This window comes from Bos taurus, chromosome 16, assembly GCF_002263795.3.
Source record: "Bos taurus isolate L1 Dominette 01449 registration number 42190680 breed Hereford chromosome 16, ARS-UCD2.0, whole genome shotgun sequence".
Lineage (NCBI taxonomy): Eukaryota > Metazoa > Chordata > Mammalia > Artiodactyla > Bovidae > Bos > Bos taurus.
Window position 1 is genome coordinate 54,010,229 of NC_037343.1, and position 72,089 is coordinate 54,082,317.

Below are 72,089 nucleotides of genomic sequence, written 5' to 3' on the forward strand. Positions count from 1 at the left end.
TTCCAGACACATAAATCTGCAACTGTATCGCTGCTTATGTCCCTTGACCACCCCCTCCCCGAGTTGTATAACATTTATCCTCTCCCCATTCAGTCATATCTCCCCAACAGAACTAAGAAAATGTTTTCCTCTGGCTATGAATTTGAAATGTTCTGAATTCCTAGGAAATTTTAATGGAGAAATAATTCCTTTCCTTGGGTGCATGGGTGCATGCAGGTCAGGAGTGGAGGGAGGGGCCCCAGCACCAGCGGAATTCCTCATCAGCATAGGGTCCTTGCTCTGGCACTAATGTTCTTCTGAGAACCACCTACCTCTGATGACTGGTAGTAGGGTGATTGGGTATCGTTAAAACTTGGTTGGGTTTTCCTTCAAGTTCACTGAGTTGGAAAATTAAGAGGTCAAATTGGGTCAGATTGCAATGGAAATCTACTGAAGAGCCATCTGGGGTGCTCTCTTTGCTTAGGGAGGTTGGTGGCTTCTGCACATGATCTTTATTTAGAGTGTCTATTAGTTCAAAGGTTGGAAACCACTCCCTTCATTTACCTATCACAAGAGCCTAAGGTTTATACTTACGAGTATCTTCCCATTTTCCGAACAATCACAGAGATGATTCCACCAATGACTGCGATGCCTACTAAGACCCCAACAATGATTCCAACCAGGGTCCCCACTGACAAGCCACCTGAATGACACAGAAAAAAAAAAAGGCAGAGTTCCCAGATTAACAATACAGCACCAATAAGCCACGCCATAGGCCCACCGTAGATAACAAAGGATGCTCTACATTGTTTGTCCTCTATCTATCTAGTAGGAGGTGACTTAGAAGGGGAGAAAAGCTGGGGTTAATCTAATCACGGAAAGATTTCTGGACCTCAAGATACATCAAGAAGCATACCACTCTGACTAAGTGGCTTCACTGTTAATTACTGGGTAGCTTTTGTGTACACACAGCTAATAAATTAGCCCCTATTTCCATTCTTAGGAACCATAAATTGTGATATGACACCATTCTCCACAGCTGTTGTGAAGACTCACTTGTGGTTTGCTTATTTTCAAATACAGGCAATTCCCTTTTCTCTCTTAAGAGATTTGAAACATTTTCAAAAGGTTTTCTGCTCCCAGTTGATTACAATCCAGGAAAGAATGTTAATTCATCACAAAGATTAAAGTTCAAAGAAACCTTCTTAAAAACTCCCATAAGAATGTTTTGATAACAAAATCTAACCCACCTTTCTGAGTGCTTTTTGGTTTTTCTCCATCTGTTTTCCCTATAAAGAGAGAGTTGCAATGATATAGAATTATTAGGAGTTAATAACTATAATTTAACAATTGGCACAAGATGGATTTACTCTAAGTGGAAGGTAGCAAAACACAAGCAAAGAGGATACTTTCTTAAGTAAATCGGATCAGGGGACTTTTAAGCAGGCTCTGATGTGATCCTGTCTTTAAAACTATTATTTATTGAATTTATGAATGCTTCTTCACATCTATGAGTCCATAGTTTTTTGGTAAACATTACTTTTTTCACCACCCACTGTAGAGAGCAGAGTCAAGGTAACTTGCCCAGAGAGATCTTAAATAAATGGTCAAAGATTTCAGAAGTTAGGTTAACAAAAGAATCCAAGGCTGTTGATCTTTGGTCCAAAGTCAAGATCATGAAAAACTCACCCATTGGGAGGAGGTTTATTTTGAAGAAACATCATTTTGAGAGCAAAATGTTTTGAAAGTTGTGGTTAAGACTGTGATATCACCCATCTTATGATATCAATTTCCTTTTCTTTCATAGAAAATCCAGATCTTACAGGGCACTTAAGCTTAATGAGACTACATCCTTTGTATTTTCAGTTCATTCAGTTCAGTTGCTCAGTCACGTCTGACTCTTTGTGACCCCATGGACTGCAGCACACCAGACTTCCCTGTCCATCACCAACTCCTGGAGCTTGCGCAAACTCATGTCCATTGAGTTGGTGATACCATCCAACCATCTCATCCTCTGTCCCCTTCTCCTCCCGCCTTCAATCTTTCCCAGCATCAGGGTCTTTTCCAATGAGTCAGTTCTTCACATCAGGTGGTCAAAGTATTGGCGTTTCAGCTTCAGCATCAGTCCTTCCAATGAATATTCAGGACTGATTTACTTTAGGATTGACAGGTTTGATCTCCTTTCAGTCTGAGGGACTCTCAAGAGTCTTCTCCGACACCATAGCTCAAAAGCATCAATTCTTCGGTGCTCACCATTCTTTATACTCCAACTCTCACATACATGACTACTGGAAAAACCATACCTATGACTAGACAGACTTTTGTTGACAAGATAACATCTCTGCTTTTTAATATGCTATTTAGGTTGGTCATAGCTTTTCTTCCAAGGAGCAAGTGTCTTTTAATTTCATGGCTGCAGTCTTTTAATTTCATTTGCAGTGATTTTGGAGCCCCCCCAAAATAGTTGGAGAAGGTGATGGCATCCCACTCCAGTACTCTTGCCTGGAAAATCCCATGGATGGAGGAGCCTGGTGGGCTGCAGTCCATGGGGTCGCGAAGAGTCGGACACGACTGAGGGACTTCACTTTCACTTTTCACTTTCATGCATTGGAGAAGGAAATGGCAACCCACTCCAGTGTTCTTGCCTGGAGAATCCCAGGGACAGGGGAGCCTGGTGGGCTGCCGGTCTATGGAGTCGCACAGAGTCAGACACGACTGAAGTGACTTAGCAGCAGCAGCAGCAAAAATAGAGTCTCTCACTATTTCCATTTGTTTCCCCAATTTTGCCATGAAATGATGGAACCAGATGCCACGATCTTAGTGTTCTGAATGTTGAGTTTTAAGCCAACTTTTTCACCCTCTTCTTTCACTTTCATCAAGAAGCTCTTTAGTTCTTTTTCGCTTTCTGCCATAAGGTTGGCATCATCTGCATATCTGAGGTTATTGATATTTCTCCCGGCAGTCTTGATTCCAGCTTGTGCTTCATCCAGCCTGGCATTTCTCATGATGTACTTTGCATATAAGTTAAACAAGCAGGGTGACAATATACAGCCTTGACGTACTCCTTTCCATATTTGGAACCAGTCTGTTGTTTCATGTCTGGTTCTAACGGTTTCTTCTTGACCTGCATACAGATTTCTCAGGAGGTAGGTAAGGTGGTCTGGTATTCCCATCTCTTTAAGAGTTTTCCACAGTTTGCTGTAATCCACACAGTCAAAGGCTTTGGCGTAGTCAATAAAGCAGAAGTAGCTGTTTTTCTGGAATTCCCTTTGTATTTATGGCACTATTATTATAGGATTTCTATCTGCAGCTAACTCTAATTTAGTGGTTCAAATGTGAATATTCTTATTTACCTAGCATGTGGATATAAGTTGCTTAACTATGAATACCTCTCTGGAAGTAAGAAATAACATTGTTTTCTTCAGATAATTTTTACACAATTCTATTAAAAAATATAGGCCTTTTTGTTTCTCCCATCAACTTGTTGGTATACTGAGCCCTTCACTCTTCTAGGTGGTAGTTGTTTATAAAGAAAAAGTTGAGAGGCCTTAATTTAATGAGACAACAGAGAGATGTGATTTAATCAGGCTCACCCCTAGAATCTTAGCTCACGATTTGCAAAATATCAGATATCCAATACTCTCCTAATCAAAAGTGAAACCAGCCAATCATCAACTATAAGATGGTTACTTTTTCTAATGGTTGATTTGGAAAGAAAAGAAGTTATCCACTCTGTATCAGGTCCATCTTCCAAAAAAAAAAAAAAGACGTCCTTTCAAGATGGCCCCAGAGTTGTCATTGTTCAATAGCTAAGTTGTGTCTGATTCTTTAAGACCCCATGGACTGCAGCGTGCCAGTCTCCCCTGTCCTCCACTATCTTCAGGAATTTGCTCAAACTAATGTCCACTGAGTCAAGTGATGCCATCCAACCATCTCATCCTCTGTCGTCCCCTTCTCCTCCTGCCCTCAATCTTTCCTAGCATCAGGGTCTGTACCAAAGAGTCAGCTGTTTGCATCAGATGGTCAAAATACTGAAGCTTCAGCAATAGTCCTTCCAATGAATATTCAAGGTTGATATCCTTTAGGATTGACTAGTTTGATCTCTGTGCAGTCCAAGGGACTCTCAAAGTCTTCTCTAACACCACAGTTTGAAAGCATCAATTCTTCAGTTCTCAGCCCTCTTGGTGGTCCAACTCTCACATCCATACATGACTACTGGAAAGACCATAACTTTGACTGCTGCTGCTAAGTCACTTCAGTCGTGTCCAACTCTGTATGACCCCATAGATGGCAGCCTACCAGGCTCCCCCGTCCCTCGGATTCTCCAGGCAAGAACACTGGACTACATGGACGTTTTTTGGCAAAGTGATGTCTCTGCTTTTTAATGTACTGTCTAGGTTTGTTATAGTTTTCCTTCTAAGTAGCAAGTGTCTTTTAACTTCATGGCCCCAGAGTACAGGTCCTTGAACCCATCTCTTCCTGCATGAGCTGAACCCATGGCTCTAGAACATTTACATGAAGCTCAAGCTGATCACACCAACTCACATAAAAAAGCAGGTGGGAGACTTCTGGGTTTGAGGCCTGCCCAGAACAAAGGTGTCATCCTATCAACTCCCTGAATGTTATACCTGGCTGACAACTACCAGTAGAGGCAGGTCCAACATTTGCTTTTCATGTCTTAACATGGTGGCTCATGACACAACATACTGGGCTCATAACACAACATTATCACCATCAATGACACCATTTTCCACAAAATATATTACCAAAATAAAGTTTGTGGATGATTCATCACTAAATTAAAGTTTACTAGACTTATACTCCCTAAGCCTCTTCCCAATTACACTGACTGTGATCACTCGAATGTATCATGCACATGAACGTCATCAAACTTGGGCATTTGATGGTAAAGGCATTTGCAGTCCTAATAAAATTACCTCTTAAAAAGCCAAGTATTTGTAATTACATTTTAACTCGTGAAAATTTCTTGGAACACTGATACATGAAGTAGGAATGTGCCGTAAGTCACAGTGTTTGTGAAAGGGTGGGGAAGAAGACAGACAAGAAAGTAATCATGAGTATTTTCCAGGAAATTGAGACATTTTCTTTTTAAGGAATAGGAGAAATATTCTGGTATGATATAAAAAAAATACTCAACTTGGAATGCTCCATTTGCAGCTTGCCATGAATAAGCTGTCAGCTCTTGTTACAAACAATCAATGCTTCTCCAAAATTTTGAAATGTTTCCAATGACTAATTATATTGATTCTTTCCTTGTTTAACCCTATTTAGTTCGCTCTGGTGTTTAATGTCAAGCATTTCTTTAGTATCTTAGAGTAACCCTTAGGCATCATTTTCTAAGCATATTATGAAACTTTTCTATCTTTGTAGTAACATACGCATAATATAAACAGTACTATCCTCACCATTTTTAAGTATACTCTTTGATGGTATTATGTACATTCACCTGGTGTGCAACCATCAGCACCATCCATCTCCACAACTCTTTTTCACCTTGCAAAACTGATACTCTCTACGCATCTCCATTCCCTCCCCACATCAACCCCTGGCAACCACCATTCTGCTTTCTGTGATTTTGACTACTCTATTTACCTCATCTAAGTGGAATCGCAGAGTACTTGTCTTTTGGTGACTGGTTTATTCCATTTAGTCCTCAAGGTTCATCCATGTTATAGCATGTGTGAGAATTTTCTTCTTATTAAAGGCTAACTAATATTCCATTGCATGTATATGACACATTTTGTTTACCCAGTCATCTATTCGTGGACACTTGGGTTGCTTCCATGTTTCAGCTATGGTGTATAATGCTGCTGTGACCATAGGTGTACAAATACACAGTATTTAAAAAATCTGCAGAAGTGCTTTAGAGTTTTAAAAACCAGATTGGTGATTGGGAATTGTATATCAAACAATAAGGAATAACTTTCTAGGTGTTCAGCTGTGCAACTGGTTTTAGGAATCTTGGGTTTAGGGGAGGTCCTTATGTTTACTTTAATTTAAAGATGAAAACACCTAACTAGGTACATATGATAGGAAATTGCTCAAGTTAGCAAGCATTCATTGCAGTTACTAGAATAGTTCCTTTTCTCTTCCACCCCTATCTACTACAAAAAAAGGCATATTTAAAAAATATCCCAAATAACTGAATTTCTTTCAAGAAAGCTCTGGAAATAGGAAGCTCTTCCTCTTACTAGGTTGTAATGGCAATCATCTTTCCTCACAATCATTAGTGATGGTCTAAACCTCATAATAGTGATGCAGACTCAAAGTTGTCCTTCAGAATTTCTCCCCAAGGTGCGCCTCCATCCACATTGCTGTATATACCAGCTGCAAAGTATAACCCCAAAGCCTGGTAAGACAGGCTTAGAATAGATTCTTGCATCATGTGTACAGATATGAACTCAATGTACAGTAAGATAGTAAATGTTAGCAATGTTATTGCTGTTCAGTCGCTAAGTTGTGTCCAGCTCTTTGTGATCCCATGGACTCCAGCACACCAGGCTCCTTGGTCCTCCACTATCTCCTGGAGTTTGCTCAAATTCACGTCCGTTGAGTTGGTGATCCTATCGAACCATATCATCCTCTCCTGCTCCCTTCTCCTTTTGCCTTCAATCTTTCCCAGCATCAGGGTCTCTTCCAATGAGTTAGCTCCCTGCATCAGGTATTGGGAGCTTCAGCTTCAGCATCAATCTTTCCAATGAATACTCAGGATTTATTTAGTGTTGACTGGTATGATCTCCTCGCAGTCCGAGGGAGTCTTCTCAAGGACCACAATTCAAAAGCATCAATTCTTTGGCATTCAGCCTTCTTTATGGTCTAACTCTCATATCCTTACATGACTACTGGAAAAACCATAGCTTTGACTATACAGACTTTTGTTTAATATGCTATCCAGGTTTGGCATAACTTTCTTTCCAAGGAGCAAGTGTCTTTTAATTTCACTGTAGTCACCATTCATAGTGATTTTGGAGCCTAAGAAAATAAAATCTGTTATTGCTTCCACTTTTCCCCCTTCTATTTGCCAGGAACTGATGGGACTGGATCAGTTTTTTGAATGTTGAGTTTCAATGTTAGGACAGAATCTACTAAGATATACATAGGTTGGCTAACTTTTACCCTCTTGGGCGTCAACACAAAGCTTTTTTGTGTAGCATTATATCAGCTTAGGGTCAGCAATATGACACTGGTAGCTATCTCATCTACTTTTGTGGGGGCATTATCACTACCTGTCATTCGAAGTAGAGAGCAGAATTCAACAACCCAGTAAATATGAACTCTGAACCTACTTCACAAAGCTTGGTTCAAAATTAGTGCTTACATTCCAGCGTGTGCCATATTGATGATTGTATTTGTCCCTGGATTTTTGGGAATGCACTGATGGTTGTAAAGAAGATCAACCCATACTGGGGTGACTGCTTTTCTTACCCTGGGAGTGACTAGTCGCTGGTACACGGGTGAGGACTGTGGTTGTGCTCCTGGCAGGTGTGCTCCTGGCAGGCGTGCTCTTGGCTGTTGTGCCTTCGGCTGTTGTGCCTTCGGCAGTTGGCAGATCTTCTCTGTGATCATGTGATACATTCTCTGTTCCTGCTGGCATCTATTGGAGATGTAAAAGGAAAAACAGAAATAAAACTTAATATTGTAAAGTATATATTCTATCTTATGTCAGAAATGGACTTAAAGGAGCATAAATGTATATGCTATATGATGACATAAATTTAAAGTGGAAACAAGATAACACACACAAGAAACAAGAGTGGAGACAGGAATAAAATCATGTCTACTCCAAAAATAAATCCCAAATGTTGAGCATGCTGACTTCCTGAGGTGTAACTTTTTAGAAAATACTGGGTCACTAGGCATTAATTCTTTTCCTCCCTTGAACGTGAATGGTACTTTTTTTCCTGTAACGTTTACTCAGCACATATTATGTTGTATTATTTTTAATGCTCTTTTTCACCCAGAGCTTACCATTTGCCATGCCCTCTAAATACATCCTCATTAACACCACAAAAAAACCCTAAGAAGTAAGTTCTATTTTTTTTGTTTGTAAGTTATTTTTGGCTGCTTTGGGTCTTCCTTGCTGGGTGTAGGCTTCTCTAGTTGTGACTCGAGGGCTCCAGAATGCGCAGGTTCAGTAGTTGCGGCACATGGGCTCAGTTGCCCCACAGCATGTGGGATCTTAGTTCCCCAACCAGAGACTGAACCCACATCCCCTGCATTGGAAAGCGGATTCTTAACCATTGGACCACCAGGGAAGTTTCAAGAAGTAAATTCTATTATTAGCCTTATAATATGAACAAGGCTTAGAGAGATAAGATAATATGCCCAAGCTCACATAGCCAACAAGCAACAGAACAAGACTTGGAAATGGTTCTGTTGACTCTAAAGTTCATGTTAATATAGCATTCAACAAGCTAATGAGTACAGGCAAAAACAAAAACAAAAACAGATCAGTGGAATTATATCAAGCTTAAAAACTTAGTGCATCAAAGGACACAATCAGCAGAATGAAAAGGCGACCTACGGAATGGAAGAAAATACTCACAATCATCTTATCTGATAAAAGTATATAGAACTCCTATAAAGGAATAACAAAAAAATCTAATAACTTGATTTTAAAAATGGAAAAAGGACTTGAGTAAATCAATCTCCAAATATAGTACACAATGGCCAAAAAACATACAAAAGATACTCAATCACACTAATTATCAGAGAAAAACAAATCAAAAGCACAATGAGATTATCACCTCATACCAGTTAGGATGGCTACTATCAAAAGAACAGAAAATAAATTGGAGCCATTGTGCACTGTTGATGGGGTTGTAGAATGGTTGCAACGTTAGGGAAAACAGAATGGAGGTCCTCAGAAAAATTGAAAATAGAACTAGCATATGATCCAGCAATGCTACTTCTGAGTATAAGCCCAAAAGAATTAAAAGCAGGGTTTGGAAGCTATTTGCACGTCCATGTTCATAGCAGCATTATTCACAATAGGCAAGAGTTGGAAGCAATCCAAATGCATGAAGAAAATGTAATATATACTTACATACAGTGGAATATTATTCAACCTCCAAAGGGAAAATATTCTTACACACGCTACAACATGGATGAACACTGGGGGCATTATGCTCAAGCATACTGAAATAAGCCAGTCTCAAAATATCCCTGCATGTGATCACATGCCTATGAAGCAACTTCCTCTCTTCCTGCTACACTCACCGGAGTTGCCAAGGATTCTTTACTGGCAGCTGGGGTTGTCGTGTAATCTTCCACACCCAGGGTTGTTTTCTCACTTGTCACACCTGTAGTCACATCGTCTTCTGGCCGGACCGTGCTGGCTGAAAAGGGGAGATTGAGTCAGACCTCAAGGTGAAATCATATGGGCAGACCTAACTGGTCAGCTACAATCAGGTTTTTTTTTTCATTTCTGTTGGGTATTTTTTCCTTTTTAGGGAGTTTTCATTCTGGCTTAACAAATCATTCTACATATACAGAACAGCCTGGTCATCTCCATTGTAAAAGAAAGGAAGATGGGACTCCAAAGAGGTGAAGCAGTCAGACCCTCACTGGTTCCCACTGAGGCGTGCTGGACAGTGCGGTGTGTGTGCGTGTGTGTGTGTTTACACCTTGACTTTTCTTTCAATAATGAACCTGATTCTTTCTGGTGCCATTTCATATAAAGAATTAATGCATTTAGGTTAATAGAATTTCATATAGACCCAGAAAAATTCTCAATTAGAGTCTGGAAAGATTTCTGAACATATTGATTAGTAGGCTCTCTGTTATAAAGAGTTAAGTAAGTTGGAAAGAGGAAAATAAATATCATATATTAACGCATATATATGGAATCCAGGAAAACGGTACTAATGAACCTATTTGTAGGCAACAGTAGAGACACAGGCATAGAAAACAAACTTGTGGACGTGGTGAGGGAAGGAGAGGATGGGGTGAATTGAGAGAGTAGCATTAACATATATACATTACCATGAAAGTGTCAAACTGTTAGTCACTCCGTGTCCAACTCTGACACGCCATCAACTAGCCTGTCAGGCTCCCCTGTCCGTGGAATTCTCCAAGCAATACTGGAGTGGGTTGCCATTCCCTTCTCCAGGGGATCTTCCCAACCCAGGGATCAAACCCAGGTCTCCTGCATTGCAGGCATTTACTGTCTGAATCACCTGGGAAGCCCCATCCATTACCACATGTATTAATAAAATAGATACCCAGTGGAAATTTTCTGTATGCCTCAGGGAGCTCAACCCAGTGCGCTGTGATAACCCAGAGGGTAGGATGGGGTGGGAGTTGAAAGGAAGGTTCAAGAGCAATGGGACATACGTATACCTATGGCTGATTGATTTTGATGTATGGCAGAAATCAACACAACATTGTAAAGCAATTATCCTCCAATTAAAAATAAATACATTAAAAAAAAAAACTTAAATGAAGTAAAATAAAGCTAGATAGTAAACTTAAAAAAAAAAGGTGATTAGTAGACTCTATCCCAAACCTACTAAATCAGAATGTCCAAAGGCGGGGGTTCCTTCTTGTTAACATCAACCTCGTGCTCCATTGAATTTTGAGATTGCTGTCTGCTTGAATGATTGAACTCCCTGGCTCTAACTACAGATCTCATACACACAGACACAGAGATTGACATAGAGTTCAACCTCTTCTTTTACAGTTGGGATCATCATCTACAAGGGAGAATCAGTAAGATGAGAGTGCTGAGATAACTAACAGAACTTTTAGTGCACCCAGAGCTAATCTAAAGAGAGACCTGATGGCCCCTGGCCCTGGCTTTTCTGTATTACCACTGGACGAATGACCCTGTTGTGCCAATGAGAAAGGTTTCCAGAGGAGGAGGGAGTAGGTGGGGGTGGGACCGCAAGTTGAATTCCAAGGACGCAGGGAGGACAACTTGAAATGGGCTTTTCTTCACCCTCTACCACAATGATTGGAGTTTATCCTGACCGAGTAGGAATGCCATCTCAATTCATCAATAACCCTTTTCACAAGTTAAAACAAATCTGACTCATTGGTCATGGGTTCCCTCCCCAGACTCAGAGTGGCTCTGGAAGAAATTTCGTGACTAAATACAGCTGCAAAATAAGTAAGCACACACAGCTCAGGAGCAAGAGGGAGGGGGTGGTTGGAGACTTCTGTGCTTAATTAAAGAGCAGATGTCTGGCCCTTGCCTTAAAACTCCCTCTTTCTCTTGTGCTTAGATAGCTCAGCCAAAGGCACAGCTAATAAATATTTGATCACAGCCTCTTTGCTGATGCACAGAGGAAGGAAGCCTCTAGAGTAAATTCTCTTGTTTCATGAGCCTTCTCTTTGCATTGAGTACTACAGACCTGGTGCTGCCAATCAGTGCTTCCCAAGTGTGTGCTTTTTTTCTCATCTGGGGTGGGGAAAGGCTTTCATTAGTTAGCAACTATCTGATACCTCAGTGCCAGCAAATAGATTGCTCCCTTTCTGGCTGGCTGCTGGGGTGGGAGTAGGGGTAGTGATCAGCTCTCATTAAGGATTTAAGATTATGATCTCAGCAAATGTTGAATGTATTTATCAACTTCAAGGGGAAATATCCCTTTGCCAGGCAAGCAGTCTTTATTAAAAAACTTAGCATTCTATTTTCTTTTCTTCCACTCCAGGTTCAAATACACTTAACAAACCATCCATTTAAAAACATTTTCTGCAGTGTTCAGCAAAATCACTTACCATATGGCATCCTCTAGCTTTAAAAAGCAAAACCAAACCACCCTTGCTTAAAAAAAAATAAGTACAGGACTAAGTTAGTCAAAGTCGAATTCTTTTGTAGAAAGTTCAGTTCATTGAAAGCCTAATGATAAAAATTCCTTCTTGCTCTTTTCTACCCTTGGCCCACAGAGCCAAGGACTAAAATCGCTCTGAATAGACAAAAGGGCATTTTATGAACGACACTCATGATGAAGAGGCATGTCTTTTGTCTCACCGCCCTGGCATTCTTTTTGCTCCCTGGGAAAGTTGATCTTTAACAAGGGATGTTCACTTGTCCCTCTCATTACTTTGGCTGAAGGCTTTGCAGATGAACTGCTGAGTGTCCAGCCAGCATTTGACATCCTTTTCTCTTGAATGGTGAAATTCAAATCATGTGTTGCTGTCTTTCCTCTCCAATCATTTTCTTCTTCCTAAGACACGTGTGCACATAGTCGACACACATAACTGCTTATGTAAATGCAGTGACGGACCTGCAATAACAGAGTCTGTTCTAGAGCGACGTCCCCTTGTGCTCACACGAACACCTCCCTGCCACTCCCAGCCTCCCCCAGCCTGTGGGTCAGAACCCGTGGAAATTTTCAACTCTGTCTGTAAGCCGTCCACATGCTTTGGAGTTGGTGTGTACATGTTATTCTTTTAAAAACTACTACTTCTAAGAAGATGATGTGATAAATTGATTTGATCCTAAGGTGTTTAAGTTTGAGAGCCAATAAGCACTGAAGAGATGTTTATCAGGGATGAAGGTGCTAGTTATGAATCATTTTTTTGGTTTTTTTTTTTTTTAATTATGAAAGTATGACAACACATTTACAGGAGATATGGAAAATACATAACAAAGCTACATTGTTCTGCATTTTCATATGTATTAAAATTACATATTACAATTATTTTTTAAGTAGATAAATTAAGATTTTTAGTTGGAGCTTCAATATCAAACTCTCAAAACTTAATAGAATGAATAGACAGAAAAGCAGAAGGATATAGTAGACCTGAAAACCACTATGAACCAATTCAACATAATTAAGAGTTATACAATTTTCACACAATAGCAGGATACAAATTCAAGTTCCCATAGACTATAAACCAGGAGACACTGGAAAATATCCAGGTGCATAAAACAAGATGCAAAAATGTCATGGCTTAAAGGTATTGGAATCATTCAGAGTCTGTTCTCTTATCACTGTGGAATTATTTTAGAAATCAGTATCAAAAGATATTTGAAAATAGCCCAGATATTTTCAAATGCAATGTGTCATTTACCAAGAGAGATCTTTGATTTAGCCATTGAAAGCCTCAATAAAGTTAAAACACTGAAAACACACAGGGTGATTACAGAGAAGGAACCATTAAATGATAACTATCAAACTTAGAAGTTAACACCAAAGATACTTTAAAAACTTCATGTATTTGGAAATGAAATGTCCACTTTTAAATGATAGGTATATCTAAGAAACCATAATAAGGAAAATTAGAGAATAAAAATGAAATGAGAATTTATCAGAATTTGCTGCATGCAGCTGAAGCTGCTGGATATAACTAAATATTAACACAAGTGAATCATTTTTATCTTTGCATCAAAATCTAATAGCCCAAAGAAATCATTCTAGTTTCCATATATTTATGGGATGGCATTTCATTTACAATATTTAGAATTTGATGGAACTTTAGTTACACTGTCACTGTGATTGTCTTACAACGGTCCCAAATTCTTGATTAAGCCTTTGAGTAAGTGTTTTCAATTTTTTGGTTTTGTTTACATTTCTCTGATTTGCGGTACTGAGTTGTTCCTTATGTTTGCTGGTTGATGGGAGTGTCTTCTCTTATGATCATTTTTCTTTTATGGTATTCATCTTTAAATAATTTTTAAGTCTTCTTTATGCCTTAAGAATATATTCTTGGATTTCCTTCCCATTTAGGTCACCACAGAGCATTGACTAGGGTTCCCTGTGCTATACTTTAGGTTCTCATTAGTTATCTATTTTATACATAGTAGTGGAGAATCCAGGGACGGGGGAGCCTGGTGGGCCGCCGTCTATGGGTCGCACAGAGTCGGACACGACTAAAGCGACTTAGCAGCAGCAGCAGCCTCTTTCCACCTGGTGTCCATACATTTGTTCTATTCATCTGTGTCTCTATTTCTGCTTTGCAAATAGGTTCACCTGTACCATTTTCTAGATTTCACATATACGTGTTAATATGTATGTTTTCTCTTTCTGACTTACTTCACTCTGTATGACAGGGAACTAATATATAACCTTTTATGGCATCCAGTCAATATATTACATGGCTAATTGGTTCATAGCACTTGTCTGGCACCATTAAATTAATCCAGAGGGTGTGGTCTAGTGGTTAAGAATCTACCTGCCAACACAGAGGACTTTTGATCCCCGGTCTGGGAAGATTCCACACGCCGCAGAGCAACTAAGCCTGTGTGCCATGACTACTGAGCCTGTGCTCTACAGCCTGTGCTCCAAAACAAGAGAAGCCACCGCAGTAAGAAGCACACACACTGCAAGGTGAGAGTAGAGTAGCCCCTACTTGCCGCAGCTAGAGAAAGCCTTCACATACCAGTGAAGACTCAGTCCAGTCCAAAGTACATAAAAATAAATTAATTAATCCAGAGAACTGAAATATCAATAGGAGGAAGGAAATGAACAAATGCAACATAAGCTCAAGTCCCATTTTATTTAACAAAATCGGGAAATAAAGCTTATTTCTTTAAGTTTTCTGGGGTAGAATAGAGTGATAAAATTGAGAAATATATATATTCTTTGGAATAGATGCTGCAATAATTTTTTTAATTAACTGGCATTTGCATATACCTTATAAGTGGCAAGGTCTGCCATTAGTCAAACTGATTAAGCTTGTTTTGTCTCTCTGAATATCATACTTACAAACTCTTTCTCAAGATTATGTAAATATTCATCTACATTTTCTGTAAGTTTTTGTTTTTACACTGAATCTATTTGTCCTGTGTTTATCTTGAAGCATGATGTAAAACGGGAATATAAATTAGATTTTCATCCAAAAATTAAGCTGGTGTGTTTGTCCCCACTTACCAGATGAGCAAAGTGAGGCTGACAGAGACCTTCCTTGACCAACCTTTGTTGAAACTCCTGAGCCCTCTTCTCAGTGAGGCCATGTCCTCAGGCTTCAGTGTTCATCATTACAGAGTCTAGTTTCAGCAAGAACCCTGCTAAGTCAGTTTATAGAGAATCACTTGATTCTCTCTAATCAAGTTCTCCATCTCCCACCTTTGATTTCTAAATCCCTGGCCTGCCTTTAGCAAGAATCCTGTTAGGCTAGTTTAGCAAGAATCCCCCTACCTTTGAGGTCTCTTCTTCACAATTTTCCATCCACTGCCCCTCTCTCTGCTTCTTGGCTATGAATCCTCAGCTGTCCCCGTTGTACTCAGAGTTGAACCCCATCTCTCTTCCCTGAGGCAATAGTCTTGAATAAAATCTTCCAACTGTTTGAACAAGTGCCAGAATAACTTTCTTTACAAGGTCAGAAGTTTAACGATTTTCTGAGTTGGCCTGGTCAGTAAGCAGATGCAAAGCCAAGTGTTTTAGACTGCTCATTGGCCCCTCAAACCCTTTTCTGTGCCTCTGGGGTAGCTGTTGCCTGGAAAATGCCCTTCCCTGGGTTCTGACATCCTTCCTTTTCACCCCCATCCTCACTCTCCCTTAAATTATAATCCTGGTTATAGAAAGCACTTGCTTTCTTGAGCATCTCACCTCCCCTTATGAGACACCATCTGTTAGAATCCCTCAGTCTAATTATGTAGTGACCACAATTTCTATTTCCTCAAATGAGTTCCCTTGCTAGGACTGAGGTTTCAGAAGTGGCAGATTAGAAGACAGGCGTGGTCTGCCTTACAAAGGCTGTACTTCTCAGAGCCGAGGTACTCTTGGTTCTACAAAAAAAGGCAGCAGCAATGATGGGGTGGAGATTGGAGCCTTTCTGAGTTCACCTCTATTTCCCAGAATACTTATTGTACACCTACTACATGCTGGGGGCTTCCCTGATAGCTCAGTGGTAAAGAATCTGCCTGCCAGTGTAGGAGAGGTGAGTTCAATCACTGGGTCAGAAAGATCCCCTGGAATCTGGAGGAGGAAATGACAACCTACTCCAGTATTCTTTTCTGGGAAATCCCATGGATGGAGGAGCCTGGTGGGCTATAGTCCACAGCGTTGGAAAAAGAGTTGGACTTGACTGAGTGACTAAACAATGATACCTGCATGTTGGGCCCCATTCTCGGCACTGGAAACAGAAAAGTGAACCAGGTGAGGTCTCCATTCTCATGGATTTGGGTACTGTTGGGGTGGGATAGGAGGAGGGACTCTCAACAGGCAGACAAGGAAAATTTCAAGCTGGTGCTCCTGCACCCACTTCAGATCTCTGCTTAAGGGGTATTTTCTCAGGAGGCTTCTTGACCACCCACTGAAATCATAACATACTATTTAGTGAATTAGTATATTCACTAACTGACTATCCCTCTAGAACACAAGCTCAGTAAAGGCTGTTTCATCTTGATGTCCCCATTGTCTACGATACTGGCACAGAGTAGGCACTCAGTGAGTATTTGTCTAATGACTGAGTGATCTCCAGTTAAGTGAAAAGCTGGTCTCACTAACCCTGAAGCCCAGAATGCAGCACCACACACTTGAGAAGCAGGCTGATCAATGTGGCTGGACAGTGAGAGACAAGACCGGGGAGGGGTAGAGGGCCAGACTGGTGGAATTCTGTACGAAGGGCTTTTGATTTGAACTTAATTTTATAGCCAGAAGATGCTCTGAGTGTGGGAAGGACCTAACTCCAGCCTCAGGAGCCACTCTAGTGCCACAGAATAGATGTAGGTGTTGGGGAAGGTGCCAGCGTCAGACTGAAGCTGAGCATCACTTAGACTGTTGTCCAGGCAGAAGTGGGCAGTGCTTACACCAGGGCAGAGCAGCAGGAAGGGAAAGAACTGGACAGGTATTAACTGGAAAGCATCTAAAGTCACTATCCCAACAAACGGAAATAAGCATGAAACCTCAGAGGCGAGACTTTTACCGTCTGTTGCCATTCTGTGGATAACAACATTTAGAATATGAATGGATGAACTGAGTAAAGCAGGCTGTTCCCATACGGTGCTGAGTCCTTTACTAGATTTTACCTCGTGCTTTTTTTGGAGGGCGGTAAGAACTCAATCCTAAAGGAAATCAACCCTAAGTATTCATCAGGACTAATGCTGAAGCTGAAACTCCAATACTTTGGCCACGATGCAAGGAGCTGACTCATTGAAAAAGACCCTGATGCTGGGAAAGATTGAAGGCAGAGTGAGAAGGGGATGACAGAGGATAAGATGGTTGGATAGTATCACCGACTCAATGGATGTGAATTCGAGCAAACGCTGGGAGATGGCGAAGGACAAGGAAACCTAGCATGCTGCAGCCCATGGGGTCGCGAAGAGTTGGGCATGACTCAGCAACTGAACAACAATAACCAATTAACAATGTTGTGATAGTTTTGGGTGAACACCAAAGCAATTCAGCTATACATAAATGTGTCTTCACTCTCCTCCAAACTTCCTTCCTATCCAGGCTGCCACGTAACTTTGAGCAAATTTCCTTGTGCTACACAGTAGGTCCATGTTGATTATCCATTTTAAATAGAGCAGTGTGTACCTGTCCATCCCCAATTCCCTAATTATCCCTTCCTGCCATCTTTCCCTCCGGCAACCACAAGCTCATTCTCTAAGTCTGGGATTCCACTGTGTCTTATGAGGACAGCCTCCCAAGTCTCCTTCCTAAGTTTTGGCAAAGAGCGTCTGCCCACTTTCCATCTCCACGTGAGGGAGAAGTTCCCTGTGGTCCTTTCTGTTGACCTGAAGCTTCAGAATTGAGCGGCTGGAGATTAAAGTGGGAAAGTTGATTTTAAAAGAAGTCAAGCTGAGTTACCCTCAGGCTTTCAAAGAAAACTGGTAGATTAAGACATCTTTCATGCTGTCTAGATTTTCTAGCATCTTGAGCTGCTCCAGCATGTAAATGCACAAACAACCCTTTGAAGATGGATGACGGCATGGCCTTGGAATGACTTTTGTGGCCATAGAGAAGTAGAATGCTCTTTTTCTTTTCTTGCAACATCCTAGGAAGTTCTGGATTTTCCCGGTAGGAAAAACTGTAAGATAGCTTACAAACAAATAATTCCAATGAAGTTTGGGAGAACGTAATGTTTTTAGAGGGAGGTCAAAACATCTATGCAGAAAACAAAACCAAAAAGTCTGCTTCTCATCTTTTGCCCAGGCACAGGCTTTTACGTATTATTTTTCTATCATGTTTCGAAACTGTGCTCAGAAGCCTGAAAACAAACACACCCCAAACTGCAGGGAGGTGCCAATCTCCAATGTTTTCCAACTTTCTGCAGACCACCCACCATGATCTCCAAGATAACTCAGATCTTTATACTATCTGTCATCTTCATTCAGAACGTCCCAAATAGCTGTTTGATAGTGCTCCCTTAAATTACCATGAATTGGGTTTCTGCAACCGGAATAAAAGGTATTTGGACTTCGCTTTTATTTATCACATCTTGAGTGACCCCTCTGGTCTCACAGGCTGGCCCACATCCAGACCTTGTACAGCCAGCCTTAAAGCCATTTGCTAATCCAGGGCCCTACCTCTGATCGTCAACTCCTGGCAGACCCAGGGTTGTGGTCAGTACAATCACTGATATGGTCAATGGGTTTCCCACCCACCTCCACCCCTTGCAAGGATCCTGGTAAATTGCTTAGTGGATCAAAGTTTGGACAAGGAAAATCTAGGCAACTCCAAGAGGGCTTGGCCCCACCACTCAGCATTCCACAGGGATGAACGCACTCTTAATTTTCCTCCAGGCAGTACAGTACTAATCACAGCACATACCATCCCCTTTTCCCCATGCCTGGCACCATAGGTTAAGTATTTAGTAGGGGTTTGTTGAGTGACTGACTGAACGAGTACACTTCTAACCAAACAGGAGATTTCCTTTGAGTTATCCCTTATAACATTCCTGCCATTGTCCCCTGTGCTTCACCCATGAGTTGTCAAACGCCTTCTCCTGATGAAAGAGACAGCAGGGCTGAAAATAGGATACTTTTCCTATAAGGATGAACTCTGCTGCTCTGCTCTTTGATTTTTAATGAGCAGCAGCCTGCCCACTAACTGTGTCCGGTCCTGTCAGTCCCTCCAACACAGGGCTGAGACTGCTCACTGCTGGCATCGGCAATGTGTTCCTCTCCCATAAAAATCAAGAGAAACATGTCAAGGCTGCAGAGATCAGACAAGTGTCACTAGTTCCTCTAGAGAAATCAGAAGAAACGCTACACATTAATATTTGGAGTAGCGACCATCCCCTGACTTCAGAGAAGGGGCTGTTGTGCTCAATGCCCCAAGGATGCCTTTCAGGGGGGAGCAGTTTTCTTTGGGCTGTGGGTGGGGTCACCCCTCTGGGTCACCTCCCAAAGTTGAAGGTAGTGTTCTGAAAGTCTCTGCAGCTGAGCACAGCAATAAAGAAAGGGGAGGGGCTGGCGATGGCTGGGGACTCCTGTTTCATTTCAGAAGGAAGGACTCACGCCAAGTCATTGGCAGGTGGAAGGTGCAGGCTCACAGCCCATAAGATATGTCTCCAACTACATCCATTCTTTCCCCTTCGATGGAGGGAAAGGAATTGAGACCTACTGCGTAAACTTTACCAATCTTCCCAGTTAATTCCCATGAGGAAATTAGTTTAATTTTTGTTGTTTAGTTGCTCAGTTGTGTCCGACTCTTTGTAGACCACCAGGCTTCTCTGTCCGTGGGGTTTCCCAGGCAAGAATACTGGAGTGGGTTGCCATTCCATTCACCTGCCTGGGGAGGTGGATCCTTTACCACTGAGCCACCAGGGAAGCCCCAGGTATTTTAATAATGGTGACCAAACATTTGTGCCAAGCACTCTCTTTTGATCTTCAAAAAAGCCTTGAAAACTAACATCGTCCCTATTTTGTAAATGAGGATGGTGGGGCTGAGAGTAAGCTGCCCACGTAGTCAGCAAGGGGTGATGCAGGGGTTACACATCAGGATCTGTCAGACTCCAGAGAAATCCCCGGTTCTAACCACTGTGTAACACAGCCCTCATGCGTATTGGTCACTTTTCCACAGCTCCCACTCATTTTCCTCCCCAACTCAACTCCATCACTGCCCATCCAGACCCTACCTATGCTCCAGGTAAAACATCTCTTTCTTCAGAGACCGCTCGCTCCTTCCCAACACCCCCCACCAAGGTGTCAGGAGGAAGTACCCTCCTCTAAACTGGTGTTGCTGTTGCTCAGTTGCTAAAAGTCATGTCTAACTCTGCAAGCTTAATTCATGTACACTCAACTCACTAGCGCCCTGTGTTATACGGCAACTTCCCACTAGCTATTTTTATTTTATCCAGACTGCAGCACTCCAGGCTCCTTTGTCCTTCACCATCTCCCGGAGTTTGCTCAAACACGTCCATTGAGTTGGTGATGCCATCCAACCATCTCATCCTCTGCTGCCCTCTTCTCCTTTTGCCTTCAATCTTTCTTAGCACCAGGGTCTTGATAACTCTGCATTCAAGACTTTCTTCCTGCTAGCAGTCTCTGATAGCTGAATGAATGGATGAGTATTTACACTTTATAGGACTGAGGAGAATGAATCAGCTTATCCACTCACTCCAACTGCAAACAGGGCTCAGGACCCCTCTTCAAATGTTAAAACTAGAGGTTGTTGGTTACAACCTCAATCAAGATTACTCAACCTGAGGGAAGGTCTCTCTCTTAACCAAAAGCAGAGTGTTCTCAGTAAAGGAGGAAATGAGTCCATAGTGCTGAAGACTGGAATCAACGCTCTTGTTTAACTTTTCCGGAACCTGGCCAGGAGGCCACCTCTTAGGGAGAACTACTTAGTTATTAATACTTGAATAATCAAATGACTAAGGCAGGCTTTAGAAGTGCTGGCCTGGAACACAGCATCTCAACTGTGTTGGGAAACCCTCACCATCTGCTCGGAAACCGAGCTTCTGATTCATGCAGGGCTGTCAGCTGAGCAGGCCCTGATTTCGCAAGAGTGAAAAGAGAAGCCCCTTTGGCTCTGACCTCACCATCCACGCATACAGCTTGCACACAGCTCAGCTGTGAGCCCAGGAGGATGAGGCCCTCCAGGAATGTACAGGATGTAGCTGTGTTTCCACTGACTGCTCTTGGCCTTGGTCTGAAGCCTGGTTTGGGAGTTTGAAGTGTGCTTCGGTAAAATTTTTTAAAAATAATACTCTTCTGACCCTCTTTGCCATCTTTCTCCCCTTGTTCCGATGAATGGGGAATTCAGGCAGCAAAGTAGGGCTTATTATTTCTGTGCTGTTTTAGCTGAGTTTCTCCCCAGGAACCCATCAGTTACATCAGACTAGATGTCTTACTATTACCCCAAACTCACTGTGTCTATAAGAGAGTGCATAACTTACTGTTCTTTCTCATCAAATTGGTTCCTTATCTCTCATCCCTCCAATCTGATTTCTATCACCTGCTTTCTTGTCATTCCTGCCAAAAGGCTGGGTTTCTTCCCCTCTTCCTCGTGCCAAATGTTTTTACCAACCATATGTTCTTTTAAGTGCTGAATAAGATGGGTCCTCCTCTCGTCTCTAAGGAGCGAGAGATATATATCAGACAGTTAAAGTACAGTGATAAGAACAGCCAGAGTGATTTGAAAAAGAATAAAGAGGAGGACTAACACTTCTCAATTTCAAAACTTACTACAAAGAGTAAGTACTACTACAGTAGTCAGGACCATGTGGTACTGGCATAAAGATAAATGTATAAGCCAATAGAATAGAATTGAGAGTCCAGAAATAAACCCACACATTTCTGGGAAAGTGACTATTTAAATTTATTTTTAATTGGAGGATAATTGCTTTATAATGTTGTGTTGGCCTCTGCCATAGGACAATGTGAATCAGTCATAAGTATAGATTATGTCCCAACCTTCTTGATCTTCCCCCCCACCAACCCCCCATCCCAACCCTCTGGGTTGTCAAAGAGCATTGGGTTAAGCCCCCCATGTTATACAGCTACTTCCCACTAGCTACCTATTTTACATACGGCAATTACACGTTTCACTGCTACTCTCTCAATCTGTCCCATCCTCTCTTTCTCCTATTGTGTCTACAAGTCTATTCTCTATGTCTGCGTCTCCATCCCTGCCCTGCAAATAGGTTCATCAGTATCATTTTTCTAGATTTCATACATATGCATTAATACATGATATTTTTTTTCCTCTGACTTATTTCACTCTGAATAATATGATTTAGGGTTATCCACCTCACCAGAACTGACTCAAATTCATTCCTTTTTTGTCTGAGTAATATTCCATCATATATATATATATATATATATATACACTACAACTTCTTTATCCATTCATCTGTCGATGGACATCTAGGTTGCTTCCATGTCCTGGCTGTTGTAAATAGTTCTGCAATGAACATTGGGGTACATGTGTTATGGGCAATCATTCTGACAAAGGTATCAAGATAATTCAGTGGAAAGAATCATCTTTTCAACCAAATGGTATTGGGACAACTAGTCTTCTTCATGCAAAAGAATGGAGTTGGACCTCTATTTCACACCACGATTACTTCATTAAAATTAATTTCAAATGAATCATAGACCTCAATGTAAGAGCTAAAACCATACAACTGTTGGAAGAATATATAAGAGTAAATCTTTGTGACCTTGGATTAGGCAATGGCTTCCTAGATAAAACACCAACAGCAGAGGCAACAAAAGAAAAAATAGATAAATTGGACTTCATCAGTTTTTAAAATTTGTGCTTCAGTGAATGCTATCAAGAGATTGAAAAGCCAACTCACAGAGTGGGAGGAATGCTGACAATTCCTAAGTCTGATAAAGGTCTAGTACCCAAAATATTAATACATACAGAATTAAACAATAAAAAATGACTATTCAATTTTAAAATGAGAAAACAAGATTAGATACTTCTTCAAAGAAGATATATAAATGGTCTTTAAGCACATGAAAAGCTGTACAATGTCACTGGACATTAGGGCCATGCAAATCAAAATTATAATTAGATACCACTTCATACCCATTAGGATATCTACAATTTTAAAAAAACAAACCAACCACTCAACCAAATGGGAAATAACAAGATTTGGCAAGGATATAGAGAAATTGGAACTTTGGCAATGTTGGTAGGAATGTAAAATGGAACCACTTTGGAAAACAGTTTGGCAGTTCCTCAAAAAGTTAATTGATAAGTGAAGAATTGATGCCTTAGAACTGTGGTGCTGAAGAAGACTCTTGGGAGTCCCTTGGCAGCAAGGAGATCAAACCAGTCAATCCTAAAGGAAATCAGGTCTGAATATTCATTGGAAGGACTGAAACTGAAGCTGAAGCTCCAATATTTTGGCCACCTGATGTGAAGAGCCGACTCATTAGAAGAGATGACGCTGGGAAAGATTGAAGGCAGAAGAGGACAACAGAGGATGAGATGGTTGGATGGCATCACCGATTCAATGGACACGAGTTTGAGCAAGTTCGGGGAGACGGTGTAGGACAGAGAAGCCTGGGGTGCCGCAGTTCATGGGGTTGCAAAGAGTCGGACGTGATTGAGCGACTGAACAACAACAAAAAGTTAAACAAAGAGCTACAGAGCGTGTGTGTGTGTGCATAGTCACTCAGTCGTGTCTGGCTCTTTGCAACCATTTGGACTGTAGCCTGTCAGGCTCCTGTCCATGGGATTTTCCAGGCAAGAATACTAGAGCTGCCATTTCCTCCTCCAGGGGATCGTCCAGATCCAGGGACTGAACCCATGTTTCCCGAATTGCAGGATTCTATTACCTCTGAGCCACCTGGAAAGCCTAGAGCTACCATGTAAAAGTGAAAGTCGCTCAGTCATGTCCTACTCTTTGTGTCCCCATGGACTGTAGCCAGTCAGGCTGCTCTGTCCATGGAATTCTCCAGCCAAGAATACTGGAGTGGGTAGCCTATCTGTTCTCCAGGGAATCTTTCTGACCCAGGAATCAAACCGGGGTCTCCGGCATTGCAGGTGGATTCTTTATCAGTTGAGCTATCAGCCATCTGAACTACCAGGGAAGTCCCTGAGCTACCATATGACCCAGCAATTCTATTCCTAGATGTATCCTTGAGAGAAATGAAAACACATGTCCATACAAAGACTTGTACATGAATGTTTATAGCAGCATTATTCATAATAACCCCAAAGTGGAAACAACCCAAATGTCCATCCATGGATGAACAGATAAGAAAAATGCAGTATTAGCCACACCATGGAGTATTATTCAGCTATAAAAAGGAATGAAATTCAGACTCATGCTACAAATGCATGAACCTTGAAAACACCATGCTAAGTAAAAGAAACCAGACACAAAGCACCGTGTACTATATGATGACATTTATATGAAATATCTAAAATAAGCAAACTCATAAAGACAGAAAGCAGATTAGTGGTTGCTGGGGGAGATGGGGGGACATGGGGACAACTGCTAATGGTTTGGGGTTTTGGAGGAAGGGGTGATAAAAATATTCTAAAACTGACAGTGGTGATGGCTGCACAACTCTGAATATACTAAAACCCACTGGACTGTCTATTCTAAAGGGGTTAATTTTACAACATGAGAATTACATATCAATAAAAATTTTAATATAGTGATGAATGTTATAAGATGTGAATAAGAAATCGGGAAATGAGGAAAGAATAATAAGAAACCTGGAGGATCCTTGGTGGCAGAGAATAAGAATCCGCCTACCAGTGCGGGAGACATAGGTTTGATCCCTGGTCCAGGAAGATCCCGCAATGAGAAGCCCGTGCACTGCGACAAGGAGTCGCCCCCGCTCGACACAATTAGAGAAAGGCTGTGTGCAGCAAGGGAGCCCCAGCAAAGCCCAAAAAACAAACGAAAAAAGAAGCCTGGAAATACTGTGCTGTAAGTCTTGCTGGCTCTCATTCCCCTAAATCTGATCTCATTCTCCCGTGTGTTGTCATTACACTTAGTCTCTCTACCTCCTGATTCTCCCCTTCCCCCCAGACTAGTTGCCCATAAACTAGATTCAATCCCATGTGGTGCCCTTATCATTACATTTCCCCCCGACAGCCACTATTCATGGCCCACTCTGCTCCCATTTGACTATATTACAGGAAAAGGTTTAGCTCACACTCACCTTGGATTCAGCCTTCTCTCAACAGATTTCCTGCAATTCCCCAACTCGACACCCTTGACTCCAGCCAGCCTCCATGGCTTTTCCCCGCCCTGGACGCCCATACCTTTTCCCACACAAACTCCAGATTGTTCTAATTTCTGTGCATTTGCTTGAGCATTCCTTCCTGCCTAGAATGCCCTTCCCTACCACCCTGTCCAACCAACCCCACCATTTTTCACCACCAAGATCAAGTCCCATCCTCCCCCGAAGGGTTTTTCCAGTTCCCAAGGCCCACAAGAATCTCATCTCCAAACCTGCATCTGGTAATGCTGTGTGTCACACAGGACATGCCGTTTTACACCACTTTTTCTGTTCTTATCTGTATATGCCACAGACATCTGCCTTGCTTCCCTGTGTGAACCGTAATCCCATGTATGACTCCTTTCTAACTCTTAAAGTTCTTATTAAGATATGTGCTCTATAAATGCTTACGGGGACAGGGATTATGTTCTTTAACTAGGTACCCCAATATAGGTCTAGTTCTTCAATCTGAATTATGTGTCTAGCAAATAACTGTGATGTTATGCTGTCAAAGTTGCTTGAAGAAATCAACTGGCTGACAACTCTGAGAGTCCTTGGCAGCCTCAATCTAAGAATAGCTGGCTGTTGTGCTGAATGTTTAGCGATATGGGTTCTGGGGTTGGACTGCCTGGAGTCAAGTCTCACCACTGTCATTTACTAGCTCTGGCTCTGTGTGTAAGTTACTGAATCTTTCTGAGCCTCTTTACCTATCTATAAAATACAAATAGTTCCTATCTTCAAGTTATGTTGGATGGATTAATCAAGTGGGGCTTGCAAAGTGCTTGACACTAAGCACTCACTTCCTAGGTGAGGCAGTGATAAAGAATCTGACTGGCAAGCATGAGACTCAAAAGAAGCGGGTGTGATCCCTGGGTCAGGAAGAACCCCTGGAGGAGGAAATGGCAACCCACACCAATATTCTTGCCTGGAAAATTCCATGAACAGAGAAGCCTGGCAGACTATAGTCCATGGAGTCCCAAAGAGTGGGACACAACTGAGCACAGGACACACACACACACACACACACAATGTTATTATATTATAATAACATTATATTATATATTATATAGTTCCGTACAGTTAGAACCCTGTATGGAACAATTGATTGGTTCAAGATTGAGAAAGAAGTAGGGCTGTCTGCTGTCACCCTGTTTGTTTAACCTATACGCTGAACACATCATGAGAAATGCTGGGCTGGATGAGTTACAAGCTGGAATTAAGAGAGGAGGGAGGAACATCAACAACCTCAGATATGCAGATAATACCACTCTAATGGCACAAAGTGAGGAGGAACTAAAGAGCTTCTTGATGAGGGTGAAGGAGGAGAATGAAAGAGCAGGCTTAAGACTAAATATATTAAAAAACAAAACAAAACTAAGATCATGGCATCTGGCCCCATTATTGCATACGAAATAGAAGCAGGGAAGTAGTGACAGATTCCTCTTCTTGGGCTCCAAAATCACTGCAGACGGTGACTGCAGCCATGAAATCAGAAGACGGTTACTTTTGGGCAGGAAAGCGATGACCAACCTAGATGGTGTGTTGAAAAGCAGAGATGCTACTCTGCCAACAAAGATCTGTATAGTCAGGCTATAGTCTTCCCAGTGGTCACATAGGGTTGAGAACTGGTCAGTAAAGAAGGCAGAACACCAAGGAACTGATGTCTTCGAACTGTGTGCTGGAGAAGACTCCTGATAGTCCCTTGGACAGCAAGGACATCAAACCAGTCAATCTTAAGGAATATCAACCCTGAATACTCACTGGAAGGACTGATGCTGAAGCTGAAGCTCCAGTATTTTGTTCATCTGATGCAAACAGCTGACTCATTGGAAAAGTCCCTGGATGCTGGGAAAGATCGAGGGTAGAAGGAGGAAAGGCTATCAGGGGATGAGATGGCTGGACAGTATCACCAATGCAATGAATACGGACTTGGGCAAACTCCTGAGATGTTGAGGGACAGGGAGGCCTGGTGTGCTACAGTCCATGGGGTCGCAAAGAGTCAGACACAACTGGGCAACTGAACAACAATAACATCCATTTACTGGGCTTTCCTGATGGCTCAGATGGTAAAGAATCTGCCTGCAATGCAGGGTTTGATCTCTTGAGTTTGATCTCTGGGTTGGAAAGATTCCCCTGGAGAAGGGAATGGCTACCCATTCCAGTAGTTTTGCCTGGGATATCCCATGGACAGAGGAGCTTAGTGGGCTCCAGTCCATGGGGTCACAAAGAGCCAGACGTGACTGAGAAACTAACAGTTTCACATTCCAATGCTAATATACAGTTAATGCTGTGAACACTGCACATCCAGAATCTAGTTCCTTTAGTTACACAGATTCAGAAATTTAATCTTATTATAGGGTGATCTAGATCACATGAAATCCTTTCTCCCTCAGTTCAGTTCAGTTGCTCAGTCGTGTCTGACTCTTTGCGACCCCATGAATCACAGCACACCAGGCCTCCCTGTCCATCACCAACTCCCAAAGTTTACTCAAACTCATGCCCATTGAGTCAGTGATGCCATCCAGCCATCTCATCCTCTGTTGTCCCCTTCTTCTCCTGCCCCCAATCCCTCCCAGCATCAGGGTTTTTTCCAATGAGTCAACTCTTAGAGTGAGGTGGCCAAAGTATTGGAGTTTCAACTTCAGCATCAGTCCTTACAATGAACACCCAGGACTGATCTCCCTAGCCACGCTCTTATGAGTCCAGGAATTCAAATAGCTTATGGACAAAAGGAAATAGTTCTTCAGTGGTCTCTGCCCACATTTGTTATCCCAGGCATGCCCTTCTCAAGAGTGAAATACCTGAAATGCTGTCTGTTGCACACAGACTAAGGGCACGTAGGGGGAAAACATCTCCAGACTGTGACAGAACAGTTCTAGGGGCACTTGGACTGAGACCAGAACCCTTCAGCCACCAGACAGGACACCTTACCGTAGCCGTTAGCAAGGATACCGTTTACCTTGCCTGACTCACAAAGAAGTTACTCAGTCAATATTTAACTAAACGCATTCCTCAGGCAGGACAAGTTTCACACCATCTAGTCCTTACTCCTTTCCCCTCCCTGTCTAGATTCTAGGCAGACAAACTCCTCCAGGCAGGATACCATTCATTGGATCACAATTTTGCTTAAGTAAGTCGTGTTTCAACACCCAGATGAAGACAGCGTGATAAATTACGGAAATACTCTCATTAGTAATGTTGACGCATCTTCTAGAGGCCCTTCCCTATCTGCTACAAATGTAACAGTGACAATCATTTCCATTCCCCCAGGGCTCAGTGACATTCTCTCTTTACTATCTGGAACACTGACCCTCTGGACAGAGGTCACCTTCCGGAAGGCTGATTATCCTATTGCTAAATTTGTTGTTTTTGTGTTTTGTGGGGTTCCCGCCCCCATATAAAATTTAGTGTTGCCCTGACAATTTCAGTGTGCAGCTCCTCAGACAAGTAGGTATATGAAGTGGCCAGATCTACAAATTTCCCTCAGAGGATTAAACCCATCTCCTCTGAGCAGTTCCTGAGGCAAAGGCACTGGGCCAGGTGAAAAATCGGGAAAACCCATCTGTCCCCACCCATTGAAGCTCCAGGGAACGCTTGCCCTGGACTGGCCGCCAGGAGCAGGCGGGCTGGTGGGCACTGGGGTGAGTCTCGAGGGAAGGAAAACAGTCACCTCAGTTTCCTGCCTTGGATGAAGGTGGCAGAATTCCAGTTGCTCCCTAACCTGGCTCCATCTCATAACCCTCAGATAAAATGCCCCATCACTTCCCTTTCCCCCAAGGTTTTAGGAAATCAGTAGGGAAAGGATTCAGAACTCCAATCAAAAGGTGCTTTTAGGGCTTTCCTGGTGGCTCAGTGGTAATGAATCAGCTTGCTAATGCAGAAGACATGGGTTCGATCCCTGATCTGGGAAGGTCCCACATGCCGCAGAGCAACTAAGCCCGTGCACCACAACTATTGAGCACGGGGACTGCAACACTGAGCCTGCTCACCTTACAGCCCGTGTCCGCAACAAGAGAAGCCACTGCAGTGAGGAGCCTGTGCACCGTGACTAGAGGGTAGCCCTTGGCTTGCCTCAACTAGAGAAAAGCATAGTCCAGCAATTAGGGTCCAGCAATGGACCCAGCGCAGCCAAAAATAAATACTTAATTTTTTTTAAAGGTGTTTTATCTCTTTTGCTCACCCCTGTGGGAATCCCAAGATTTATCTCTGTAGCCCACCCGATGACCCCACTCATTTGATTTTCTTCCAACAAAACACTCTCACTGAGTATTTCTTTGGAATACCCAAGGAGTGGGAGGGTCCTTAGAGAGCCTTACAGGAGTTGATTTAACTTCTTCAAGTCTCACAAAGGTACTGCCAGCTATATGAGCCTCTCCTCTCTCAACATCCTCCCCCATAATATTTCCACAAGCTGTAACCTGGCACGCCTGTTCTTGGAAGCCAGAAATATGACAAATATTCAGATAAGCCAGTGGAATTTAAAGCACACGTTCATCGTTTTGCTGGTAAGGACTCAAATGCAATGCTTTACGTTAGGTGTGCCTTCCTCAAAAGTGCTTAGAATTTCATATCCAGCATATCAGGAGATGCTGAGTTTCTATTTGGGGAAAGCATGAACAAATCCTATTTTAATGTACCGTGACATTTTCATTCTAAAAGGAATATTACGGTAAGTATCAAATGTAAAGAACTTTATATACCTTGAAAATTTTTTGTTTTCATGTTTAAGGAGTTTAAAGCAAGGTTAACCTTTAATTTCAAGTTCAACCTTTTTTTTTCCCCCCAATGTGTAATGCAGGTTAAAAAAAAAAAAGCTTGAGGTTTGGAGTTAGGCCTGTTTTTGGAATCTGGCATATTCTGAAGATAATAATGTATAATTTAAGGATGCATGATGATTTAATGAGGGAACCATGACATTCCTGGCATGTGGTGGGGGATGGGCATTGGAGAGAGGTGGTGTCCCTCCCGCTCGGTCACACCATCCACCTTCATGCCAAGGTTGGGGGTCCTTGTAATTCTCAGTATAGACTTACTCACTGGTTACTCACTTCAAAGGCCAGAGGAAGCGGGGGCAGGCCGCCGTGTACCTCTGATCAGCCTGGGTTCCTCCCTCTTGCCATGTCCCAGTTTAGCCTTCTCAAGCGAGGATACTTTTTAGAAACGTGCTTTCATATATTAAATGCTATCTTGGATCTCACATGCCAGTGTCATCAGAGCCTCCCTCGAGAAGGCTCTAACAGACCTGAGATACCTTAAGTGCAACAAAACTCTTAGCAACTCGTGAAGATTTCCAAGCCTCCGAAACTGGCAAGAGTTTTGGGGAAAGCACAGGGAAATGTGTTCATCGCATGATTAATCCTGGGTGGACTGGTCCGGGAAAAAGCACATGTGAGTTTTCAGCAAGCAGCAGCCTGCAGAATTTCACAAAATAAACGATCTTACGGAGCGACCTGTGTACGTGTCTTGGATGAAAGTTCAGAGTGAAGGTGGGGCCTGACAGTGGAGGAGAATGCCAGATGTGTGGACCCCTGAGCTCCTTTAAATCCACTAATATCTCATGAGACCCAGAGGACATCTCAACCCAGAGGACCAAATTGTACAACTGAACCAGATTATAATTTTAGAAGAGGGAAGCCCAGTAGGGAGTAGACTCCTAAGAGAAGGATAATAAAATTCATCACCATAATTACCCCTAGCTCAACTCCCCGACAAGAGCCCACAATGGCTCAGCTCAAAGAAGTTATTCATCCATATTCAAGTTGCCTCGCTCATTATCCTCAGACAAAACCCCTCCTGGGCCTCAACTCTTAGCCAGCAGCCCAGTAACTCTGCATTGACACACAGCCCCCGGGGACAGGGCCAGGGTGCTTCAGTCTTTCCCAATCGAGTTGCTATTACCAGAAGTGGCTGGTTTTTCAGCCACAACTATTTTTTTTTAAATTATTACTTCTTTTTAGGAGTACCTTTGATATTCAGAATTGGCTTAAAGATAATTACAGCTAAACTCTTCCCTGGGGCAAGGGGGTTGCAGGGGAGTCGGTGGGGGCGGGGGGGGGGGGGGAGGCTAGGGGAGGGGAGAGGATGCCACCCAGTGGCCCTCTTTCCTGAGCAGAGCTGGGACGAGGCTCAATTTGGGGGCCTCCCACATCTTGCCCTGCTGAGCACAAAATGGTGTCATTTGCAGTCTGGCCAAAAATGAAATGTAACTGAAATGCAGAGCCATGTATGTTGCTCTGGAGAGAGAAGTTCCAAAGACAGGACCACCATGAATAGCTCACCACCCAGCAAAAAGAGGGCTTCCCACCCAGATGGCACAGGGGTAAAGAACCCGCCTGCCATTGCAGGAGATACAGGAGACTCGGGTTCAATCCCTGGGTCCGGAAGATCCCCTGAGGAGGAAATGGCAACCTGCTCCAGTATTCTTGCCTGGGAAATCCCACGGACAGAGGAGCCTGCTGGGCTACAGTCCATGGGCTGACAGAACAGTTGGACACAACTGAGCACACATGCACAGCACAGAGAGCACCTCAGTCTCCAAGCAGCGCACACAGGGAAACACACCCTGAATCACTCACTGGCTGGAGCTGGTATTATAGTCTTTGTGTGGAGGCCTCCTTCAAGCCCCTCCCTTCAAGCAGGATTTCTCTGGCTCCAGGGCTACCTCCATCCTCAATTTGCAAAATGTAAAAGAGTTTCATTTCCTCAAGCTTCAACTGCAAAGATCCCTAGTTAGCTTACAATGCCTTCAACCAACATTCAGTGAGCAACTACTAAGGGCCGGATATTGTTTGGCCCTGGAGATCAAGGTGAAGACACAGCTGTGTCCACAGGAGCTTATATTCAACAGTGGAAACAGATCAAAATAAAAACCCAAGAAAAAGAAAACACTGACCAATGTGACTGGAGGCTACCAACACAGCAGCAAGGGGCAAGAGGAGGAGACGTAAGAAGAGGGAAGAAGGACAAGATAATGAGAGTGATGGGCAAGCAGTGTCCTCATTCTCAGCTCTAGAGAAGTGAAGGTCTAAGGAGTCACCAACACGCGGTCATTGACACTGTTGGCCAAGTTCCACACGTGGCCCCAAAGGAACTTAAACATCAGTGTTAATAATGGGCCACTCCCTCATGCACTCAGGACCCTCCAGTTCAGTTCTTACGCCCACACACTACCCTCTCCACAGAGGATAACGAATCCCCCCTGACCGGGCCCTGAGTGTGTCCAACGTGCTGTCTTACAGACTGGCAGCCCCCAGAGGGAGGCCGTCGCTGCACAGGGATATCCCACCCTCATCCCCAACCCTCACAGTTTTAAGGGGCCAGTACTTCTGAGGCCATGAGCATGTCTCCAATACACAGCCCTGAGAAAATCCCATCACCGCCAGTGGAAGGCGCCTGGCTGCTAGCCTTCTGTCTCTCGGGAGCCAGGAAGGGTTGGCAGGAGGTGGGTCGCCCCCGAGGGACCCTCTGCTCCCCACCTGCTACCTGTGGACTCGGGGTCCTTCCCTGGCACCCCGCTCAGCTCTTTGCCTGGGACCTGGCACCGGCTAAGCCGCCGTCTCTCCTTCTCCCGGGGCCTCCAGACCCCGGCGCGCACACTGCTCCCCCGGGCAACCTCACATTCCAGGCCCCGGCAACCCGCAAGTCCCGGCTCGCTCGTCCCCACCAGCTAGCTGCCCGGGGAGCTCCGCCCGCTGGCCTTACCTCCTTCTGCCAAGACCCAGAACGATGCACTTCCCAAAATGAAGAACAGAACTGGCACCTTCCACATTTTTCTTAGCTGACTTGTTCTTTGGGGTGGGGGGCCGAGCAGCTAGTTTCTGGGCTGGGGAAAGATGAAAAAGCTCCGTAGCCAGGGGCCTTCCCTTGATGGAGCGCGAGACGTGGGGCCTGGAAAACGGAGTCCCAGCGAGGGAGGGAATCCCCAAGTTACTTAGCTAGCAACAGCTGCCGGAGAAGCAAACTTTGCAGTTGGGAACTTTCGGATCGGAGTCAGCATTTATCTCTCCGACGAGGGCGAGGGCGGGGTGAGTCCGCGCGCTAAGGTGGTCCCAGTCTCGGGTTCGCTAGGACCGCCCCCTGCCTGTGTTTGGCCAGCGCGAAAACGATGACCTCAGGCCAGGTTTAAAGTTACAAGGCCACAGCTGCGGGGGCTGCTAGGACCCGCCGATGGGTCCCGGCAAAGTTGGCTTCTATTTGTTCCTCGACAAGAGGGAAAGGGGGCGCATGCAATAAGCGATTTTGGGGGGTAATTTTTAAACTGTATTTATTATTCTCTCTCTCTCTTTTTAAGAGTAAGGCACAAGCTTGGGTTTTTCTTCTTATAAGAAGTAAACTGTTTCCTGTGTGGCCAGTCATTTTAGCACCAAACATGGGATTGTTCTTGTAAATATTGAATTTGATGGCATTAAAAAAAAAATGCGGCCGTCCTCCTGTTGTCGGTGGGCCAGAGGCGGTTCCCACTGGTAAATTGCGCCCTTGTCTGGGGGCTGGGAGCGGGCGGGCTCTGGCTGGCGTAGGGGGTCGGGGGTGCATCCCTAGAGAGCTGGCTGGGAGCTTGGCAGGCTCGTGGGATTCGGCAGTTGTGGGGAAAATGCTGAGCGCTCAATCCAACCTCTCCCTACTTCGGTTTCAGCGCTGCGGGGCGCGGGCCCACCCGCTCATTCAGTCGGTGGGGCGCCACAGCCCAAGGGTGTCAAAAGGACCCACCAGGTCACCAACCTGTGGGCACTTCCAGCTGGGGCTCGTCCCTTCTAATCCCGGACCTTGACCCCCTAATCCCCATTTTACTGGTTCTGATCTCAGGTACTGGATGTTAGCAACAAGAAGAGAATTTGTTTTATTTCCTTTCGAACTCTTGGAATTAAATATTTTTCTCTTAAGGGTAGGCGTTGGAAAGGTGGTCCACTCCCAAATGCCATAAGTTCCATTCAACAAAAAGAGCCAGAAGATGAATGCCCCAAAGCTCCATCCTGGGGTGAAAATTGTTTTGTTTTTTTTTTTTCGGATCCTAAGGAGAAGGTGAACCCCTAGATTCCAAATTTACTTTGTCATAAGAATCATATGGGGAGATTGTAATCAGACCCTCAGGGAATTCCTAAGGCAGAAACCCCAAGAATATTTAGTAAACAGAGCCCCGGGCAGCCCTTCTCAAACACCCGTGACCCAGTCAATCACTTTTAGAATGTTGTAAAGCTTCCTGGGGAAATTCTGAATTTCTAACAATCTCCCAGGTGAAGTCTTGTCCTGGGGCTCTCAGATAGGCACTGACACCTGAAATAAGGAGAGGAAGAGACCCTGGAGAGTGCAGGGGTTGGAAACATAAAGAGAAAACTGTAGATAGGGTAATCTGAACTTACTTCCCCATCACGTTCATGCATTTTATTGGTGTCATTGCATTCATTTCAGTTCAGTCACTCAGTCGTGTCCAACCCTGTAACCCCATGGACAGCAGCACTCCAGGCTTCCCTGTCCATCACCACCTCTCGGAGCTTGCTCAAACTTATGGCCATCGAGTCGGTGATGCCATCCAACCATCTCATCCTCTGTCCTCCCCTTCTGCCCTCACTCTTTCCCAGCATCAGGGTCTTTTCCAGTGAGTTGGCTCTTTGAATCAGGTGGCCAAAGTATTGGAGTTTCAGCTTCAGCATCAGTCCTTCCAATTAATATTCATATTCAGGACTGATTTCCTTTAGGATTGACTGATTTGATCTCCTTACAGTCAAGGGACTCAAGCGTCTTCTCCAACACTACAGTTCAAAAGCATCAATTCTTCAGCGCTCAGCTTTCTTTATAGTCCAACTCTCACATCCATACATGACTACTGGAAAAACCATAGCTTTGACTGGATAGACCTTTGTCAGCAAAGTAATATCTCTGCTTTTTAATATGCTGTCTAGGTTGGTCATAGCTTTTCTTCCAAGGAGCAAGCGTCTTTTAATTTCATGGCTGTAGCGCATATCTGAGGTTATTGATATTTCTCCCGGCAATCTTGATTCCAGCTTATGCTTCTTCCAACCCAGCATTTCTCATGATGTACTCTGCATATAAGTTAAATAAGCAGGGTGACAATATGTATAGCCTTGACATACTCCTTTTCCTATTTGGAACCAGTCTGTTGTTCCATGTCCAGTTCTAACTGTTGCTTCCTGACCTGCATACAAATTTCTCAAGAGGCAGATCAGGTGGTCTGATATTCCCATTTCTTTCAGAATTTTCCACAGTTTATTGTGATCCACACAGTCAAAGGCTTTGGCATAGTCAATAAAGCAGAAATAGATGTTTTTCTGGAACTCTCTTGCTTTTTCTATGATCCCACCCTTATGGCAGAAAGTGAAGAGGAACTAAAAAGCTTCTTGATGAAGGGGAAAGAGGAGAGTGAAAAAGTTGGCTTAAAACTCAACATTCAGAAAACAAAGATCATGGCATCTGTCCCATCACTTCATGGGAAATAGATGGGGAAACAGGGGAAACAGTGTCAGACTTTATTTTTTTGGGGTCCAAAATCACTGCAAATGGTGACTGCAGCCATGAAATTAAAAGACGCTTACTCCTTGGAAAAAAGTTATGACCAACCTAGATAGCATATTCAAAAGCAGAGACATTACTTTGCCAACAAAGGTCTGTCTAGTCAAGACTATGGTTTTTCCTGTGGTCATGTATGGATGTGAGAGTTGGACTGTGAAGAAAGCTGAGCGCCGAAGAATTGATGCTTTTGAACTGTGGTGTTGGAGAAGACTCGAGAATCCCTTGGACTGCAAGGAGATCCAACCAGTCCATTCTGAAGGAGATCAGCCCTGGGATTTCTTTGGAAGGAATGATGCTAAAGCTGAAACTCCAGTCCTTTGGCCACCTCATGCAAAGAGTTGACTCATTGCAAAAGACTCTGATGCTGGGAGGGATTGGGGGCAGGAGGAGAAGGGGACGACAGAGGATGAGATGGCTGGATGGCATCACTGACTGGATGGACATGAGTCTGAGTGAACTTTGGGAGCTGGTGATAGACAGGGAGGCCTGGTGTGCTGCAATTCATGGGGTCGCAAAGAGTCAGACACAACTGAGCAACTGAACTGAACGGAACTGAGTCACCATCTGCACTGATTTTGGAGCCCCCCAAAATAAAATCTGTCACTGTTTCCATTGTTTCCCCATCTATTTGCCATGAAGTGATGGGACCATATGCCATGATCTTAGTTTTTTGAATGTTGAGTTTTAAGCCTGCTTTTTCACTCTCTTCTTTCATTTTCATCAGGAGGCTCTTTAGTTCTTCGCTCTCTGCCATAGTGTGGTGTCATCTGCACATCTGAGGTTATTAATAGTTCTCCCAGCTATCCTGATTCCAGCTTGTGCTTCATCCAGCCTGGCATTTCACATGATGTGCTCTGCATAGAACCTAAATAAGCAGAGTGACAATATACAGCCTTGACGTTGTTTTGAACCAATTTTGAACCAGCCTGCCTGGATCTTCCTGGATCAGGGATCAAATAAATCCATGTCTCCTGCATTGGCAGGCAGATTCTTTACCACTGAGCCACCAGGAAAGCCCCAGATTTCTACATTCTTGTGAAACAGCTTGAGCTCTTAGAGGGGTAACTGGCGAGATAACAGTGACATTTAACCAGGAACTCTGGGACCTTAGGAATTATCTCTTTTAACCTCAAGATATCCTTTGCACTAAAAACACTGATGATACCCATTTTACATCCAAGGAAACAGATTTTCAAAGTAGTATGGTTTCCCAAGGGGCTTCCAAAGCCAGTGTGCATCAGATGTACCTGGTTAAGATTAAGATGCTGGGAAAGAAATTAAGACCCTGAGAGCTGGACCCCACTCTAAGAGTTTCTGACCCACAGATTGGGGTTGTACCTAAGAATTTGCCTTTCTAACAAGTTCTCAGGCCCCACTTGGAGATTCATTCATTTAGAGACCACACAGATTTTCCTGCTCTCCTGGAATGACAGGTGGAGCCACAATCCCTCTGTTGCAGGACTTGAACCTGTTGGGTAGTGTGCTCTCTTGCTTAAGGATCTGGAAAGAGAGGTCTGTAAGTCACTTCTAAGAAGTGGGATCCTCTCCTGCACCCTCAGGTGGGGGCCCAAGGTGCAGAAGGAGCAGAGTCAGAACCCTCAGCCTGGGACCCTCCTCCCTGAAGGATGCTGGAGAATGAGTGTTAGGACCACTGCTGTGCCCTGTGTTCCCTGAGGCCTCTGCACAGTCTCAGGGCAGCAGGCAGAGCTTCCCCGGGAAGACTTCTCAGCATCTTCTCTTGCTTCTCAACACAAAGGGCTCCAGAGCTGAGATATAAATGATATTAAAGGCACCTCTGTGACTCAGGGATAAATGCTGGGCTTAGGTGAGTGAGTTGGGTTCAAAATGTATCTAGCAGGAGTGTGGGATGAAGATGAGAGTAGGGATGGTGGGGGTGGGGGTGGGGTGGGGGGTGGGGAGTTGTGCTGGGGCTGAAGGAACCCACTTTACTAGAAAAAGCCTCACTGTTTAGGAATCACAATTCAGCTCCACCTTGGTCTCAGTCAACCTGAGCCTCAGTTTCTGCTTCTTTGAAATGGTGAGCTATTCCCACTTTGGAGGGTTCTATGCACAGTTCAGAGTAGAACTGCTACGGTTGCAGTTGATTGCTGTGGTTGCAGTTGGTTGCTTTGTTGGTCTTTCTGCCAGGCCTAACCTGGTTCTCAGCCTCTCATGTCTTCCAGTGACCATCTATGCCCTTGAACCCTCAGCCAGGCCTAGCCTCCAGGGGAGAGGTTCTTTTTCTTATGTGGACCATTTTCAAAGTCTTTACTGAATGTGCCACAACATTGCTTCTGTTCCATGTTTTGGCTTTTCGGCTGTGAGGCACATGTGATCTAGCTCCCCAACCAGGAATAGACCTTGTACCCCCTGCATTGGAAGGTGAAGTTCCAACCGCTGGACTCCTGGGGAAGTCCCCAGGGATGTCCATTGACATGGAGTCTATGGAACTGGTTCCTTTTGGCCTAAGGAAACCCAGATGAACAGGAACTCAGCATGAACTCATCCCCTGCTAGTCCAACCCTCACTTTGAGTCTGCTTCCTGAGTCTCTTGGATCCCCGTCTGGCTCCCTGAGCCCAGGGTCCCTTCTGGAAAACCTGATTATCTCCCAGTTCTACTCAGGAACCAGTGTTCCACATCGAGACCCCACCAGGTGGCTGGTTCCTGCCATCCCACTACTGGGGAACTGGTGTGGCTTTCTAACCCACTGGATTACCTCTGTTTGCCAGAGTACCCCGTTTCTCTCCAGGAGTCGCCTCAATGCTGAGTACCCCTCCTACTGTCCGAGTCAAATTGTCATATGCCCTGTTTCAATGGGCAGCACACAATTTTGCTTGACTCCCTAAAACTTTTTTGAAAAACCAGGTACCAACTCTCTTTTCATCATAGAATTAAATAAGTATATTTTTAATGGGAAGTAGGGCTACCCAGGTGGCTCAGTGGTAAAGAATCCTCCTGCCAGTTCAGGAGATTCAGGAGACACAAGTTCAATCCCTGGGTCAGGAAGATGCCCTGGAGGAGGAAATGGCAACCCACTCCAGTATTCTTGCTTGGGAAATCCCATGGACAGAGGAGCCAGGCAGGCTACAGTCCATGGGGTTACAAAGAGTTGGACATGACTGAGATAGTTAGCTTAGAAACCCCATGAGGGAATTGTAGATAGAGATGGAACTTTAGAGGACTTTGGGAGACTACAATGAGATTAATGATCACTGAAGAAAGTAATGGGAAAATTCTGAAACAGTGCGGGCTTGCTTGACTTGTGCGTGTGTACATGCTCAGTCACATCGGTCCAACTCTTTGCAACCCCGTGGACTGTACCCTGCCAGGCTCCTTTTCCATGTGATTCTCCGGTCAAGAATACTGGAAGTGAGTTGCTAAGTCTTCCTCCAGGGAATCTTCCAGACCCAGGGATCCAATCCACATCTCTTACGTCTCCTGCACTGGCAAGCAAGTTCACCTGGCAAGCCCTTGCTTGACTTATAAAACAGAACAAATCACTTGCATCAAAGCCAGATTGGCTTGCTTAACAGTGGAATCAAGCTACCTTGCTTAGCAACTAAATTACCATGCAACAGAAGCACGAGACATGCCCCCAAACAATAAAACAATGGTGGCATGAAACCTACACCCTGCCTAGTGAGCTCAGTGAGTTAGTGAACCCCAAGCATGCTGTTTGGCTTGTAAGACATGTTCTTTGCACAATACTCACCCCCTCAACGGAGAAGGTGATGGCACCCTACTCCAGTACTCTTGCCTGGCAAATCCCATGGACAGAGGAGCCTGGTAGGCTGCAGTCCATGGGATCGCTAAGAGTCGGACACGACTGAGCGACTTCACTTTCACTTTTCACTTTCATGCATTTGAGAAGGAAATGGCAACCCACTCCAGTGTTCTTGCCTGGAGAATCTCAGGGACGGGGGAGCCTGGTGGGCTGCCGTTTATGGGGTCACACAGAGTCGGACACGACTGAAGTGACTTAGCAGCAGCAGCAGCACCCCCCCCAAAAAATAAAACAATAGTAGAGAATAAGGCTTACAATCTGCCCATTGGTGTCATCAAGTTAATTATCCCTAGGACATGCTCTCTGCACACATAAAAAACAATAATTTGTGGACCTAATTTGACCACGTAGGGACAAGAAAATACCCCTGCTCAACCTTGAGGAGGAGCTAATACGGAAGCATGATATCTACTTAAGGAAGACAAAGAAGTTCTTCCCCACCTCCCAACTTTTCCATTGACTATAGAACTGTAGTTCAATAAGTTCTTGGGGTGTGGCAACCCCTCACCCACCCACAGGTAAACTGAACAAGTGTCCTATTTTAACAAATCATTTCTTATCTATCACTTTTGTCTCTCCCTGAGTTCTGCTCTGTACTGAGACATGAAGGACTATTTATCAGAACTCCTTGGAGCCCCCCCTAATGATACCCAAACTATTTCAGTAGAACATAACAAATATATCATAAAGAGAAATAAGATGAAGTCTGACTGTAATTGGAAAAAAAAATCATGTTGCAACTTGATGACATAATGAATAAGCGCACTGATCATGAAAAAATTAAATAAAAATTTTACCTATGAAATTTTACCCATACATCTTGATGTTTTTTGATACAAGACCTGGAAAATTGTCCAGTTATACATCAAAGTGTCAGCATCACTCACAAATTTTTTAAATGGTGCGCATGTATTAATTTTTATTACGAAAATATACATTCATAAAACAAATATAGAAAATAGGAATATAGAAAAATCATCATATGCTCAGATTTACTTGTATGTTTGCAACTTTTTCTTTTGACATAATTTCAAATTTACAGTAAAGCTGGAACAGTTCAAGAACTCCCATATACACTTGACTTAGATTCATGAATTTGTCCTTTACTCCATTTGCACCATCAGTTATCTCTGTGTTTACAGATATTTGCATATTGGCTTCATTATCAAGTCCTCTAGCCCTAAATGTTTGGGAGTGGATTTCCTAAGGACAAAGATCTTCTCTTTTGTAAACACAGTAGGATTAGCAAAATCATAAAATTTTATATTGAAACAGCACTAAGGTCTAATCCACAATCCATATTCAAATGCTAACAATTGTACCAATAATGTCCTTTATGGATTTTTTTTTTCAGGATCTAATACAGGACCTCATATTGCACTCGTCTTCAGATCTCAGAACTCTCATTCAGCCTCTTTTTATCTTTCCTGATGCTTCTTGAAGACGACAGGCTACTTCCCTCGTAGACTGTCCTTCAGTTTGGGTTTGTCTGATCTGTACTCGTGTTTAGATTCAGGTGTGCATTTTTGGCTGGATGAACACAGACCATTGCATTTTCTCAGTGTGTCACCAGCGGAGCCCCTGATGTCATCTCACAATGTCAGCACTTGAGTGTTAACTCATTCCTTGTTAAGGACCCCGATCCTAAATTCAGAACACCCCAACCCGAGCCAAACCCCGCTCTTAACAGCAGGTACACAAACAAGGCAAGACATTGGTTGTTGTTATCCAGTCACTCAGGCAGTCATGTCTGACTCTTCGGTGACCCCGTGATGTAGCCTGCCAGGTTCCTCTGTCCATAGGATTTCCCAGGCAAGAATACTGGAGTAGGTTGTCATTTCCTCCTCCAGGGGATCTTCCTGACCCAGATATCAAACCTGAATCTCTTGCTTTGGCAGGCAGATTCCTTACCACTAAGCCAATTGGAAAGTCCAGTTCAGTCAATTATTAGTACTAATTATATAACTTTATCAAAATTTCTTTTCAAAAATTCCTCATAAAAGATGTTTCTTTAAAGTGAAAGTTTATTTGCTATTAAAATACTACACAGGTTTTTGACAATAAAACCAGTATAAAATTTTTAAATATTTAATAAAGAGCATATGTTTTCACTAAGGATTCAGAGCAGAAAGAATATTAATCCAAGAATGCATGTGTGCTCATTTGTGTCTGACTCTTTGCAATCCCGTGGACTGTAGCCCACCAGGGTGCTTTGTCCATGGAATTTTCCAGGCAAGAATACTGGAGTGGGTTGCCATTTCCTACTCCAGGGGCTCTTCCTGATCCAAATATCAAACCCGTGTCTCCTGTGTCTCCTACAATGGTAGGCAGAATTCTTTACCACCGAACCACCTGGGAAGCCCCTGATGTAAGAGTAACGGCTGCCTGATGAAGTTTTATTGTAATTTTTAAAGTCCGTTAATACCACACCCAAAGGGCATTATAATGATGACCAAAAACCTCCTTTTGCTAAGCATAGGATCAAGACTATGTTCAAGCATGTGCTAAATTTTCATGTTTTATTTAAGAATTATTTTCCTCATAAGAGGTTTATTCCTTTATAAATAGTATCTATCACACTAGAAACTAGTGATTAACATTGTGGCGTAAGTTAAAATAAAGAAAATAGGTCACCATAAAAATTGATCTTCTTCATAGTTTATAGTTAAAATTATGTAAGAGTGAAAGAAAAATGCCCAGCAAAGATTTACTGAGTATAGAACCAGTTGAATTCATTTCTAAGTGAGAAAGTACAAAAAATAAAAAAAGACAGTTTATCACACTGGTGATAGAGATTTTTTCGTCCCAGAAAAATGCTCCATAAACAAAATTCAGGATGGATAGGGAGCTGCCGTTCTTCTGCAAGTGGCGAAGGGTTATCACAATGGCATCACTTTTCCCCAGGAGTTTTAGAGGAAAACTTATGAACCTTGAGAATTTGAGGACTCCATCCCTTGCTGGCACGCCCCCAAGGAAAGCTGTGTGCATCCACAATTTGAAGACCCTACCCTGTCCCCTTGCTTGGCTGGATCTCCTCCCAGCATTAGGGTCACCTCATCTCACTCAGGGCTTCCCTTGTGGCTCAGCAGTAAAGAATCCACCTGCCAATGCAGGAGACGTGAGTTCCATCCCTGGCTTGGGAAGATCCCCTGGAGAAGGAAATGGCAATGCACTCCAGTATGCTTGCCTAGGAAATCCCACGGACAGAGGAGCCTGGCAGGCTATGGTCCACGGGGTCGCTGCAAAGAGTTGGGCATGTCTTAGTGACTAAACAGCAGCAGAGGCTATCCTGAGCTCCCTGCAGTCAGGAGCTTGCTGATACCTTCATCTTCCTCTGGCATGTTCTCCTTCAGTATTTGTGAAGGGAGACTTGTGATTTTGTTGGACCTGCTAGAAGATCCTCACCATTGAGGAATCCCAGCCCAACGCAGCCAGGAGGGTGAGTCAACAGCACGTGATAAACCTCCAGTCAGCCTGATGATACAAAGACAAAATGATCAGGTGATTTATAAGGTTTCTGGGATGCTTGAAAAGCCCTGGGGGCACCTCTCCAAATCTCAGTGCATACCTTTGTCTCCTTGCAAACTGCCTGAGAGCTGAAAGTTCCATAAACAGTATTCACTTCTTAGCTTACATTCCTAGAAACCTGATTCCTTTGAGAATGCAAGTCTACGTACAAAGATGGCATGTAGCACTATCAGTTTGGCAGAGTTTGCTGTGAATGGCTTTCTCTCCTTTTCCCAAGAGCAGGTTTTGGTAAGATGTCAAGGAGATTAGAGGGCTTCCTGCGTTGGCTCAGAAGTAAATAACCTGCATGCCTGTGCAGGAGACACAGGTTCGATTCCTGGGTTGGGAAGATCCCCTGAAGGAGGAAATGGCAATCTACTCCAGTATGCTTGCCTGGGAAATCCCATGGACAGAGGAACCTGGAGGGCTACAGTCCATGGGGTTGCAAAAGAGTCAGATACAACTGAGTGGCTAACGACAAGACTAGTTTCTTGGATATTGCCAAGAAGAAGACGGCGCACAAAAATAAAAAGCTCTGGGATGCCAAAGACACATTATAGCCATTTCATAATTTCATTTGGTCTCACAGTGGCTCAGGATTTATGCTGTCATTCATTCATTCACTCTTGTAACTCATTAATTGGCTCATTCAGGACCTACTGCTTGCCCAACAGCGAAGATGTGAGGTTTGCCTGGACCTGGCTGTCCCCTAGCTGTCCTTACCATTAATCTCACCTCACATACCATCAACCTCTCCACTCTTATCCCTCATCTTGGTAGAGAAAAGTTGAGTCTTTGTCATTCATGCAGGGCCCTACAGCTGTCTTGGGCCGAGGAACGATTTTCAGTTTTTCCCTAGTCTGAGGCTTCCTTAGTGGCTCAGATGGTAAAGAATCTGCCTGCAATGTAGGAGACCAGGGTTTGATCCCTGGGTTGGGAAGATCTTCTGGAGGAGGAAATGGGGGAAAAAACCACTCCAGTTTTCTTGCCTGGAAAATCCCATGGACAGAGGAGCCTAGAGGGCTACAGGTCCTGTGGTCACAATGAGTCAGACACAACTAAGTGACTTCCACTTCACTTCCCTTCACTTCACAGTTTTCCCCTAGTTTATTAAAAGCATGGTGCTTTTGCTTGAAGCAATAAGGAAAACATTCAGCTCTGTGGATCAATAGGCTCCTGTGAATTTTGTTGTCCTGTTGGGGAGGTGGGGTGGGGGCGGCCTTGGGCTTCTCTGCTAGACACAGAGAGGGATCCACACACTCCAGGAGAACAGAGAGCTCTGACCAGGCCTGGCCTGGGTGTGAACATCCCCTTCCCCCGGGAGATGAAATGCCCCATTTGACGTACTCAGAATCTGATGTTGGCTCCACACTGCACCAAAGAAATGAAAAAACAATATACACAGGCCCCTGGAAACTTTTTCTTTTCACAACAACAAATTGCTTATTTATGTACAACCCTTCCTCTATCCTCCACCCAAAAGAAAAAGCTGACTGACTCCACCAATGGGTTTGAATTCAGATATGTTGGATGGTTCGGAGACAAGGGTTGCTGATTCCTTTAATGGGTTGAGAGCGGAGAGTCCATTTTTTGTTTGTTTTGTTTTATTTTGTCGGCTTGTTCTTTTTTTTTTTTTCCTGATCAATACTGAGTTTTTAACGGACAGACAAGCATTGGGGCAGAAGGACGTTTTTACAATTCAGACCAATATACACAGAAAGCTCCTTTCATTGGTGTGTTCAGAGGGCTCTTCATTATGGAGACTCAGCACTGCTTGGCAAACAGTCTGAATGAATGCATCTCAGTATGGGAGGCTGGGAAGTCGAATTGGGACAGGGCTGGAGGCTGGTGTTTATCTTACTGCTCTCTTGAAGGGTGGTGGCCTTGAAGACATCAATCCTGGTCTTTCTCTCTCTCAGCTTCCCTGAATGGAAAGTGGGCTTGTGAAAATGCTGGTGGGCAAGGCTGCTGTGAGTCAGTGAAAAAAACAGCAGCTTCACTCATTTTCCTGCCAGCTCCTGCACACATGCCTGGTAATGACAGAAGCCCCACCGCAAACCTTGTGCTATGCTAGCCCGGAATCCCCTGCCCAGAGGAGACGGTGCAGTCGCCGGAGATGAGGCCAAGAGACGCACCGGACGAGACCCCACCCCACCTCCTCCATGGGGCACAGTTTCTTTGGAATAGTCTGGATATTGTTGGTAGTTTGAAATCTCTTTTGTTGAGGTCCCAAATCTGTTTTAATCACTGTTCAGGAATCTAATTCAAAAATTTGGATTTTAGTGTCTGCCAAGAGTTGGGTTTGGCCATGATGGGAAAACAGGAAAAGGCTTAGAAGTTAATAAAGCTGGAAGCAAACAGCTTTTATGTTAGCAGTGCAATAGTCAGAGCCTCTGAGTCCCCAGTCATGTCCCCAGCTGCCTTCAGACAGGGCAAGGACTATCCTTACATTGGAGCAGCATGTTCACAGGGTTTGGGAGTCGGGTAAGTGGCACAGGGGAGTTTCTAGGAGATTTAACTGTTTTCATTGGAAGAGCTAGGGAGTCTGGTCACCTTTTTATTACTAGCGCTGACAGCAGGGAGCTATAAGACACACGATTTATTCTTTCATTCAGTAAGATCTGTTGAACATCCAAGTGTGTACCAGGCAGTGTTCCAGGCTCCAGGGAAAAGGCAGGGAGCAAGGCATCCAGATGGATGTTTCTGAACCTCTTCCATGTTGTAGTGTTATTCGCTCAGTCATGTCTGACTCTGCCACTCCATGGACTGTAGCCCACCAGGCTCCTCTCTCCATGGAATTTCCCAGGCAAGAATTCTGCAGTGGGTTGCCATTCCCCTCTCCAGGGGATCTTCCCAACTCAGGGATTGAACCTGGGTCTCCTATATTGCAGGTGGATTCTTTACAGTCTGAGCCACCAGAGAAGCTAAGGAGAAACAGATAATAGACAAGGAAATAAATAAGGTATGCAAAGGTTGTGCTGAGGGTTATGAAAGAAAAAAAAAGTCCATGGAGCAGAGTAGCAGTCTTCCAAGTGGGGAAGCCCAACGCTGGGGGTGGCAATGGCCAAGGGGACACACGCAGACAAGAAAGTTTAAAGGGTATCAGTTTCCAGCTTCCCAATGAACATGTGCTCTGTTTGCTAACATGCATCTACGCCTCTTCCACAACTGTTTTTCTTCTCTTTTACTGTGGGAAGACAAGCCTCTTAGTCCTCCTTCATCCTTCAAAGATGCATTGCCTAAGGGATGTAAAACCCCCTAAGGGCTTCCCAGGTGGCTCAGCGGTAAAGAATTCACCTGCCAATGCAGGAGACATGGGTTAGATCCCTGAGATGGGAAGATCCCCTGGAGACAGAAATGGCAACCCACTCCAGTATTCATGCTGGGAAATTTCACAGACAGAGGAGACCAGGGGTGGGGGTGGGGGTGCTACAGTCCATAGGGTCACGAAGAGACTGAGCAACTAAACAGCAACAGACAAAGACAAGTGAGGGACAGTTTGAGATGGTGTCTGAATAACCTCCTATGGGCAAAACACCGTAAACCCAAGTGCTCACTTTGGCAGCACATATACTAAAACACAATAAACCCACCAAAGAGTTTATGTTTTTTCTTGTTGTAAGGATATTTCTATGAAGGGTGAAATCTAGCTTTAGAATTGGGGTATTTTGACCCCAGTTAGGTTATTCTGAATTTGTATTGGGCAGTGTTAAGTGTTAGTGTCGGATGGTTGGATGGCATCACCAACTTGATGGACATGAGTTTGAGCAAGCTCTGGGAATTGGTGATGGACAGGGAAGCCTGACATGGAAGCCTGGTGTGCTGTAGTCCATGGGGTGGCAAAGAGTCGGACACAACTGGTCAACTGAACTGAACTGAAGCATTAGTGTTAGTCACTCAGTCATGGCTGACTCTTTGCAACCCCATGGACTGTAGCCTGCCAGCTCCTCTGTCCATGGAATTCTCCAGGCAAGAATACTGGAGTGGGTTGCCATACCCTTTTCCAGGGAATCTTCCCGACCCAGGGACCGAACTTGGGTCTCCTGGCCAGAGTGATGACTGATTCAATTTTATGACCTGGCCTCTTCTATGCTCTGGCTCTTGACCCAGATTCATGGCTCTGAAGGAGAGCCTTGAGAGACAAAAGCAAAGGGAAGATGAAGAGAAGCAAGGACTCCTTGTTTCAAACAGGAGCCAAACTCATGGACAAGACTCCCGCCAGATCCATAAATCCATGTCAGAATTAGAATTCAGAAGAATCAGAATTCTCAAGAAGATGTGTAATAGTTCATCATTTTGAACTGAAATAAAGTTAGACTCCTGACAGAAGAAAAGTCTGGTTGGATAAAGAGCTGGTATTAATAATTAAGTTTCCTGGCAGAGATTTCCCATTAATTCAATGAACATAGTTCACAGCACTGTGGGGTTTTGTGAAAATATATGAAAAGTGTGTGATCAGATTAAATCAATCTATTTAACTACATTGGCAAAGGAGTCTTGAAATAAGAAATATTTTTATTTTCCAAATTGTTTTTTGAGTACATCCAACCTGGTGGCTCAGATGGTAAAGAATCTGCCTGCAATGCAGGAGACCTGGGTCTGATCCCAGGGTTGGGAAGATCCCCTGAAGAAGAGAATGGCAACCCACTCCAGTATTCTTGCCTGGAGAATTCCATGGACAGAGGAGCCTGCATGTTACAGTCCATGGGGTCACAAAGAATTGGACATGACTGAGTGACTAACACTTTCACTTGTAACTAAACAAAGTGAAAGAATAACGGGCGAATTAGTAGTTATTTAATACATGTTGTTTAATAAGAATGCTCAAACTACAGTACAGTCGCACTCATTTCACATGCTAGTAAGGTTATGCTCAAAATCCTTCAAGCTAGGCTTCAGCAGTGTGTGAGCTGAGAGCTCTCAAATGTACAAGCTGGGTTTTGAAGAGGCAGAGGAATCAGAGATCAAATTTCTGACATTTGTTGGATCATGGAGAAAGCCAGGGAATTCCAGAAAAACATCTACTTCTGCTTCATTGACTACACGAAAGACTGACTGTGTGGATCACAACCAACTGTGGAAAATTCTCAAAGAGATCGGACTAGCAGACCATCTTACTTGTCTTGTGATAAACCTGTGTTGACTAAAAAAAAAAGATGTACAACTTGAGGGTTGTGAGTTAAGTTAAAATTTTGCCCCAAATAAAAACTTAACTCACAACTATCAACCGAGGAAGCGACCCAGAGTGGACTTCCTTCCTTCGACTAGACTCCACCAGGAATCAGAGCTTTGGTACCAGCAGCAGCCCCTTGCACCCATCAGCCTCCTCCGGGAGTGCAGACGAATTTGGGTAAGTCTTTCCTGGTTCTTGAATCTCCTGTATTGGTTGAGATTCTGAGTTTTATTTGGCAATGGAGCAGGTTAACTTCCTCCTACTGGTAGGAAAGATACTGGCGGGGCGGGGGGGGGGGGGGGGGGTGCGGGGGGCGGTGGAGGCGGGGTGTGGGTGGGTGGGGGGGGGGGCAGGTGAAACATCCGGGGCATACCCAGTCATGGTCTAGACACTGAGTGGGACTTGGTTGAACGATACTGAGAAATTCCCACCTGATCAAAAGATACTGGGTGGGGGGCTGGCTAAAAGATGCCAGGAGAATTGCCCACCCAATGGAAAGTTACTGGGTTGGGGGGGCTCAATTGGAAAAAAAATCGAGGAATACCCGGGGCTCAGCTGAAAGATGCTGAGATCGCTCCATTGTAGGGGACTGAATGGTCTTGGCTGAGTGGTTAAGTAAAAGGCTGATCTGACACTTTTCCTCAATTTGACTGCCATTATGGAATTTGTCAGGATAAAAGTGAAAAAAATAAACGAGAGCTTTGCTCTGAAGAAAAAGGACAAGACTCCTCCCGGCCGGTTTCGGTTTTCTCAGGTGACTTGAGAAATTTACGGGAGTGTTGGAGGCCTAGTCCTCACACCGTGCAGTGGTCCCATAGGAAAACCCACTCATTAATTAAAATACTTGCTCGTCCAGGGGTTGCACATAAGAATGGGCCATCAGCGACCTGAGCCGCCATGGTGGTCTTACATTGCCGGAGGCAGAGTTCGAGACACGTAAGACGAGCTGAAATGACTCTGGGGTGACTCCTGGAGGAGTTAAGCACACAGGGAGCACGTGGGCCTACTACACAAGTCCACTAGTGACTTTTATCCCTGACAAATTCAGCTTAAAATGGGAAACAGAGGGACAATCCTTGCTGGGACCAATCTGCCCTTGCTATCAGGGCCAAGTAGAGCACTAGCAGGTCTAAATTTTGGCTATAAAACTATGGTCACACACACACCAGAAAAATACAATTTTTGACAATGTGGTCACAATATTCTTTAGACTCCAGAGGAAGCTTGAAGAAAAAAATGATCTCTTTAAGAATTCTTGCCCTGAGGCAAAAACTCCTCCTATAGGTGATGGACAGCGAGGCGTGGTGTGCTGTGGGCTATGGGGTAACAAAGAGTCAGACACGACTGAGTGACTGAACTGAACTGATACCTGTAGACCAGAGCTCTCTGGATCACTTATCTAGACCATATCTAATTTCTGAAACCAAAAGCAAAAAAATAAAGGGGAACAAAGCCTTTTAAAATCTTATTCCAACTATTTTTATTCGTAACTAAGTTTGGAAAATGAAGCTATAGGATCTCTTGTGTCTATATGGATGTATGTATGTCTCGGTGTGTGTCTGTTTTTTTTTCTTTTAATAATATTGCTGATTGCTGAGATCAGTTTGTAAATGAGCTCTAATCTAATTGGACTTAAAAAAAAGAAAATAAGCTCTTACAAATCAAATAATTCTAAATACAAGAGAAATTAACCTAAATGAATTTCAGATTCATGTGAACTGAGAAATATTCTGTGTTACATACCTGATATTAATGTTTATTTGTTGATTTAAATAATGTAGACATGTCTAAGAGTAATTAACATTAAGCAGAATATTTTCATTGTACCTAGATTTAATATAAGTTAAATATTATTATATCTGTTACAATTTTGTCAGCAAGGAAATTACCTCTAGTGAAGAAACTTCTAAAAAATGTAAATGACAGATATTTTTTGTACAGTTCTTCTGTGTATTCTTGCCATCTCTTCTTAATATCTTCTGCTTCTGTTAGGTCCATACCATTTCTGTCCTTTATTGAGCCCATCTTTGCATGAAATATTCCTTTGGTATCTCTGATTTTCTTGAGGAGATCCCTAGTCTTTCCCATTATGTTGTTTTCCTCTATTTCTTTGCATTGATCGCTGAAGAAGGCTTTCTTATCCCTTCTTGCTATTCCTTGGAACTCTGCATTCAGATGTTTATATCTTTCCTTTTCTCCTTTGCTTTTTGCTTCTCTTCTTTTCACAGCTATTTGTAAGGCCTCCCCAGACAGCCATTTTGCTTTTTTGCATTTCTTTTCCATGGGGATGGTTTTGATCCCTGTCTCCTATACAATGTCACGAACCTTCACTTACTTTGGCTAAGTGAATAGTATTGCTTCACAATGGCCTATAATCCTATCTGACTGAGTGTTCTAAAACTTTTTGACATTTATTGACAAAGCTTCTTAAATCACTCTAATGAAGAAGATTTCTAGCTAACTTTGGGATGCTTCAGAGGGCCCCTGAAACATCCCAAAGAGAGCTATTACACCAATGATGTTTGTTTTGTATATAGAATTACATGGGAAATATTGTCAAGTGAGTAGTAAGTCTCAGGTTATATTGTATGGTAAATGTTACTAATATAGATATCCTAGAAACTGTATGGAGTTCCTAAAATTCTGATATGTTTGGGTAAAGTGTTATCAGGCATAATTCTAGTTACTATCTCAAAATATTGTCATAGCACTAACCAAGTTTCACCTTCAAGAAGGTTCATCTTCAAGAAGATTTATAGAAAGGACTTTTGGATAAATACCAGCTTCTGAACTGGGTAAGGATTCTAACAGAAAACCTGATGATTTCACAAAGGTTAACAAAAGGACTGAATGAACTGGTGAATATGCTTAACTTTTATGGTTTCTATCTGAAAAATTACTGATTTGAATCTGTGTTTTCTAAGTGTAAGAAAAAAAAAACAAAACCCTTCCCATCAAACTAATTATAACAGTATTTTGGTAAAATTATATTTTATAAACAAATTGAAACATTTATCTTTTCTCTCTCTCTGAACCCTCCAGAGATTGGAAGCTTCCACTAACTTTATAAGTTAGGAAAGTGAAAGTGAAGTCGCCCAGTCGTGTCTGACTCTTTGCGACCCTGTGGACGGTAGCCTACAAGCTCCTCTGTCCATAGCATTTTCCAGGCAAGAGTACTGGAGTGGGTTGCCATTTCCTTCTCCAGGGGATCTTCCCAACCCAGGGATCGAACCCAGGTCTCCCACATTATAAGTGAGGAAAGTTATCTCAATAACAGATATAGAAATCTCAAGGAATTTTGGAGACCTTGAGAAGGGAGGAGTTTACTTAGATCTGTTGGGCAAAATCTGTAATAAGCCTTTGGTATGACTTTCCTAGCCCTGAAAGGTTTGTTTTAAAAATTCAGTCTGAGACTATAAATTCTCAGCAAAGTAAAAAAGTCTATGATCAATTATGGTTATATAAACCATCAGGCCAAGTTTATTGAGACCAGACCTATATTACAAACAGGTCTTAATTAGGTTATATTTGGTAAAAATGATGGTGATTTTAGGGAGAAAGAGATGTTTCAATGAATGTTAAATTCCAATTTGTTAATGGAGGTCTATATCTACTAAGACTCGTTTCCTGGATAGTTCTTTGCTGTCAGGGTATATTAATATAAAATTTAATTGATTATTAAAGGACACTCTAAGGTTGTTTCTGAAGCTTATCTCAATAATCTACCTTTGGATGACGATCAGATGCCTCATACATGACCTTCAATCAAGACTGGAAGAAGACCTAATTTAAGGAACTGTCTCCAACCTGGATGGAAGGACTTTTCTATCAGGTACTCTTAACTAGCTCATGACCAGTGGAATTGAAAGGAAATTGACCCAGGTTAACTCCCACTTCCAAAGGCCCCTAAGCTGGACTGGTCCATAGAGAGGCCTGCTGACCTCAAACTCACCTTAAAACAATGCTCAAACAGAGGAAACTACACTACACTGGGACAAGAAGAAGATGACATCAGAAGTAGACAGCCTTCCCAAGATGCTGATCTAACTTTTATGATCATTTATAAGGTTTTCTTGATTCCTTGGACCTATGTCTATCAGTCACATGTTTTCTATCATGGACACAATTCTATGCTAGTTTAAAACTCAATCCAATTGTTGGGTTGTGGCCAATTACCTGTGCCTAGTACTTCTGGGTTACCTGTTCTCTAGGTGGATTTCTGTTCTCTAGAGCACTGATTGGATACCCCCTAGGAAATTTATTTTAGAAGAATGTTCAATCTTGTTCTATCTATTCATGCTATTACTAGATGGGATCCTCTCACCTGGCCAATTAATGATATCTGCTCTGATGCTGGCCATAGATTTAAGTTTTCTCTTTAGTTCAGCTCAGTTCAGTCACTCAGTCGTGTCCAACTCTTTGAGACCCCATGAATTGCAGCATGCCAGGCCTCCCTGTCCATCACCAACTCCTGGAGTTCATCCAAACCCATGTCCATTGAGTCGGTGATGCCATCCAGCCATCTCATCCTCTCATCCCCTTCTCCTCCTGCCCCCAATCCCTCCCAGCATCACAGTCTTTTCCAATGAGTCAACTCTTCACATGAGGTGGCCAAAGTATTGGAGGGTCATTCAAACTCAATTGGAGTGATGAGCTAAGTCTCTAAAAAATTAACTTCTCATCTATTAAAAGGAAAACTCCCACAATTATGGGGAGGATCTACATGGTTAACACCAGGCTATGGTCATTTAGGTTTAAAGGCTCCTATGTGTTGGGAACAGTTAAATCATACTAAAAATGACCAACCTGGTAATTATGAGATAAGGCTGGGTGCTTTTATGAACTATGCCTATTATTACCCTTAGAGAGAGTGATTGGTATGGAACTCAGTGGATTTGTGGCACTCATTTATGGTCTCAACATCTACAGGGATGGATATGAAGCTTTAGCCTGGGATTCCCATGAATTTAAGGTCATACATGTTACCAACCAATTTACCATTGGTATGATCCCAGTGGGTCAATGATCTATATTCTACTGGTATGACCGTTTAGCAGCTTTTGTGTGTGTGTGTGCCCTCAATGGGGTTGGAGGATGAAATTGATCTTATCTAAGCCTCAACAACTTTCATAAACTTTAAATGATAGTAACCGGGTTATTAGCTTATTGAATTCTGAGATCTCTATGATGAGAATGGCAGTGCTACACAACTGCAAGGCCCTTGACACCTTACAGCATCACAGGGAGATATCTGTGCCGTAATTCAAACTGAATGCTATATTTTCATACCTGATAAATCCTTTAATGTAATACATTTGAACCACATGAAAAATCAGATTTCTGCTTTAAGTAACCCATTCCCTAGTCGTAACAATCTTTAAAAAAAGAAACTGGTGTGGGAGGCTCATGGGTAAAATATTTTCTTTTAATTCCACTAATGTTATTAATGATACCATTTGTATTTTGCTTGTTTCACAAGATTATTATTTCTTGTATTACCAAGTATATGACTGAGCCTCCAACGGAAATGATGACTAGACTTGAAGCAGTTGATCAAAGGTATAGCTCCATATACGATCAATGATTGTAACAGTGTAACACTAGGTATGAAAAGATGCAACGAGAGGAAACACTCTCCTGGACCATAACTAGAGGACCGGTGTTCAGAGATCTTTGATTATTAACACCTAGTCCAGTAGTAGCACACTGAGAGTCTTATCAACAAAAACCTTCTTCAGAACTGGGAATGAGCCTTCTCAGCAACACGGGACAAAAAGGTCATGAGATGGCCCCAAAGCATGGTCAGATTTATGACCACAAGGGGGCTATGTCAACTACAAATTGGCACTTACCAAGAGCATTGCCAATGACTGAACAACAAACACATTTGCCATCTACCTCATTCCAATCCCTAAGAAAGGCAATGCCAAAGAATGTGCAAACTACCGCACAACTCACTCATCTCACACACGAGTAAAGTAATGCTCAAAATCCTCCAAGCCAGGCTTCAACAGTACATGAACCGTGAACTTGCAGATGTTCAAGCTAGTTTTAGAAAAGGCAGAGGAACCAGAGATCAAATTGCCAACATCTGCTGGATCATGGAAAAAGCTAGAGAGCTCCAGAAAAACATCTACTTCTGCTTTGTTGAGTATGCCAAAGCCTTTGACTGTGTGGATCACAATAAACTGGAAAATTCTGAAAGATATAGGAATACCAGGGCACCTGACCTGCCTCTTGAGAAATCTGTATGCAGGTCAGGAAGCAACAGTTAGAACTGGACATGGAACAACAGGCTGATTCCAAATAAGGAAAGGAGTACATCAAGGCTGTATATTGTCAGCGTGCTTATTTAACTTATATACAGAGTACATCATAAGAAATGCTGGGCTGGATGAAGCACAAGCTGAAATCAAGATTGCTGGGAGAAATATCAATAACCTCGGATATGCAGATGACACCACCCTTATGGCAGAAAGTGAAGAAGAACTAAAGTGCCTCTTGATGAAAGTGAAAGAGGAGAGTGAAAAAGTTGGCTTAAAGCTCAACATTCAGAAAACGAAGATCATGGCATCTGGTCCCATCACTTCATGGCAAATAGATTGGGAAACGGTGGAAACAGTGGCAGACTTTATTTTGGGGGGTTCCAGAATCAGTGCAGATGGTGACTGCAGCCATGAAATAAAAAGATGCTTACTCCTTGGAAGAAAGTGAAAGTGAAGTCGTTCAGTCATGTTCGACTCTTTGCGACCCCATAAACTGCAGCCTATCAGGCTCCTCTGTCCGTGGGATTTTCCAGGCAATAGTGCTGGAGTGGGTTGCCATTTCCTTCTCCAGGGGATCTTCCCAACCTAGGGCTTGAACCCAGGTCTCCCGTATTGTAGAATGTCGCTTTACTGTCTGAGCCACCAGGGAAGTCCTTGGAAGAAAAGTTATGACCAACCTAGACAGCATGTTAAAAAGCAGAGACATTACTTTGTCAACAAAGGTCTGTCTAGTCAAGGCTATGGTTTTTCCAGTAGTCATGTGTGGATGTGAGAGTTGGACTATAAAGAAAGCCGAGTGCCGAAGAATTGATGCTTTTGAACTGTGGTGTTGTAGAAGACTCTTGAGAGTCCCTTGGACTGCAAAGAGATCCAACCAGTCCATCCTAAAGGAACTCAGTCCCGAATGTTCATTAGAAGGACTGATGTTGAAGCTGAAACTTCAATACTTTGGCCACCTGATGTGAAGAACTGACTCACTGGAAAAGACCCTGATGCTTTGGAAAGATGAAGGCAGGAGAAGAAGGGGACGACAGAGGATGAGATGGTTGGATGGCATCACCGACTAAATGGACATGAATTTGAGTAAACTCCAGGAGTTGGTGATGGACAGGGAGGCCTAGCATGCTGTAGTCCATGGGGTCGCAAAGAGCTGGACACGACTGAGCAACTGAACTGAATTGAACTGAACTCTACAGAGGTTGAACCCCATGCTGCTATACCTGTTAACCTTCTACAACCCCTGAAGGAGTCCAGGGTGGAATGAGGATCTCTGTGCCCCAGGGAATCTGGTGGGACAGGTCTTTAGATAGTTGAATGTTTTCAGGAACAGATTTTATGATCTCAGTCCTTGCATCTCCTCATATCTAGAGAAGCACTAAATCCCTTCATGGTGACATCAGATCCTCATGACTAACAAAAAACCTTTTGTAAATTGAGTGCTTCATGGTGTTTGAACTCCCCCTCCACCAAAACCTTGTATACTGACTTTCTGCCACTGCTGCCTTGGAGCAGTCTCTCAGAGCTATCTGAGATGCTGCCTCCCAGGCTGCAGTCCTCATTTGCCCCAAATAAAACTTAACTCACAACTCTCAAGTTGTACATCTTTTTTTTTAGTCGACACCTATATGCCGGTCAAGAATCAATAGTTAGACCCAGACATGAAACAATAGATTGGTTCAAAACTGGAAAAGGAGTATGACAAGGCTGTGTATTGTCACCCTGTTTATTTAAATTATATACAGAGTGTATCATAAGAAAAGGTCAGTTTTCGTTCCAATTCCAAAGAAAGGCAATGCGAAAGAATGCTCAAACTACCACACAATTGCACTCATCTCACACGCTAGTAAAGTAATGCTCAAAATTCTCCAAGCTGGGCTTTAGCAATACATGAACCGTGAACTTCCAGATGTTCAAGCTGGTTTTAGAAAAGGCAGAGGAACCAGAGATCAAATTGCCAACATCTGCTGGATCATAGAAAAAGCTAAAGAGTTCCAGAAAAACATCTATTTCTGCTTTATTGACTATGTCAAAGCCTTTGACTGTGTGGATCACCACAAACTGTGGAAAATTCTGAAAGAGATGGGAATACCAGGGCACCTGACCTGCTTCTTGAGAAATCTGTATGCAGGTCAGGAAGCAACAGTTAGAACTGGACATGGAACAGCAGACTAGATTCAAATAGGAAAAGGAGTATGTCACGGCTGTATATTGTCAGCGTGCTTATTCAACTTATATGCAGAGTACATCATGAGAAACACTGGGCTGGAAGAAGCACAAGCTGGAATCAAGATTGCCGGGAGAAATATCAACAACTTCGGATATGCAGATGACACCACCCTTATGGCAGAAAGGGAAGAAGAACTAAAGAGCCTCTTGATGAAAGTGAAAGAGGAGAGTGAAAAAGTTGGCTTAAAGCTCAACAGTCAGAAAACTAAGATCATGGCATCTGGTCCCATCACTTCATGGGAAATAGATGGGGAAACAGTGGAAACAGTGTCAGACTTTATTTTTTTGGGCTCCAAAATCACTGCAGATGATGACTGCAGCCATGAAATTAAAAGATGCTTACTCCTTGGCAGGAAAGTTATGACCAATCTAGACAGTATATTAAAAAGAAGAGACATTACTTTGCCAACAAAGGTCTGTCTTGTCAAGGCTATGGTTTTTCCAGTAGTCTTATGGATGTAAGAGTTGGACTACAAAGAAAGCTGAGCACTGAAAAATTGATGCTTTTGAACGGTGGTGTTGGAGAAGACTCTTGAGAGTCCCTTGGACTGCGAGGAGATCCAACCAGTCCATCCTAAAAGAGATCAGTCCTGGGTGTTCATTGGAAGGACTGATGTTGAGGCTGAAACTCCAATACTTTGGCCACCTGATGCAAAGAGCTGACTCATTGGAAAAGACCCTGATGCTGGGAAAGATTGAGGGCAGGAGGAGAAGAGGAAGACAGAGGATGAGATGGCTGGATGACATCACCAACTCAAGGGACATGAATTGAAGCACACTGCGGGAGACAGTGGAGAATAGAGGAGCCTGCCCTGCTACTGTCCATCCATGGGGTAGCAAAGAATCAGACACAACTTGTTGACTGAACTACAACATCAATAAGCATTGGTAATAAGTTTTTGATGTATTTTCCAGAAACTAAAAAATGCCTCAAATGATCCAGTGGTATATATTTTTGCAAACTCTTCTTATCAAAATTATTATGATTTTTCAGTGCTGATGGTTCTCAAATGCATGTTTCCTGCCAGATCTTTACTAGAGTTCCAGGCTCATGTGCCCAGCTGGTGTTGGACTGCTCTCAACTAGGAAGTGAGAAAAAGAGTAAAGAATACACCCCAAAGGGAGGAGAGAGAGAGAGCTGATGCTACCTGGGTCTCTCTGGGCTCTGCCCAAGGTTGCGGGTGATGGGAAGAAAGCAGAAACTCCAGACAGTTTGTGGGCATATCCTGAGAATACATGGGCTGACCAGAAACATCCAGCATGGCGAGGAAGAAGAAATACGGTGGAGGGAGCTATCTGGAGAGGTTCAAGGTAAGTGGTCCTGATATGGCACAGCTGGCTCCCCACAGAGAGAAGACCCTCATGTCTTCTCCAAGGAAAGAGATGCTGAGAGGACCAGTGGTCTTGATAGAAGCCCAAGTCAGGCTCTGAAGACCTCAGACAGCAGTGACCCTTTGACTGGAGCAAATGGCAGAGCTGAGAATCAATAGCAATAGCAGATGCCAGCTTGTGGCTTAAGAGCAGGAAGGATCAATGACAGCACCAGTCTATGCAGCAAGAATTGAGGCTGCTGCCCAGAGGCGAGGAGGATGCCCCAAAGGACAAAGCCAGAGCGTTCACATCGTATTTCATAGCCACAGACATTGTCCTCATGAGATGCGAAAACTTCCCCTGCATCCGGATATCATTCAGCAACAGAAATCCTGAGAAATTGAGCATTTCCCTAAAAGAGCATGGACAGATGCTAGGGGCCTGTTCCAAACAAGAAGAGATTGAGTTAGTGATAACTAGAGTGTTTCAGTCCCTCTGATCCCAATATCTGGTGCTTCCCTAGTGGCTCGGTAGTAAAGAACCTGCCTACTATTGGGTTTGATCCTTGGGTCGGGAAGATCTCCTTGAGAAGGAAAAGGTAACCCACTCCAGTATTCTTGCCTGGATAATTCCATGGACCAAAGAGTGTGGTGAGTTATAGTCCCTGGGGTTGCAAAGAGTTGGACAGAGCTTAGTGACTGAGCACAATCCCAAAATCTAGATAAAAGTGAGGCTTCTGTGGTTCAGTCATTAAGTCATGTCCAACTCTTTTGACCCCATGGACTCTAGCCCACCAGTCTGCTCTGTCCTTCACTATCTCCTGGAGTTTGCTCAGATTCACGTCCATTGAGTCAGTGATGCTCTATAACCATCTCATCCTCTGCTGCCCCCTTCTCCTTTTGCTTAACTTGCTTCTTTTTTTTTTTTTTCATTCAAAATTACAGTATTCATGCTCATCCCTGTGGTTGCATGTAACATTGTTCACCCATTTTCACTGCTATGTAATATTCCATTCTGTGGACCTGTCAGTTTATTTTTGAGCTCCTATTGATGGACATTTGGGTTGGGTTTTTAGTTTTTTGCAGTTATGAACAGTGCTGCTATGAACATTAGTGTACATGTCTTTTGGTGCCCACAACTGAGAATTTCCGTAAACTGATTCATCTCAGAGTGTGGTCCCTGGACCATCAGCACCATCACCTGGGAAGTTGCTTGAAATGCAAATTCTCCAGCCAGACCTATTGAACTGAAAACTCTGAGAAGGGGTGCTGATAAACTGGGTTTTAACAAGTCCTCCAGGGAGATCTGATACTCACCGAAGTCTGAGAAACACTGGTATAAATGTAAGAATGGAATTACTAGATTATAGGAAATGTGCATTTTCATGTGCAGGGTTTTTTTAAAAAAAAATACATATATTTATTTATTTACTTACTTATTTGGCTACCCTGGGTATTTCAGTTGTCGCAAGTGGAATCTTTGGTGTGGCATGCTGGATGAACTCTTATTTACAGCATGTGGGATCTAGTTCCCAACCAGGGATTGAACTCAGGTCCCCTGCATTGGGAGTGTGGATTCTCGGCCACTGGACCAGCAGGGAAGTCACTGAATATGCACATTTAACTGCCGTGAACTAAATGTTTGTGTCTCTGCACAATTCATGTGGTGAAATCTGTTTCCCCAAGTAATGGTGTTTGGAAGTGGGGTCTTTGGGAGGTGACTAGGTCATGAATGGGATTACTACCCAAATAACAGAGAGGACATAACAGAAGAGCCATTTCACCAGACCCTGAATCTGCCCACACCTTGATCTTTGATATCACCGCCTCCAGAATTGCTGGAAGGAGAAAAGACTTCTGTTGTTTATAAGCCCCCAACCTATGGTAGTTTATTATACAGCCAGGATGAACGAAGACACTAACTTTGTGAGATAATGCTAAATTGTTCCCCAGAGTGATTCCTCATTCTAGTTGACACCCTTCCCTGACCCTAAGCAACAGCTGAGTTTCTGTTACTCTCCATTCATACAAACCCAGCAATTATATGCAATCTTGCTGGAGTCTGCTTATAGTGTGATGGGCAGGGCCTTCAGAGCAGCTGATTTGCCAAACTCCTGCAAGAGGAATTCAGTTGATTTCCAATCTTTGGATGATGTCAAGGAGAAAGTGTGAATTAAGTGTTCTTGTGTTACCTCTGTAACACCTGTTAAGAGTCAGAGACTTTGCCAACAATAGTATCTGAATAGAATTTAATACTGTTGTTTAATTTTCATGATCTTTATCTTATGGCCACATTCTACCTGGAAAGTGTTACTGGATTTCCATTTACTGTGTGGCATAAAGTTTCCTTTAAAGAGGAATCAATTTATATGTTAAAAAATGATTCAGTTTAATGAAAGTTTTAAGTCAATAGTAGTACACAGACTGTAGTTAAATATTGCAAAAATCATGTGAGAATGAGTATTGGGAAACCCTGGACAGTATCTTCTCGGTTCCTCAGATCTCACGTTCCCACTAAAAGTTTCTCTCCTCAACCCAGCCTCCCGGGCTTCCTCCTTCCTCTGAAGAACAAAAACCTGTGGCCAGTGCCTCTTAGCTTGTCTCCTGCAAGTCACCCTAACATTCTGTGCCATGATGCCTGAATCACGCCAAGACTGAAGCAAGCACACTGAGGACAAATGAAAACCCACACCAACTTCCCACAGGGTAGGTGTTCCCTTACATCTCTTTGTGTCCCCATGAGATTATTTTTTTTTAAGTCTTTGTTGAATTTGTTACAATATTGCTTCTGCTTTAAGTCTTGGTTTTTTGGCTGCTAGGCATGTGGGATCTTACTTAGCTCCTGGATCAGGGATTGAACGCTCACACCTTGCATTGGAAGGCAGCTGTGCTCGCTACTCTACCAGTGCATGGAAGGCAGCTGCGCTCGCTACTCTACCAGTGCACTCTGCACCCCTTGCTTTAGAAGGCGAAGTTTTCACCACCGGACCACCGTGGAAGTCTCTCCCCATCAGATTTTTTTTTTTTTAAACTGAATACAAACCCATCATTTATTAATTTGAGGGCAGAACAGTGTCCCTTTTATCTCTCCAGCAGACCTTGCCTCTCCTTGTCTTCCATGTCTCTCCATAAGCCCTGCCCTGGGTCTGATGCATAACTGGTGCTCTTGTAGCTGTTAGTCTCTAGTTTGGACTGGACATTGAAATGAGCTGATGTAGCCAGAGGGCCACAGCTGTTGGGCAGTGGGGGTGGCCTCAGAGGCAGGCAAGACACCAGCAAGTGGGCCCTTGCTCCCAGGCAGCCCAACAATTTGAGTGGAAGCACTAAGTCTTGTCTCCTGGCCTTTCATTTGTTTGTCTCAGAAGCAAACAAACTCTGGGTCTGGGAAGTACAGTATGAACCCAACCCCACTTCCTGGAGCTGACAGCCAACAAGCCATCTGCACTGACCACTGTGCTAGCCTCCAGTGCTGGACATTTAGGGGAGCAAAGTTCTCAACTTACTCCTGCCTTGCTCAGATCTCATGCACAGCCCTTGTTTTAGCAACAGAAGCAGCAACTACAGAAGTGAATGGGAGTGGGAAGCAGCCTTATGCTGAAATGGAAGCCATGTCCTGACCTAAGCTTCTGCCTCCTGGAAACCAATTATTTATTTTGCAAGATGCTGTTCCTTTCTTCAACCCTAAGTTTATTCTTACGACCCAGAAAAAACACTGTAGGAGTTGCATACAAGCTCAGTCATGTCTGAATCTTTTGCAACCCCATGGACTGTGGCCCACCAGGCTCCTCTGTCCATGGGGTTTCCCAGGCAAGAATACTGGAGTGGGTGTCATTTCTTCCTCCAAGGGATCTTCCTGACCCAGGTATCGAAGCTGCATCTCTTGCATCTCCTGCATTGGCAGGTGGGTTCTTTACCACTACGCCACCTGGGAAACCCCATTCTACTACTTACCCTCTAATTACTGTGGGGATTACGTTTTTTCTAAAACTTGCTATGGTCCAACTTTACTTATTCAGGCTTTCATTCCTTTATATAAATCAGAAGTTACTTTTGAATTCATCTCTTTCAATAAATATTAACTGAATGGCCTTTGGCATGGGGTTTAAGAGCGAGGCTATTGAGTCAGACTAGCTTGCTCCAGTTTCCCATGTCTGCCATCTGTTAACTGTGTGACTGTGGGCACATTATTGACTTCTCTAAAGCCGACCTGCCTTTTCCATTAAATGGAGGTACTTATGGTACCTGCAGCAGAGTGTTGTGGTGATGGAATAGGGGTCATTCCTGTGAAGGAATCAGTACCCTGCCTGGCACATGCTAGATACCCAATCACAGATGATGATAATGGTGATGATGGTGATGATGGTGATGATGGCACAGGTCACATTAGGTTTTGGGGACATTGAAATCAAGGAGAGGCAGAATTCCCTGGATGTCCAGTGGTTAAGGCTGCATGCTTCCACTGCTGGGGCCAGGGCTTCATCAGAGAACTAAGATCCTGCAAGCTGCATGGACAGAAACAAACAAACAAAATAACAAGGAAAAACATTCTTTGCCTACAGACATCCATAAAACATCCATGAGATGTACAAGCAGTGGTGGAATGGAGTGCTTATTGGACCAGTGATGGTATTAGTGACAAAGGCATTCTCTGAGTATGTGTTAATGTGAGGGCAAGTCTACTTGAATATCATTCCCAGCCTCCTGGGTAAGGAGAAATGCCCTGTGTTGGGCAGTGAGGAGATGTTGCTAAGCCTGCCCAGCTCAGCCCATTCTCTTTGCAGAGTGTCTTGTTCTCAGCATGCACACTCTGCTCCTTCACATGTTCAGCATCCCTACTGTAGAGATCAAATTACCAACATTTGCTGGATCATCAAGAAAGCAAGAGAGTTCCAGAAAAACATCTATTTCTGCTTTATTGACTATGCCAAAGACTTTGACTGTGTGGATCACAATAAGCTGTAGCAAATCTCAAAGAGATGGGAATACCAGACCACCTGACCTGCCTCTTGAGAAATCTATAAGCAGGTCAGGAAGCAACAGTTAGAACTGGACATGGAACAACAGACTGGTTCCAAATAGGAAAAGGAGTACATCAAGGCTGTATATTGTCACCCTGCTTATTTAACTTATATGCAGAGTACATCATGAGAAACGCTGGGGTGGATGAAGCACAAGCTGGAATCAAGATTGCTGGGAGAAATATCGATAACTTCAGATATGCAGATGACTCCACCCTTATGGCAGAAAGTGAAGAAGAACTAAAGAACATCTTGATGAAAGTGAAAGAGGAGAGTGAATGTTGGCTTAAAGCTCAACATTCAGAAAACAAAGACCATGGCATCCGGTCCCATCACTTCATGGCAGTTAGATGGGGAAACAGTGGAAACAGTGGCAGAGTTTATTTTGGGGGGCTCCAAAATCACTGCAGATGGTGATTGCAGCCATGAAATTAAAAGATGATTACTCCTTGGAAGGAAAGTTATGACCAACCTAGACAGCATATTAAAAAGCAGAGACATTACTTTGTCCACAAAGGTCCATCTAGTCAAGGCTGTGGTTTTTCCAGTGGTCATGTATGGATGTGAGAGTTGGACTATAAAGAAAGCTGACTATAAAGAAAGAAGAATTGATGCTTTTGAACTGTGGTGTTGGAGAAGACTCTTGAGAGTCCCCTGACTGCAAAGAGATCCAACCAGTCCATCCTAAAAGAAATCAGTCCTGGGTGTTCATTGGAAGGACTGACGTTGAAGCCGAAACTCCAATATTTTGCCCACCTAATGATAAGAGATGACTCATTTGAAAAGAGGATGAGATGGTTGGATGGCATCACCAGCTCAATGGACATGAGTTTGGGTAACTCCGGGAGCTGGTGATGGATGGGGAGGCCTGGTGTGCTGCGGTTCATGGGCTCGCAAAGAGTCGGACACGACTGAGTGACTGAACTGACTGACCATACTTGTGTAGGGGAACTGTGGTTCCTGTCACACCTGTGACCAGGTGGCTAAGTTTGTTTATTTTAGAGATGAAATATTAAGAAGTCCCTTATGCCGCATCCTTTGATGCAGCTTTTCCAGTTTTAAAGCCAGCATTTTGTTCTCCATCTTTCCAGCTTCTCTGTTGACATGATAGGCAGCGGCCAAAATGGTGCCCAGTAATCCGTACCTCTTGGCATTTGTGCCCTAGTATAGTGCTATATTGTACCAGGGTAGTCTCTGTGATCACAAGAATATGGAAAAATAATACTAGGCCACTTCTGAGCCCCCTGGTCCCCCACCACTTCCTCTATGGTGGGGAAGCCACCATTCATATAATGAGTGCCCCCCTAGGGAAAAACCCACATAGCAAGGAATGGGACCTCCTGCTAACACCAAGTGAGTAAACTTGGGTGCAAATCTTCCAGCCTCAAATGAACTTTGAGCTGACCACAGCCCTGGCTGACCTCTTGACTGCAACCTCATAAGAAGCTCTGCCTTGCAGTCATTCAGTTCATCCGGTCCCAGATAGCTGACCCTCAGAAACTGTGAGGCACTGAATGTTCATTGTTGCTTAAAGCTGCTACATTTGGGCATAGGTTTGGTACTGGTGTTAAAGAACCCACCTGCCAGGGCAGGAGACATAAGAGACTTGGGTTTGCGCCCTGGGTCAGAAAGATCCCCTGGAGGAGGACATGGAAACCCACTCTAGTGTTCATGCCTGGAGAATTCCATGGACAGAGGAGCCTGGCAGACTACAGTCCATGGGGTTGCAAAGAGGCAGACACAGCTGAAGTGACTTAGCACATGTTATACAGCGACAGACTACAGATGCAATCTACTTCTCACTTGTTTCCACACTATAAAGGGCAATAAAAGATGTGATTGACTGGCTCCCTGCAGTTCCATCAGAGAGCAGGATCTGGGGTGTAACACCTGGTGAATTCCACTCTGTGCTGGGCTTAGTTGCTCAGTCATGTCTGACTCTTTGTGACCTCATGGACTGTAGTCCACCAGGCTCCTCTGTCCATGAAATTCTCCAGGCAAGAATACTGGAGTGGGTTGCCATGCCCTCCTCAAGGGGATCTACCCAACCCAGGGATCGAACTCAGGTCTCTGGCATTGCAGGTGGATTCTTTACTGTCTGAGCCTCCAAGGAAGCCCAAGAATACTGGAGTGGGTAGCCTATCCCTTCTCCAGGGGATCTTCCCAATCCAGGAATTGAACCAGGGTCTCCTGCATTGCAGGTGAATTCTTTACCAGCTGAGCTCCCGGTGAAGACAGATTCCACTCTACTCTGGGATAAAATAGTGCAGGATGCTAGTGCATCCATTCTGCAGACCTGAATTTGAATCCAGGTTCTGCAATTATTCCTCCTGCATGATCATGGTCATGTGACCTAACCAGGCTCAGCCTCTTCATTTAGTGGAGATAATAAGTGGAGATAATAAGACCTGCCTCATTAAGTTGTAGGAAGTAAATGAAAAAATGCAAATAAAGAGCACAAGAATAAGCATTCCCTAATATTCTAGGCATTTTTTTTTGTGTGTGTGGCTGTGCTGGTTCTTCATTACAGCATGTAGATTTCTCTAGTTGTGGCTCAAGTGCTCCAGACCAGCTGCCCTCAACCTTTTTGACACCAGGGACTGGTTTCATGGAACATAGTTTTTCTACAGACTGGGGCGGGTGTGGGGTGGGAGATGATTTTGAGAGGATTCAAGCAGGTTACATTTATTGTGCACTTTATTTCTATTACTACTTCATTGGGATTATTTGGTAATATGGGCAATGGGGAGTGTCTGTAAATACAGATGAAACTTCACTTGCTTGCCCCACTTACCTCCTGCTGTGTAGCCTGGGGGTTAGGGACCCCTGCTCTAGAGCTCATGGGCTCAGTAGTTGTGGTACAAGGCTTATTTGCCCCATAGTTGGTAAAGAATCTGCCTGCATTGCAGGAGACCCCAGTTTGATTCCTGGGTTGGGAAGATCCACTGGAGAAGGGAAAGGCTACCCACTCCAGTATTCTTGGGCTTCCCTTGCGGCTCAGCTGGTAAAGGATCCACCTACAGTGTGGGAGATCTGCGTTTGATCCCTGGGTTGGGAAAATCCCCTGGAGAAGGGATAGGCTACCCACTCCAGTATTCTGGCCTGGAACATTCCATGGACTGCACAGTTGCAGTCATGGAATTGCAAAGAGTCAGACACTACTGAGCGACTTTCCCTTTCACCTTCATGTGCAGCGTATGGGATCTCTGCTCCCCAGTCAAGTATCTTAGAACCCCAATCTGAGTTGCTGCATCGGAAGGGGGATTCGTTACCACTGGACCACCAGGGAAGTCCCTCATATGCCAGCTTCTAATGTGAATTGATATCATCTCTTTTCCTATCATGAACTTGGAGGAGGTGCCATGAGTCAAGCCTCTTCATTGCCCCACTCCATGTATCACCTCCCCTACCAGAGCACAGGGGAGAGCTAGCTTCAGTTTTGAAAGCTGAGTTGGATGTGTTTATAAAACAGCAAATACATATTTGTTTTTTGGAAATCACCCCAAACCTCACTTTAATTTGTGCAAACCACAAAATAGTCTCACATGGACAACCAACTCTACTCATTGCTTTGGTTGAAGGACATTTGGGACAACTGATACCCTTTAGAGTGGGTCCTTGTTTTTAATTTCTAGGGAGGGTAGAGTCTGATTATTTTATCAAGAGTCCTTCCCTACTGATGCCTCCCTAACAGACATCCAGGCGCTTGAAAGCAAGCATAATGCCCCGGTATTAAGTTTACTTGGCTAATTTTAAATCTCTGGGCATCCATCATGTACTTAGCTTCAAATTATATGGTGGATCTGGGTTTTTCCTAGACCTCATCCATGCAGCGAGTAAATAAAACAGCTCTGTGAAGAGACCAGAAGAAACCATGTAAAGATTCAGTGTGTCTGTCTTCCTTCAGCAAGGGCTGTTATTCCCTGTCCAGGAGAGCTGTCCTCCAACCCATGTACAGCTGGGCAGCCCTGAGATTGGGGGATGACAGTTGGACAGTAAAAATGATTGAGTGCCGAAGAACTGATGCTTTCGAACTGTGGTGCTGAAGTAGACTTGAGAGTTCTTTGGATAGCAAGGAGATTAAACCAGTCAATCCTAAGGGAAATCAATCCTGAATATCCATTGCAAAGAGTGACATTTAAGCTGAAGCTCCAATACTTTGGCTATCTGATGCGCAGAGCTGACTCGTTGGAAAAGATCCTGATGCTGGGATAGATTGAAGGAAAAAGGAGAAGGAGTGGCAGAGGATGAGATGGTTAGACAGCATCACTGACTCAATGGACATAAATTTGAGCAAACTCTGGGATATAGTGAAGAACAGAGGAGCCTGGCGTGCTGTGGGTTAATGGAGGCCACCAACCCAAGAGACGCTCAGCTCCCAGGCCTCTCTGGCAGCCCACCCCTCCTAAGTTTTCATCATCAAAACCATCCTGATTCTTCCTTGTCTTAGGAAAAATTGCTTGGAGCACATGCAGTGTGCATTCTGGCCACGAGAGGGCGCAGGAGGGCAGCATTCCTCCTGGGAATGCTGCTGCCAGAGGGACCATTTGGCATGTTAAGCCTTGTCCCCCACAATGACGCCTGGAAACAGGGCAAATATAGCATAAACAGTAGTCAGAGGCTGTAATTTGGGTGCTGCAGTCTCGGATGTCAGCTTTTCCTCTTTCCTTTTCTGATTTCTTTTCTCTCTCTTTTTTTTTTTTTTTAAAGACATCTAATGAGAGGGAAGTATGCTGGGTTTGGAAATAGAAGCCTTCTTTTTCAGGTCAAGGTCTAGGCTCAGATTTGCCTGGTTGGAGCAGGGCCCTGTTTTGTTTTGTTTTGTTTTAAACATGAATTAAGTTCATTCACGGACTGGACAACTGGTTATTGAGCACAAACCATCATGTGCCAGGCACTCTGCAGGACACCGGAAATACAAAGGATTTCCTGGTCCTGGTGGGGAGGAGGGTACTGGGTAGGGCACCGGTGGGGCCAGCCTGTAGGCTTCTCCAATTCTGGTGGCGGTAGGTGAGTTGCTGCTGCTGTTGCTAAGTCGCTTCAGTCGTGTCCGACTCTGTGTGACCCCATAGACGGCAGCCCACCAGGCTCCCCCGTCCCTGGGATTCTCCAGGCAAGAACACTGGAGTGGGTTGCCATTTCCTTCTCCAATGTGTGAAAGTGAAAAGTGAAAGTGAAGTCGCTCAGTCATGTCCGACCCTCAGCGACCCCATGGACTGCAGCCTTCCAGGCTCCTCTGTCCATGGGATTTTCCAGGCAAGAGTACTGGAATGGGGTGCCATTGCCTTCTCGGGGTGGGTGAGTTGAGATGGAGTTAAATGATAAGTGTGTATGTGCAGGGCACCTGGAGGATTCAGACCCCAGGTGCGGGGGACAGGGATAACGCAGGCCTAAGAGAGTCCCTCAGGTCCTGGGGGAAGTCCTGGCTCATCTGTCTCCACCACCACCATCTTTGCCTTCTAACCTGGGTCCTCGCTTCCCCTCAGACCTGCCACACACTGGCCTCTACCCCATGGTCAGTCGGATCTTTAGAAATATTAATCAGACCAAGTATGTCCCTCCTGCAAAGCCTCTGGTCACACATCTTTTGGGCTCAGTTGCTAAGTCATGTCCTACTCTTTGTGACCTCATGGACTATAGCCTGCCAAACTCCTCTGTCCATGGGATTTTCTAGGCGAGAACACTGGAATGGGAATCTTCCTGACCCAGGGATCAAACCGGTGTCTCCTGAACTGGCAGGCAGATTCTTTACCACTGAGTCACCTGGGAAGCCCCCACACCTGTCTCAGGGGCCACCACTGTCTGCCTTCCTCCATACACACCCTCTGACTTCTCCTGCCCTCTGCCCTCCAGGCACACTGGCTTTCTTCCTGATTCCAGAGCTCTCCAAGTCCGGCCAAGACTCAGGGCTCTGAGGCTGACTGTTCCTTCTACCTAGAATCCTCTCAGTGGGCATATGACCCCTGCAGTCAAACAGGGGCCTGAGCTCGGAGGGACCTCATGCTTGGTTTAATGCCCTGCTGTCATCAATGTGAAGTGCTTAATACGCTTTGAACGAGATCTCACATTTTTATGTCAAGCCCGGGACCCTGAGAATCACCTGGCCGACCCTGCCTCTACCTAGAACTCGGTCTTGGCACATCTGGTTCCTTCGGTCACTCAGGGCTTTTCGGCTCAGATGTCACCTCCTCAGAGGGCCCTTCCCTGGGGCCCTGGGCACCTGCCCAGAGCCCTACCCGGTCTCCCTGGGTCACAGAGCTGCTTTGTCCTTCACACAGCATCATCACTCTCTGCAATGACCTAACAGTTTAGATCTCCCCATGTTTGTTGTCTGTCTCCTCCTGGTCACACCGTCTGTCCAAGGCTGGTTGTATCCCCTGGTCAAAGCTGCCCTGGGGGCCCTGAGCACTTGTGTTGGAGGGAGGGTGGATGAATGTGAGCCTGACAAGGTCGGGGAGGAGGTCGGCATGGGAGCAGGGCCTCCAAGAGGTGGGTGGTTCTCTTTCCTTTCTAATCATGCCAGAGTCTCCCTCACCCCTTCTGGGGAGGGATATACTGAGCAAGGGCTTCCCCGATAGCTCAGTTGGTATAGAATCCGCCTGCAATGCAGGAAACTGGGTCGGGAAGATCCCCTGGAGAAGGGATAGGCTCTCCATTCCAGTATTCTTGGGTTTCCCTGATGGCTCAGCTGGTAAAGAATCTGCCTGCAAAGCGGGAGACCTGGGTTCCATCCCTGGGTTGGGAAGATCCTCTGGAGAAAGGAAAGGCTACCCACTCCAGTATTCTGGCCTGGAGAATTCCATGGGACTGTATGGAGTTGTATGAACTGTATGGAGTTGCAACGAGTAGGACAGGACTGAGAGACTTCACTTTCAGGTGACCAGCAAAGTGATTCAGTTACACATATGTATGGATATGTATACATTCTTTTTTTTTAAAACAATCTCTTCCATTATAGTTCCCTAGCTATACAGTAGGTCCTTGGGTCCTTGATGATTATCTATTTTATATATAGTGTGCTAAGCAGGAGATATAAGAGGTGCTGGTTTGGCCCCTGAGTTGGGAAGATCCCTTGGAAAAGGATATGGCTATGAACTCCAGTATTCTTGCCTGGAGAATTCCATGGACGGAGGAGCCTGGCGGGCTGCAGTCCATAGGGTGGCAAAGAGTCGGACACAACTGAGAGACTTAGCAAACACTCCTGCGCAGTCACAGGCAAGGTAGCTCCCACCACTGCCACGCCAGCACTTCTGTCTGTGTGTCCAGTGTGAGGAGCTGTGAAATTCTAGATCAGAGCGGGGGGAGTGAATTCCCCTCTGACGTCAGTGACTGATCCGACCTGGGTCCTGAAGCCTGTGAAGGAATGACTGGCATTTCTCTCCCACTTGGAGCCTTACGGATATAATCCCAGGGACAGAGGGAGGGCCAAGCATCCAGGCAGGGCTGTTTATGGGTTCTGGGTGCTGGGCAGCTTGATTTAAGTCAGCTTTAGGTAACTGACTAAATGTTTGCACGTGCGTCTTCAGGTTAGAATTATCCGGAGCCATCCAAGGACATCTAGACCCACACAGCTGCTGCCTCCAACTCTGTATTTTGCCAACAGATGAGGTTTCTTTTTTTCTGAAATTTCTCCAGAGTGGAAAAAATGACTCAAGGCTGTGGTTTGTGAGACAAAGGGTTCAAACTGTACTGTGAGCTTCATATTAAAAATGTGATGTTATGATGTATGGCAGAAACCAACACAATATTGTAAAGCAATTATCTTCCAATTGAAAGTAAATTTAAAAAAGATAATCTATGTCAAAAGAATGTGATGTTATTATCATCATTATCATTATTGTTGGTTGCTGATTTACCCAGAACTAAAGGGCTATTTGGGCTTCCCTGGTGGCTCAAATGGTAAAGAATCTGCCTGCAATGCAGAAGACCTGGGTTCGATCCATGGGTCAGGAAGGTCCCTTGGAGAAGGGAATGGCAACTCATTCCAGTGTTTCTTGCCTGGAAAACTCCATGGACACAGGACCCTGGCTATAGTCTATGTGGACACAAAGAGTCAGACAGGACTGAGTGACTGAGCACTCATGCACACAGAGAGCTGTCTTCCTCTTGGAGCAATGAAGACTTTCATTCAATTAATTCAAGAAATCCTGGGTCTTTCCTGCTGGTCCAGTGGTTAAGACTTCACCTTCCGATACAGCCTTCCGATGCAGGGGGTGTGGATTTGACCTCACATCAGGGATCTAGGATCCCACACAGTTTGTGACCAAAAACTCAAAACATAAAACAGAGGCAACATTGTGGCAAATGCAATAAAGACTTTAAAAATGGTCCACATCAAAATCAGTAAGTAAATGAATAGAGTTGTAAAAAAGAAATGAATTTAAAAAAAAAAAGATCCTTATTGAGTGTTACCACTGTATAACAAGCAGGATGTGGGTCTCCTCTGGGCGAACCAAAGATAATAATAATTGCTACTGTTTAGGGATCAGACACTAAACTGGGTACCCTATGTGTGTGAACTCACTGTAACCTCCAGCCACTCTGTTGGGGGGTGGGGTGTGGGGAGTGTTATTTTGTTCCCATTTGACAGGTGAGAAGTCTGAATCCTAGAGGGCGGTGAAGCCATGTGCCGAGTTGCCCAGTTCCTATCATGGACAGTTTGAAGAAGACCTGTCTGTGCACTCCAGTGCCCAAGCCCATGATCACCACCCTGTCATGGTGGTGGGAAGAAAGTTGACGACCTAAATCCTTTGGCTTTGCCCTCAACCTTAAGATGGGTCTGCCAGGCCCAGTGAAAAGGAATCAGCTTGTCATCACCTCTCTCATCTGTAATCTTTAAAAAAAACTCAACAAATGGAAGATGGATTACTTGATGAAAAATTCTTCATTCCAGAGAGAAGGTTATCAGAGGTCTGACAAGCTTGAAAAACAGAGCTCATTAGGAGACCATCTGAGGCCAGATTAAAGGAACCTCAGAAGCTCACCAGGAGACCACACCAGACCAGGTTAAAGGAATGCAGGTTCTGCACATACCCTGATCCTTATCAGCAACCCCACCCTTGACCCATTGCTGTTAAACTCTGCCAGGGTCCAGCCCCTGCTGATCCAGGGAGTTCGAAGCGGGACGGCATCTGAGAGGATCAGGATACAATAGCTTCAATTAGATATTAATTAGAGATGTAAAGAGTAATAGAATGAGGATAGCTCAGCAGGAAAATTCAGCGGAGAAAAGAGGCTGAGTAGCTTG

The 72,089-nt window shown here is 44.0% G+C and overlaps 1 protein-coding gene across 1 annotated transcript; it reads right to left on the reverse strand.

The window, feature by feature from the left end:
- Positions 1 to 572: 572 nt before the first annotated feature.
- On the reverse strand, positions 573 to 32,801 carry PDPN (podoplanin; the record flags this gene model as incomplete). Its single annotated transcript, NM_001033120.1, is given in 5 exon segments — positions 573 to 682; positions 1,230 to 1,268; positions 7,426 to 7,594; positions 9,220 to 9,338; positions 32,735 to 32,801. Coding segments are annotated over 5 exon segments (504 nt in total), but the record flags the coding sequence as incomplete, so codon positions are not given.
- Positions 32,802 to 72,089: the final 39,288 nt, after the last annotated feature.